Raw genomic sequence first — 54,033 nt, 5'->3', positions numbered from 1 at the left:
CCCATGAACAAGTCTAGTCACAATGGCCACCTGCACAGCCCTGGCAAGTAACGGTTGTGACAGGAGCCCAGTGGCGGTTATGCCCGACCTGACGTGAATGCCCTTATAAAAGCCCTTAGGGCATAAGAGAAACTTCTTCTGGAGACTTCTAATCTCTCGAGTATAGTGGTAACGCGCTATCAGCACTCTTAGCCTTCGCCTTTTCTTTGCTTCTCTTATAGAGTACTAACTTAAGCATCGGAGCATTCCCACTGGGCAAGCCCCCAGGATTTCTTCTTCTTCATCTTCATCTAAGGTACCTTCCAGGAGCCACGTGAGTGCCAGCTAAGAGTGATTGGATTACGCACCATCATTTGGCGTCGTTTGTGGGAAACACTTCAAATGGCCTTTCTCTAAACCTTCACAGTTCTTTCTTCCTTGAAAAAATTCAACACTCATGGCTTCCTCAAGTAATGTTGGACGAAGCATGGAGATGGATAACTCCAGGGAACAACCCCAGGTTCCCATGGTCTGCATAGGGCAGTTCACCATTCCTCTCTCGATGGACAGAATCCCCAGCCTGAACGTGTCGCGAGCAACGACGCCTGTGGGTGTTCCCCTTCCTTCCTCTGTAGAAACGACCTTTTCTGAACCAACTGTCATTCCTCTGGCGACCAGTCAGAGCCAGCTCGACGACCTGATGCAATGCATGCAGGCCATGCAAGCCCAAGTGCAACAGCTCCAACAACACCAACTCTATCAGCAACAAGTGCTGCACCACGTCTCCCAGTACCACTACTAGCAGCAGTTTCCCCAGCTGCCTCAACCTCAACTTCAGCAACCACAACTCCCGCCTTGACACCTAGTCTCATAGCGAGCTAGGTCTTGCCACCAGGACAAACGCCCCTCTTGCCAAGGAGAAGCCCCCCAAAACCCTCCTAAAAGCCAGGCCTCCTCCCATAGTAGACAAGAGAGATCGGCTACCCCGGTCTCGCCGCGGGCGGTAAGGTCGGGAGGACCCCAGCTCGCCAAGTCTACATCACCTCGACAGTCGAAGTTTGAAACCCCACTCCTAGAGAACTGGTTTGAGATCTTGGCTGCAGATTCCAAGCAGGATCCCTCTGTCTGCAGCCATCACCAACGGCCCGAGCTACTTCCTGCACAAACCATTCCGGATAGCACAGAGGTGAGCAGTACAAATGCCGAGCCCACCAAGAAGCAGAGTTCCGCCGCCGAGCTCGCCGTCTGTCACCAGCGATTTGCCCGAGCTTGGAGGCAAAGAAGAGGTAAGCTCGGCCGGAGTCAAAGCTCCCCTCCTCTCAGTTCCATCCCCACTATCTTCCGAACTCTTGGTAGTTCCAATGCCTAAAGACTTCAAGCTCCCCCCTCTTGACAAGTATGACGGGTCGTTTGACCCGAATGATCACGTAGATGCCTTCCAGTCATAGATGCACCTGGCAAGAGCCAATAAGTCATGCATGTGTGTGGCCTTCTCCACCACTTTCAAAGGAGTAGCCCATACATGGTACTAGAACTTGGCACCTGGATCGATAAGAAGTTGGGCGCAATTCGCACAAGCCTTCACGTCCCACTTCATCACCAGCAAGCGGTGCCCGCGAATTGAAGAAAGCCTCCTCAACATAGTGCAGAGAGAGGGAGAGTCCATCCGAGGCTATATTAAGCGGTTTAACGATGCGTGCATGTAGATACCATGCCTGGACCCCGCCATGTGCCTCGCAGTAGCCAAGAAAGGCGTGACGCATGAAGAGTTCAAATGGCACATGGTCGTCAACCAACCAACAACCATAACCGAGTTTCTTAATCTCGCGAACAAGTTTATAGCCACGAAGGAAGAGGTCAACTAGAAGGGAGAGGGCGTGCCCGAGAAGAGGAAAAGGGAAGGAGAGCTCCCTAGTTAAGGGGACAACCAAAAGAAAAAAGATGTAGCTCGGGGGGGCGAAGTCGGGTTAGTTGTTCCGAGCTCCTGTAGCGGACCAAACTGATTACACTCCACTGAATGTGAAGCGGGCCAAAATCCTGATGGCGATCAAGGATGCCCTATATGTGAAGTGGCCACCTCGTCTAAGGGGGAATCCCAATGAGAGATATAAGAATCTGTATTGTAGTTTTCATAGAGATCATGGTCACAATACCGAGAGTTGTAAAAACCTCTGTGACGAGATAGAGAAGCTCATCTGTCGCGGATATTTGAGAAACTTTGTACAAAATAGTAATAAAAGTAGTAATAAAACATGTCAGCAAGGGGAGCATGGTAGGGATGCTCCCAAGTCCAGCAGCAGGCTAGCCGAACAGCCACAGAGGCAGCCTCTAGAGGAGAGGTCGGTTCGGGGGACCATCCACATGATAGTGGGAGGTTCGATCATTGCGGGTTGTACTTCAGCAACAGCTCGGATGTCAATTCATGAGGCCGCTCGGGAAGAACAGAATCCTCCAAAGCGGCCGAGGACAGAGGAGCCAATTTTCTTCACAGAAGACGATGCGCGAGGGGTCCACTACCCCCACGATGATGCACTCGTGGTAAAGCTGAGAATACACGACTTCAAGGTCAGGCGCGTACTCGTTGAATCAGGAAGTTCGGCTGACATCCTCTTCAAAGCTGCGTTCGACCAGCTTCAGTTGCAGAGAAGTGACTTGAAGCCCACAGACACTCCTTTGGTGGGCTTCAGCGGAGAAGAAGTCCGGCCCCTAGGAAAAATAACAGTACCTGTGGAAGTTGTCACATGGCCTTGCGTAGCCAAATTCAACCACGACTTCCTGGTGGTAGCGACCCCCTCCCCATACATTTCCATAATAGGCCGACCAATCACCCATGTCCTACGGGCGGTGGTTTCCACCTACCATTTGGCTATGAAGTTCCCAACAGACTTCGGTGTGGGAGTAGCACGGGGCGACCAGCTCGAGTCCCAAAAGTGCTATGTCGCCGCACTGAAGGGAAAGACCAAGGTGGCCGACGACCTCGAACTGGAGTGGCCTACGGAGCAAGGCGAAGAACGAGCCATGCCCACGTAAGAAATAGTTGTAGTTCCAACCTCGGCAACCGACCCAACTCGGACGCTTCAGATCGGTGCTTCCGTCCAAGAACCTCTATGATCCGAACTGGTAAGCTTCTTACTTCAAAATTTAGATATTTTTGCATGGTCCGCGGCAGAGATGCCCGGTATAGACCCTAACCTTATAACTCACAAGCTGAATATTGATCCTGTAGTTAGGCCCATTAGACAGAAGAAATGCAACCTAACTCTGGAGCGGTGGAAAGCAGTCGACGAGGAGATTGAGAAGCTCCTCGCAGCTGATTTCATAAGAGAAGCCCACTACCCTATCTGGGTGGCCAACCCCGTCCTAGTAAAGAAGGCCAATGGCAAGTGGTGCACGTTCGCCGACTACACCGACCTGAACCGGGCTTGCCCGAAAGACTGCTTCCCGCTCCCTAGAATTGACCGCTTGATGGACGCGACCTCAGGACACGAGTTGCTAAGTTTCTTAGACGCCAATTCGGGCTATAACCAAATCAAAATGGACCCGGTGGATGAAGAAAATACTGTCTTCATCATGGAGTTCGGTCTGTACTATTACAAGGTTATGCCCTTTGGGTTGAAAAACGTAGGGGCAACCTTCCAAAGACTTGTGAACAAATTGTTTGCGCCATTAATTGGCAGAAAAGTAGAATGCAATGTAGACGACATGGTCGTCAAAACCCAATTTTCACATGAATTAATACATGATTTGCATTATGTTTTTGAAATTTTGTGTAAGTTTAATATGAAACTGAACCCAAACAAGTGTATATTCAGTGTGACTTCGGGCAAGTTCCTCGGATACATCGTTAACCGGTGCGGCATTGAGGCCAACCTGGACAAAATTAAGGCCATCTTAGATATGAGACCACCCCAGAAATTGAAGGAGGTTCAGAGGTTGAATGGCCGCATAGCTGCCCTGAGCCGCTTCATGTCCAAGTCGGCGGACCGCTGTCTGCCGTTCTTTAAGGCGATCAAGAGCAAAAGGTTCGAATGGACCCAAGACTGTCAGATCGCGTTTGATGAGCTCAAGAAATACCTTACTAGTATGCCGATCTTAACCTGACCCGAGGAGGGCGATGTTTTAGAACTATACCTCTCGACAAGCGACAAAGTAATCAGTTCGGTACTAATAAAGGAAGTAGATCAGATTCAACGACCCGTCTATCATGGGAGTAGAGATGAGATACCCAGAGATAGAAAATAGCATACGCACTAGTAATTGCAGCTCGAAAGCTCCGCCCGTACTTCCAAGCTCACACTGTTATTGTTCTCACCGACAAACCTCTGAGGCAAGTCTTACTTAAGCCCGAGGTCTCTGGTCGGTTGACGAAGTGGGCCGTTGAGCTCAGTGAGTACGACCTCCAGTACAAGCCGTGAACTGCCATTAAGGCCCAAGCCGTAGCAGATTTCATCGTCGAGTGCACATTCACCACAGTCCTCGTGAGGTAGCAGCCAGTGTGGCATCTCTTCTAGTTTGGTCAAGCGCGAAATGGGAAGAGGAGCCCTGGATCCTTCACGTAGATGGCTCCTCGAACCAATAGGGCAGCGGAGTCGGAATAGTTCTGCACGGACCAAGTGGCATGAAACTGGAGTATGCGCTACGTTTTGAGTTCGCAGCATCTAACAATGAAGCAGAGTACGAGGCATTGATAGCCGGACTAGCCTTAGTCAGAGAAGTAAAAGCCAAGCACATCGTTATGTGTAGCAACTCCCAGCTCGTGGTCAACCAGGTCACTGGCTAGTATGAAGCTCACGAGCCAACCGCGATCGTCTATTTAGCCAAAGTCAGAGAGGCCCTGCTCAACTTCCAGTCACACTTTATCAGGCAAATCCCAAGGTCGGAGAACGCTGAGGCCGATGCCCTGTCCAGATTAGCTAGCGCCAGCGACATCACCATGAGAACCGTGTACATGGAGGACTGGCCTAGCATTCTCGGGGGGCAGAGAAGGTCGCTCTCGTCATTCAAGCAGAGCCAAGCTGGATTGACCCGCTTGTGAGTTTCCGGCTACACGGGACCCTCCCTGCAGATCGCGATGTTGCCAGAAGGGTGCAGAGCCAGGCAGCCAAATACGTCTTGATAAACGAACAGCTATACCGGAGATCCTACACGCCTCCCTACCTACGTTGCTTCGACCTACCGAAGCCGAGCTCGTACCCTACGACACTCATGAGGGGTTGTGCGACGGGCACTTGGGGGATAGGGCCCTCGCCTAGAAAGCACTTCAACAGGGGTATTATTGGCCAACAATGAAGGAAGATGCTATTGAGCTTGTTAAAAAATGCAACAAATGCCAGAAACATGCCAATATTCACCACCCCCGCTGCTGACCTCAAGTATCTCACCAGCCCATGGCCCTTTGCACAGTGGGGGATCGATCTACTCGGGCCATTCCCGCCAGCAACGGGTGGGAGAAGATTCTTAGTAGTAGTAGTGGATTACTTCACCAAGTGGGTGGAAGCTGAACCCCTTGTAACGATCACAGCCCGGAATGTCCAAACTTCTTTTGGAAGAACATCGTGTGCCACTTTGGATTACCTCGGGTATTGATTTCTGACAACGGCAAGCAGTTCGAGGACATCAAATTCCAAGACTAGTGCCAAGACACGGGGATCCAACATAATTTTACTTCAGTCGCACACCCTCAAGCAAACGGTCAGGCAAAAGTCATGAACAGAGTCATCCTCCGCGGATTAAAAGCACAGCTGGAATGAGCTAAAGGATTGTGGACAGATGAACTACCCAGTGTTCTATGGGCCTACCGGACCATGAATAAGACCGCCACAGGAGAAACATCCTTCAATCTCACCTACGGCACTGAAGTAGTGATCCCTACAGAAATCGAAGTACCTATGCTATGACTAGAAGCATGCAGTGACCAGACAAACGAAGATGAGCTACGTACCAACCTCGATATACTCGACGAAGTAAGGGACCTCACGTACATCAGGACCGCAGCCTACCAGCAAAGAGTAGCTCGGTACTATAACGCCAGGGTCAAGAAGCAGAACCTCCGCGTTGGCGACCTGGTCCTTCATAAAGCTATGGTACCTGAGCTCGGCGCTGGTAAGCTCGGGTCCAATTGGGAAGGTCCTTACCGAGTGAAATGAGTGCTCGGGGAAGGAACGTACGAGCTCGAGACCCTCGAAGGGAAACAAGTACCTCGGGCATGGAATATTGTCAACTTAAGACAATACTATCTGTAAGAACTGAGTAGGCCACGAGCCACTCCCAAAGCCCGAGGGATAGCTCGGGATAACGATTACCGAAAAATCTCATTTTGAGTATGCAGCTCTAATAGCTCGAGTGACGAGATCGCTTTAGCAAAAATAGAAAAGCACACCATTCTTAGCGGAAAAAGAAATTTCATTGTCATTCCGAAAAAAGAAAAAAGAAAAAAGAAGAAACTCGAGCTAAACAGCTCGAGAAAGTTCAACAAGAGATAAAAAAGGGCACAACCGCCCAAGAAAATCTTTGAAGACCGGGTTCTGGCACCTAGGAACCACTTGTGATCAGTCAAAAGAATAGAAAAACTGAGCCGCTAGCCTCAAGGGTCCACCTCGTCCTCATCCTCTGAGGAGCCATGCTCTTCCTCCTCTGCCTGGTTCGCCGTCTCGGGAGCCAGGCCCTTCATGGTGATGCCGTCAAGGTTGAGCCCATAGAACTTCTTTCGGATGAACCAGTGGCAGAGCTTGAATCTGGAGCGGTACAAGCTCGAGCCATACTCCACTTGGAGGTCGTGATACTCCTGGGAGTCCTTGAAACCTTAGACTGCCTTCTCCTGCTCCGCCTCCACCATTGTGTCGAAGTTCCGAGTTCGGTCCAGAAGTGTAGACTCCAAGTCCCAAAACTGTTGGCGAAGGAGCTCACTCTCCGCTGCCACCCTCAACGACTCCTCCCTGTAGCGCACACTCTCTTCAGAAAGTCTGGTGATCTGCCCCTCTTGGTCTCGGACGAGCAGCTCCTAGGCCTCGCTCCCCTTGCGAGTGTGAAGGAGCTCGCCTCGGGCCTGGTTGAGCTCGCCCTGGAGCTTTTGAATGAGGGCCCTCTGATTACGAGCATCGCTGGAGTGGATGTTAGTCTGGAGGGCCATGGCGTGGATGGCGGTGTTCACTTGCCAAACAAGGGACTAAGGTCAGAAAACAACAGAAGAAATGAGAGAATGAGAAGAAAAGAAGGGCTACTTACCACCATGTAGTGGGAGGCGGCAAAAGCGGCGAGCGCCTTGGGCTCCATCTCCCCCTACCTAGCAACCTCCTCGTGGCAGATCACCCTTCGGATCTTCCGCCTAGCCACAAAATAGTCATTGACCCCCTCCCAGTTCCCTACCGGGAACTGCGGGTAGGGGAATGGGCGAGAAGGACCAGGAGGATTTACCCCTTAGCTCGGGAGCTCGCCCCCCTCGAGGCCACCCTCTCTGACACCTCCTTCAGATGGGGCCGATGGAAATTCAGGCGGTGGAGAAGCAAAATTTGGTCCAGCAGACTCGAACTATGAGCCCCCCAAAGGTGGGAGTCCGATCGGGGCACGACCTCTTCACTTTGCGCCTCTGGTTGCTTGAGAGAAGACGATGTGAGTTGATACCAGACATGATGGCTGCCAAGAAGAAATCAGTGTTAGCTCGGTAAGAATGAACTATATATATATATGAACGCAACGTCGTGACAAAAACTACGCGACCTAAAAGGACAACCTACCCAGGCTCAAGCCGGCCTGCACGAGCTTCTCCTCGGCCAAGTAGTCTGAACAGAGGAAGCCTACCGATGCCCAGGACAACATCATTTTCCGAATTTTGGGGTTCATCTCGACCCAAGGATCCTAGATGGTGCCCCTCCAAGAAGTTGGGAAGGGCCACCCCTCGGGGTTACGAACCACAAAGTAATCCCGCTTCCAAGCGGGAATCTTATTCGGTTGTTCATACAAGAGCTTATAGCCATAGCGGGGAGAGAGATAGTAAAAGCCCCTCTCCGGTGGAACCCCGGGAGCGGCATTCTTTATACAAAGAATAGAAACAAAATTTTCAAGGCCCAAGGGAAGACAATACTCATGACACAAAGATATAGTCCCAACCATGTTCCGAATGGCGTTGGGATGAAGCTGATCGATGGTGACGTTAAAATGGTTTAGCACCTCCACTATCAAGGGGTGCAGGGGGAGACGCAGGCCAGCCTCGAGCTGTTCTTGGAAGATAACTATGTCTTGGGGACCATGCTCCCAAGGGAAGTTACCAGTGGGGAGGCTGTAGGCCAAGTCCCCAGGGAGGCGAAAGTAGCGGATTAGAGACCTGAGTCTCTCCGCCGTCATGGAGGAAGGGCCAAAAGTGTCAAGCTCCCTCCCCTGAGAGGTAGATGCTACATCACCGGAGGCCTCCCGAACCTCCGGGACCTGCTCCCAAGCTCCCCTCGATCTCGAGGGAGCATCGTCATCCTAGTTATCGCCCTGGTGGTAGGTGTGGTAGGGGTACCCAGACATGGTTGACAGCGATTGGGACTCACCAGAAGAGATGGAACGACGTAAACTGAGGAACTCGGGTAGACTAGATGAATGCGTGACCTCAGAATTCGAAGACAGCAAGATGGTATGAGAGAAAATGTATAGTCTCCACACCTCCAAATCGACGGCCCAGATCAAAGCAGATCCAACGGCTTGCAGGCGCACTGACCGTACACCTTCTGAAAACTGAAGGTGATTGGCGGCACGTCTTCCATGATTAAGGTAATCACGGCCGCACGGAGTTCGGAGTTAAGAGCCACTTCAGCACATTTTTGGAATTCGAAAAGTCAGGAAAGTTAGAAAATCTCTTGATTCCAGCGAATGCATTTAATGTGAGTAGTCAGTCAAGTTTGAATTTCGGTCAAATCATTCCATCACACTTCATGAACTCCTCGCGCTATGGCAATGCTCTCAGCTCAAGGAGTGGGGGGCAATTGATGGAGGACGATTTGACCCGACCTATGAAACAGTAACACGTGGGTACTGACTCAGCACAAGCGACAGCTCAACATTGTAGCCTAGTGCGACCAAGTGGCGGGCCCATAAAGCAACTCGCTACATTGTAGCTCACAAAAGGAGGAGCTCGCCACAACATGAGCTCCAGGTTCCCCGAGCTACCTTTGAAGGGATACTTCGAGGCAACTTCGACTCGCGAGTTAGGGGAACTAGCTCGCCCAAGCTCCCAAGCAGACAAGTCATCCCAAGGACCAATTCTATTAAGGGTAATCCTGAAGTATTCCGAGCTCGCTACAAAGTAGCTCGCAAATGAGCCGCGTGAGCATTCCTCCAGAAGATTCTATCTGACAGGCCGTACCGATCGGACTGCGCCACATCCCTTACTGACGGTGCAGTCCCTGTGCTTTCGACAGTCTGCGTCCATGTCTCTCAACAGGCGGAGGCGTGCTTGCCACTTTGGAGACGTGTCACTCACCTGGGCGAGGAGTACGTCACCACGGCCACCTGCACAGCTCTGGTAGGTAATGGCTGTGGTAGGAGACCAGTGGCGGTTATGCCCGACCTGACGTGAATGCCCTTATAAAAGCCCTTAGGGCAAAAGAGAAACCTCTTCTGGAGACTTTTAATCTCTCGAGTATAGTGGTAACGCACTATCAGCACTCTTAGCCTTCGCCTTCTCTTTGCTTCTCCTATAGAGTACTAACTTAAGAATCGGAGCATTCCCGCCGGACAAGCCCCCAGGATTTCTTCTTCTTCTTCTTCATCTCAGGTACCTTCTAGGAGCCACGTGAGTGCCTGCTAGGAGTGACTGGATTGCACACCATCAAAGACCATGGTAACTTCGTCTACCTTCTCTTGGTATTTCTTCAGTATTGTAACCAGAATGGGGTCCACTTTAAAAGGATCAATGGGGAACAACATATGCCCGGCAATGGCTAGCAGAATAGCATTTGCCCTTTCTTCAGGCGATTTCTTAGGATCTTCATCTGGGTAGTTTGTTAAGCTCTGCCTTAAGAGAAACTCCAAGCTAACAGAGTGATCATCCGGCATCTCAATCAAGCTCTTCTTGCACATGAGGAAGACTGACAATTCAGATCGATAACCCTTCTTTGCCACAGGAAAGATTATGTCATCTTGCAATGGCATGTGGAGTAAGAAAGCTACTTCTTCAAGGGTAGGGGCTAGCTGGTGTCTTCCAAACCGGAACACCATAGCCTTTGGGTTCCAACACTGGACAGCGGTTTTCAACAAAGGCCGATCCAACTTCACCTTGCCCAGGTCCATAACATTAGTCCATCTAACAATACCAATCAACCTAATGATGTCATCATCTCTTTGAAATACCCTTTCATACAGCATGGGATGGCAGCATGGGTACTCATACAAGTCCTCGAACATCTGCCATCACGAAACCAAATGTTCATTAGTAAGCGACTAGAGTTATAAGCAGTCAAGATGATCATTGTTCAAATAACCTTCTTTGCAACGTTTCAATTTCCCTTTTCTCTCTATTTTTGCATTTTTCCTATTTTTTTCTTGTTGCTTTGTTCATTTATTTGTTTTTTCTTACTTTGTCTCCCTTCCTCACACTTATTATCTTTTGCTTTTCTCTCTTTTCTTTTCTTTTTTTCTCTTTTTCTTTTTTTTTTTCTACTCTTGATATGCTTTTTTTTATTATTTTTTTGCTTTTTTATTTATTGTTCCATTCTTCTCTTTTATCATGCTTTTTATGTTCCTCCACTATTCTTTTGCCTTTCGTCCTACCCTTTTTATTCATGTCGATTATTCATAAGTTTGTTCATCTCAAATCTTATCCCCCCCCCACCAAATTTTATTATTTTTTCTTGTTGTTTCCTATCATACAAGTCCTCTTATCCCTCTTTTCTTTTTTTTTTAAGAGAATAGGCACAAGCATGGATAGGCTTCCTAAACCAAGGGCTTAAAGAGGGTTTAGGTTGGAGACTCAGGTTATGAGTAAATGAATGCTAGATCTGGTAAAGGTCTAGAGGGTTTTGAACTAGGGGAATGGGTTACGGATTTAAATCAAGCCTCTGGGCTAGAAGATGGATCAGGTGTTTGAGTAAAGGACTATGCATTTGGGATTTGGACGTTTGTCAGGTATTTGGATAAAGGGACCAGCTAGGGCATTTGGACTAGGTATTTAGACAGTGTATTTGGGTTGGGGTATAGACCAAGCATTGGAGGTGAGGGCTAAAGGGTTTGCACAAGGTATTTGAATCCGATATCCGAAAGAGGGATTGAGTGCTTAAGGATTTGGGATATAGGGTTTAGACAAGGTATTTGGACGAAGAGTTTAAACATGGTATTTGGATGAAGGGTTTAAGCGAAAGCTTTGAATGAGGGTGTTGGGTTCAGAATTGGGCTTCGGGTTATGTCCTAGCTCTAAACTCACTTGGGCTTGATTAGGGTGTTCCTGGGTCTAGATTGGTTTGGGGTTTGTGTTTTGAGTTTAATCCTATTTGGGCTAGGTGGCATTTGGCATGGGTGAGATTGACTCTAGCCTTCATGTGGACTTAGAAATGGGCCGGACCCTATTTATGGTTTAATCTTAAACTAGGCTCACACTAATCCATGGCTTAGGCTTTGGGGCTGGTTTGACCTCTACCGGGTTAGGACAAGCTAGGTTTAGGTTAAGTTTCCTAGGTTTTGGGGTTGGAAATGGGCCTGGTTTGACCTTGTGTCTCTCTTCTTTCATATTCTAATATTTTATTTTGTATATATTTTTTGGTTTTCCTTTTGGTTATGAACCACTAATGCAATCATACAAGCAAGCAAAGGATTCGGATAGACACAGCCCTATCAACTAGGTTAGCAAGATCAATGCCATGCATGGGGTGAGGTTTACACATAGACTCAAGGCTTCAAGGTCGCCAATCTTCAAACCTCCGCCCATTGGACAGATGGGCTTCTTGGGTTGGTGATTGGTTGGAATGCCATGCATTGGGTGTCATGTCCCAATGGCCTTCGTGTACCGGCCCCCACCTATAGGACAATAAGCTCCTAAACAATCTAATCTGCTATGCAAAAATGCATATGAATCGTATAACAAACAAGACTCAACAACAACAACAATATATATATATATATCAACAAAAAATGTTACAATAACTACATAAATATTAACTTAAATAAGATTCATATGGAAGGAATCAAATAAACATTGCATTTCCATAGGTACCTATGGTTCTCATTATCTCATCTTTTCCTTTCTTTTTTTTCTCTTTTATTTTTGATTTTGAAGGTAATTAGTCATAGCTGGGTTTTAACTTTTCCCAAAATGGACCAATTAAGGCCTCAACTAACCTATATCTTAGCCTTAGAAGCTTATGCAAATCCCCTTTTATTTTCACCCTTTTTTTCTCTTTTTCTCTTTTTAATTTTTTTTTGTTTACTTTGTTATATTAAGACTTGAAACCATTTCAGCTTATGTTTCATTATTTTATCCCCCAAACAAGACCTCATGAGCTTGATCACATTAAACTCCAAAGCTCTTCTCATGCTCACCAAGATGAATGAGCCATTAGAAGTCCTAAATAACCCTCTTATTTCAGCATTTTAAATCACCCAACCACAAGAAAGAAGTGCTGAGATTTTTTTATGATCTCACAAAATCAAAATTAAGAAATCTAGGTGCCTTCCAAACCATGAATAAAGTGCTAAAATCTCTTAAGATCTTTCCCAAGTCAAAAAAGGTTAAAGCTCTTGGTTTCATCATAGGAGGATTAACTATCCTAAGCTGAATTGATTTTTATTATTATCCATTATTCTTAATAAGAAAGGAAAGAAGCTAAACTTATACTCCTAAGCTGAATTGATTTTCTCAAATGAGCTAATAACTTAAATGTTATTTACAAAGATGGTGTTGTCCCTACTTTCTTCACATTTTAGCTTAATTAGCTTCTTAGATCTCACACATACTACTCCTCCCAATCTTATTCTTCCTATATCCCTAACTTTTTTCTTGTATTTTTTTTCTTTTTTTTTTTTTGTTGTTTTTAGTTTAACCTTCCTTGGTTGCTAATTCTCTTGATTTATTTTAGCCTTATGTGTCAAAATATGTCCTCAAGAGGGATAGGTTCAAGTGTGATCAATTCAATCCTATATGTAACTATGTTCTCATGTTATGAGTCTTACAAAGGAAATGGCACATTACATTTCAGCATGCATCAATCCTTATTATGCTTCCCTAACAATGCCAACTTCAATTAATTGCACACAAAACATGATTTCAGCTAAAGAAAACCTAACTTTAACCATCCATATCCTTCACATATCGTTATTCAATTTGCATTTCAGCATGATCATCATTCTTAAACCACCTTAACTAACATGCTATTTGTGCAATTGGGAATGAGGCAATAATTTATTCATGATAAACAAGTGAAAAATATTAAGTTTGCATGAATTTAAGGCCCCAAAACATTAATGGAATATAACATTCCTATTGACATGCATGCCTCCAAACTTATGCCCACTTAATGCCTAAAAGGCTCAACATCATACGAACAATTCAAGCACTTCAAAGGAAGATACACATGTCATTTTCATAATTGAATCACGGGTTAGAAAAAGAAAAAAGGAAAAAGAAAAAAAAGTCAACTAACAATACATGGGCTTGAAGAGAAACCTTGGGTTAATGGGCACTTACCTCTTAGCAGCCCCAAAAAAAAACTCCTTACTCATGGCAAGTAGCAAAATAAAGTCCAAGTATGTGAGTAACAAAATGAACCCCAAGTCCAACTAATTCAACCATTGACAGCCCCTACATAACCCTATATCTTCCTAACATGCACATAGTTGAATTCGGCCATCACAAGTTCAATGTAAAAAATAAAATAAAAAAATAATGAAAACAAAACAAAACATGTATTCAATTCAGCCTAGACCCCCTTTTATGAAGAGAGAAACTTAAGTTATCATGAACCCATAAACCCAACAAGGAGTAAAAGACAAGGATCCAACTTGAGAAGAACACATGTAAATTTGATATTGCTTTCTCCACTAATGGGAAGAAAGGGAACGGCATACACAAATGCTTTCCCCTCCCCACTGGAGTTGCCAATCCGTAGAAATCCCATTGGATATGGGCATCACTTCATGGCCACGAGTGGAGTTGCCACCCATCAACCACTTGAACAAGGGAGTGATGGGCCTCCTTTGCTTTGAGAAAAATGACTCCCAATCCCTATAACAATGACTCTAGGCATCAAAGGGAAGGAGAGGGAAGGTGTTAGGCACCCCTCTCATTTTCTTATCTTGTGAATGCTAATCAAGATAAAATTAAAAAAAAATAAAAACAAAAATAAAAATAAAATGAAATAAATAAAATCATTCTTCATGAAAAGCTAAATGGCTTCCCCCAATTTATTGATGGTTTGTCATAAAGAGAGTGTAATTTTACATGGCTCAATCTTCTATTTCCCTCTTCCCAAGTGGGGGAAGCCCTTAAGGAGCAAAGGGGCGAATGTCTACACATCCTACCCCCTTTTTATCCAAGGTTTCCCACACTTCTACTCGAAGGAGAGAAATGATGAAACCATGAAGGATGCAACCCACCATGAACTTCCCTCTAAGTCGAATTCATAAGCCTCTAATCAGAATAGGATGCATGCATTAATTTATACAAGAAGAGGAATATAAATGTCGAGCCAATAATAAGGAGACTGAATTCACACATAACATCTTCATTCATTTTCAAACAAAACTAACTATAAAAGAAAGATGAAGGTAACAAAAGTCAAATAAAATAAATAAATAAATACATAGATATTTTCAATGATGAGAGTTTTAAAAAGTTAGCCATATTCATTCATTTTCAAACAAAATATAATCATAGCAACCAACTTGAATATTTTTCTATTGGCCAAGAAAACGAAAAAAAGACAATAAAATTAAGATAAATAAAAATTGGAGAGAAAAGAGGTTGTAAATTCTAAAAGTTACTTCACTTGTTTCTCTAAGACTGTTGGGAATGTTATGTGAAGGTTTTAATGGGTGAACCGAAATAGGACTTCTCCTCTTCCTTCTTAACCGAATATGATGAACTAAGATAGGTTCACCTTATAAACATAGAGGAAGAAGATAATGAGAAAGATGGAGGGAGCTTGAGGGAGAGGTGTGGAGGAAGAAGAAGATTCGAATAGGGAGATGGGTGGAGAAAATGGTTCGGTGGTGGGAAGAGTGAATGTAGAGAAGAGTCTTTGGTTGAGAATGGGTGGTGTCTAAGGCTGAAAGAGAGTCAATGGAGTCAAGAAACCTTTGAATCTTGGGGGAGAGAGAGAGAGAGAGAGAGAGAGAGAGAGAGAGAATTTGGAGAGGGACCATAGCCCCTTTTCAATGAGGAAGACTTCTAACTTTGGTTAACAAAAAGCTACTCGTTGGGAGCTAGCTATGGTGGATTCAAAGGAGGAGGAAAAGCACCTAGAGAGCCTTTGGGTTATTTAGGAAACCCCCCATATTGATCTCATACGAATAGAACTTCCTTCTTTTCTTTTCAAAGAAATCTTTCTATTTCTTAAAGAACAAGAAACATTCCTTCTTGGTACATGGCTTTACTTGGTAAACAAAACTGCATGGCTTTTTTTAGGAATGGAAAAGAGCTCTTCCAAAAATGGTAATGGCGCCTAGATCTTGCCAAAAAGCTAGCAAGCAATCTATGGTTGGGATTGAACAAGGTTGAGATCTAATGGTTAGGGTTTCAACACATGGAAAGGGCCTCCTTGCAAATATTTTGAAACAAAATTACAAGTAGGGACTAGGCTGTAATTGTCAAAAACCATGGACGTCCTTTATTGAATTTGAGAGTTTTTGGAGAAATCCAATGGCTAGGTGGATGACAAGTGTTACCCGATATACGAGATTACAGAAACGTCCTCGATGGAAGGTGAAACGGGCATTTTATGGCCTATGTTTTCTAAACCATCGATTAAAAGGATGACAATGGGCTTGATTGGATTTAGCGGTGGTCGGTTGGCATTTTTCTTAGATGGAGGGTAAAATCATCATTTTAAGGTCCAAAATTGGACGGATCGTTGATCAGGGAGTTGAAATAGGTTTAAATGAGGTTTGATTATGGGGAATGGTGTTTCATAGTGTAAATCTTGATTTTGGCGGGTATCAGGCAATGTGAGTGGTTCATTTGAAATCCTTTTGAATAAAGGGTGAAATTGTCATTTTGAGGTTTAAAATTGGACAAATCGTCGATCAGAGGGTTGAAAAAGGTTTAGGTAAGGTTTGATGGTGGGGAATAGTGTTTCATAGTGTAGATCTTAAGTTTGGCAATGTGAGTGGTTCATTCGAAATCTTTTTGGATAAAGGGTAAAATTATCATTTTGAGGTTCAATATTGGATGGATTGTCGATCAAGGGATTGATAAGGGTTTGGATGAGGTTTGGTTGTGTTTCATAATGCAAATATTGATTTCGGAGGACATCGTGTGGTTAATTCAGAGTCTTTTTAGATGAAGGGTAAAATCATCATTTTAAGGTCCAAAATCGGACAAATCGTCGATCAGGGGGTTGACAAAGGTTTAGATGAGGTTTGATGGTGGGACATGGTGTTTCATGGTGTAAATCTTGGGTTTGGCTGATATCGAGCAATGTGAGCGGTTTAATTGGAATCTTTTTGGATGAAGGGTAAAATTGTCATTTTAGGGTTCAAAATCGGGCGGATCATTGATCAGGTGGTTGAAAAAGGTTTAGATGAGGTTTGATGGTGGGGCATGGTGTTTCATAGTGTAGATCTTGAGTTTGGAAAATATCGGGCGATGTGAATGGTTTAATTGGAATATTTTTGGATGAAGGGTAAAATTATCATTTTTTGTTCAAAATTGGAAGGATCGCTGATTGGGAGTTGATAAGGGTTTATATGAGGTTTGGTGGTGTTTCATAGTGTAGATCTTGATTTCGGAGGATATCGTGTAATGTGAGTGCTTCATTCGGAATCTTTTTGGATGAATGGTGAAATCAAAGAATTTAAGGCTGAAATTTGGCATGATTGCTTGTTTGAGGGGTTGTTTTCATGTGATGTGGTCTGATCGGGTACTTGGAGTGTGAAAAGTGGGTTAGAGAGGGGTCTGAGCAAAAATTGGGTGCTGACAATTGGTTAGTTGTCCAGTTCCATTTTATACTTGGGCGATCAAACCATTCAACCTAGTAATTGGTCAATTGTCCAATTCCATTTTATACTTTACCAAAAATTGTTCAAAAATAAAATGTGGACTTGGTCAATAAACTATTATCCCAAACAACTGAACCGCTAAATTGTTTAATATGGTAAATGGGTTTTGGGTCATTTTTTATTTTAATTGTTTTTTGTTTTTTTATTTTTTTTAAATGTCATGGTTGATCCATTCAGACTAGACAATCAAACTGTTGACCTAGAAATCGATTGCCAAGGTGGTTCCATTTTGGGTTGATTTTTAAATCTTTGCTTAATTGGCTTAATCCACTTATTCAAGTCGATTAGTTGTGCTTATTTAATTTAATTAATTAACTTTGTTTCCTTAATTAATTTAATTTACTTAATTCATTGCTTAATTATCTTATTCAATTCGATTAGTGCAATTTTAAATTACTTAATTAACTTAAATACTTTGTGATCATTTAATTAAATAAATTTATAAATTAATTAAGTAAATTAAATACTTAATTATACTTTATGGTAATTTAATTAGACCTTGAAGTAATTTACTTAAATTGACTTTATTAAAGTGGTCCATTTTTCAAACTTTAGGGTCGAAAGTGACCCTTTTTCACAATTTAGCAATACCACATAACAATGTCTAACAGATCTGTTGACATTGTTTCAAACACTATCTGTTTTTGCCCACAAATGGCTTTTTTACTAAAGTCCAGGGTCGAATATGGCCTCTTTTTATTCTTTAGGGTAAAAAACAAGCCTTTTTGCAAAGCTCAAAGATTGTCATAGCCAAAAATCCTTAATAAAAAGTAGTTATATTGAAATGAAGAAATTTAATGATTAATTATATTATTAGGCTAATTAATATATTTATGTTTAAAAGATAATTAATTTTTAAGTTAATTAATCAAGTTTTTCTTTACATGGTAAATATTATTTACTTCATTCAACAAATATGTGTGTGTATAATTACATTTGTGACACGTTATCCATTTATGTGTGTGTATAATTATATTTTACGTCTATGTATATAATCTTTCTAATTTGTAATTTTTATTTTAGTTTTTATTTTTTATAAGTAGAAATACTAAAATTAAATTTTGAAGCAAAAATTGAGAATTTTTTTGGTGTGGTGGGATTGCAAAGATTGTGAAAAGTTATCCAAAAAAATAAAAGATCACACCAATCAAACAATCAAACACAAAGTCAAGTCATCTAGGAGTTTTCAATACACTATATATTATAACGCATGGCCAAATGATTGGGTAAAAAAGGCCAATGGTTCAACTACCCATATTGAATAAACCCTGACCAAATCAGTGGGGTTTGACAAAATAGTGGTCTTTATGAAACCTATAATTATAAATAGGGCCAAGTCGTGGTTTGAATGGTTCAATTGCCTAAATTAATGAGAGGTTGAAAACATTGAATAAAACATCCTAAAAATTATAATCCATTTATATTCCATTTGAAAATGATAAAAAATAATTTACTATAGTAAACATAATTTAGTACATCACTTAAATAAAATAAAAATAATTAATAATTATTGTTAAAAATATTATTATAATACAGTAAAAATAAATTAATGAATAAAACTAATACAAAATTATCTAACAATTATTACTTTATAACTAATTTCTACTAACTTTAAACCAACTTAAATTCCACATGAAATAAAAAGCTTAATGTGATTAATTAAAATTAGTAAGTATTAATAAAAACAAAAATTAATAAAATTTTATTATTTTTTAATATAGTTTAATTAATTTGTAATAAATATAAATTCCATTTAAAAACATGGAAAATTATAAAAGCTTCATTTGGGTTTTTTCTGATTATCCTACAAACCTCCTCTATGTTTCATCCTTAACAAAAACCTCCCCTATTGTTTTGAAAAAAAATGTGCAAATACCTTCCTTTCATCATCATTTCAAATGGAAAATGTCAATGTAATGCATTATTTTTTTAAATATAAAATTTACCCAACTTCATTCGGATATAAATTTACTAAATACATTGAAAAAAATAGTTGCTCCCTTTTACTTCAATTCATCCTTTTAGCCTTACTTTTTCCCAAAAGAGTATACAAAATTACTCTTTGAAAGTTGTCAGGTAAATAACACCTTAAGAATGATAAGAGTATATTGGTAACTTTTAGCATTTTTGTCATTGAAAAGATAACAGAAAGGAGGTATTTGTACTCTTTTTTTCTTCAATAAATATGGGGAGGTTTTTGCTATGATCAAAACACAAGGTTTTTTTTTTTTTTTTAACACAAGGGTGGTTTTTTGAATTGTTATAAGCAAGGCTCAAAATATTGATATAGGATGATATGCCGGTTGGGGCATATTGGCTTGTATTGAGGGTCGCTTCTATGTGTTTTTAATTTTTTTTTTCAAATTGTTTTAGAGGGGTCGGTTTAAGGCATATCTACCCCTTGAACCAAGTCTAATCTTGAAACACCCACTATAGGGGTGTATTGGGAGGCCACTGATATGACCTGATACATATCGATATTTTGAATCTTGGTTATATGAGGAGTTTCTTTATAATTTTACCTAAAAGTAATACTAAAATAATAACAAACTAATAATAATAATAATAATAATAATAATAATAATAATAATAATAATAATCGCATTAAGATATAAAAAATAATAAAAATTTATCTATAGCATAGGAAATAGAGCACTCTCATTAAAACATAATTTGAATTGTGATTGTATAACTTAGACATAACCCAAATAAATGCTTGAGTTGGACTTAGATTTTTTTTTTTGGGTAAAAAGCTAATATCATTAAACCAAACCAGAACAAGAGAGAAAGACAAACTAGGAACAGAAACAAAACATTAGAGAAGAGAAAAAGGACAAAAAACAAGAAACAAAGAAGGACGTTAGGGAGGGATTAAATCATTTTGGATAAAGCCTGAAAGCCAAAACCGGCAAACATTTTTCTAGCAACTTGCACCACCCAAACCTTTTTGAGCTTTTACATGGGCAACCATATTTTTTATCTTGGAACCCACACAAATTTAACAATTACAGGCCTTGCAAAATGAAGACAGTATTTAATAATAGTAGAGATTTTAGAATCACAATCAGCACTAGCATAAGTCAAACAGTCCACAACAGGTTTATAGTCACTTTTTACAATGACTTTAGAGACGACTTCCTTTCCTTCCAGCACACTCTTCCAACCCATGATCCATTTCGAGGCAAATTTTCATTTAGGCTTAGTTTGGAAGGAGTACAAATACACTCCTTCCAAACTAAGCCTTAGGAAGGACCTATGCTTTACATACTTGGCTCTCAAAACCTTAGCCCAAAGACTCTTATCAACACTTGCTAACCTCCAAGCTAGTTTAGCTAAGAGTGCCTTGTTAAAGAAAGTTGGGTCTTTGAACCTCAAGCCACCATCCAACTTATTTTTACTAATTTAGTTCCAACTAACTCAATTTAAGCCTTTTGAGGTGTTACTTTTACCCCACTTGAAGTTTCTTTGTGATTTCTTTATATCCTTTGATATGTTTTCAGGTAAGAGAAAGCATGACATACTATAAGTTGATAAGGCATTCAAAACTGATTTTTTAAGCACTTCTTTACTTGTTTGGTTCGGTAAATATCCTTGACTTGGATCTAGAAAAATGATAGGGGAGCCCAAGATATGTTGAGGGTTTCTCAACTCTTTTTTTTTTTTTTTAATGCATTCATTTAGCTATGATTTTCTTGAATTTAGGGTGCATATTGGAGTTAAAAGAAATTCCAGATTTGCTAAGATTCACATGTTGGCCCAACGCTTGTTCATTGAGTTTAATGGCCTCCATAATCTTTTGGGCTTCATCTAAATCCGCCTTCTAGAAAATGAAACTATTCTCTGCAAAAAAAAAAAAAATACAAGTGAGGGATGATATTAGGGCCTCCATGACTCACCTTGATTCCAGAAACCTGTCTAGCTTTGATCAAATCATTAAAAATACTCAAAAAGACATCAACACATAAGAGGAACAAGTAAGGGGACATTGCCTAAGTCCTCTCGAAAGGGTAGAATTTTTTACTTAGAGCCCCATTTATCAAGATTTGATAGGAAACTGATGTTTTACACTCCATGATCCACTTTAACCCATGTCTACCCAAACCCAAAATTTTTCAATACTTTTATCAAGAAAGTCCACTCTATTCTATCATATCCTTTACTCATATCTAATTTAATAGCCATATAATCTTTTATAGCATTTGTTTTCCTAATAAAGTGAAAAATCTCATGAGCTTTTACTATGTTGTCCCCAATAAATCTCCCTTATAGGAAAACACTCTGATTATGTCACGTACTTAGATGGTTTCTACTTAATTGGAAGTGTCAAGGCTCCTTTCTTAATTGTTTTAAAGCCCGTGCATCGCACGGGTCCAGAGACTAATAGATGTATTTACAAAATGAAAGGTTTGATTTAATCTGGGTTTTTATTAAATGGGCTGGATATGAATCTTCCCTATGGAATATCCACTTAATCTTGAATCCATATTTGACAAGGGTGGTCTGAGAGTCTGAGAGCCACTACTCGTGGTTTCCGGCCCACGTTTCGACTCTTCAGTGTCCTGTCCTCACTCCTCACCCCAATCCAAACATTAATGGATTTTTTTTGGTAAAGTGCATCAACGGATCTGATGACATGCTTCATGCAACGTCAGATTGGAATCGATCTGACGTCACAATGGATGTCGAGTAAAGATCAGAAAGGAAGCCGAGGATGTGCGAGCGGCCATTTGACTCCAGTGCTCCACCTGCTCCTGCTCCCCATTAGTTCATTTGGCGGGAGATAGATACTAAATTTCGTCTCCTTCATCTTTATTTTCATTTTTTTTTTCTCTTCTGTGGAAGCTTAAAATTTCTTCCTTTCAGCTGGAAAATTTCTGCTAATAGAGGTTTTAGGGTATGGAGGAAGCGGCTGTCGTTTCTGAAGCATCAACCCGCGCTTCGGTTAGTTTCAAATATACTTCTTACTTCTCTTTAGGCCCTTTTCTTTGAATTTTCAGCAATAGCTTATTTCTTTTAGCTTACAGGGTATGATTTTACTGTTTTTTTTTTTTTTTGATAAATAGAAAAGGGTTAGGGAATCTGGGAAAAAGCCTGACCGGACCGGTGCTGCGAGTGAAGAGAGCCCGGATGAGGCAGAACAGGGGTCCCCTGATGGTTCCGTGGATGAATTCGAAGAGGCCGGTCCCAGAGCCAAGAAGAAGCGTATCTCGGAGGAGGCTAAGGCGTCGCGGAAAGCTGATCGTAACCCGATTGGTACATAATTCGTTTATAATCTGCGGGGTTTTAAATTTTGCTCTTCGTAACTAGCTGCTAAGTTCTGTTTGACCTAATGATCCCCATTTTTGTTTGAAGTGTAGTTCTTCACAAGGAAAAAAATGTAAATGTTACGGAAGAGTCGGTATTTAAGTTGTCATAGAGATCTAATTTCATCAGACTTGAGTCTCTTTTCCATTTCTTTCTTTTTTTTTTACGTGATTACACATAAATTTTCTTTTGGTGCACAGCATTAATTGGACTTCAGTGTGAAACAACATGGTGTTTAAGTAAGTTAATAGTTTTTTTTTTTTTTTTTTTTTTTTTTTCTTTTTTGAGCGGGATTAGTTGTTTTTTGTTGTACACCCTCTCATGTACTCACCCCTCCCCCCGCTGTTAATGAAATAGTTACCTTCCTCAAAAAAAGTTAATAGTTGTGCTCTAGCTGTTTGATTGGGGAATTGTTTTGATCCACTTTTTTTGATTGCTCATTCCAAATCTTTGAAGCTCCTGGTAACCACACCAAAGAATTTGGTGGGAAGAATTCCATGTAAGAAATCCTCTTCAGCAGTGGAAATTAGAGAGGTTCTCAAAGAGATTAATAGTTCTCACTATTTCTTAATTCATGGACCAAATTTCTATATTTGATTCAGTGGGATCTTTCACTCACATCTTTTTTTTTTTTTTTTTCCCATCAAGAATGATTTGTCAAACTCTTTGACCACAAAATTTGGAGTATCCTACTCTTTTGAATCTTATAGGTGTATCATAACTATAAGAGAAAGCTCCCACTGTCATGAATTATGTCGGCTCTATTGAAGAGCCAATTAGCTACCATGAACTATATCTTCCTAGTAGTTACAAGATTGAAATAAATAATCCATTTATAAATTATAATTTAGACTGTTAATAGGACAGAGCATCAAACATGAAGTAGGGCAGGAATCACATTCACCACTAGTTACTTGGTTAAAATCCTCAATAATGGTCCTGTTAATATAATTCCAGATTATTTTTTCATTGGTAGCATAATCTCTTTCAAAATAATTTCTAGGAATTAGAAAGGAAATAACTGTAACCCTCACAATAAGGAGCAAAAGACAAGGGGTTAGGTACAATGAGATCCACAGGACAACACAATAAATTCCATGACACTGGAAAGGACTTCCAAGTGGTGTAACTGAATTTGAAGTGCTGAGGAATCTATTAGATGGGGTGCTCTTGTGGCAAAGGTTGTGGTCTTGAAGTGTTTCTCTGTAGATCCTGTAAATTTTGCATCTAGTATTTTTGGGGTCTTTTATTTCTGTGTCCAGAGCTTCAGTTTTCCTGTTTTCTTACTTTTCTTTTTTTGTATACTACTTGTATGCCTTTTCCTTTATTTTAAGGAATTTTTGTGTCACTTAAAAATATGCCCATATAACCCACCGATCACCAATCAGATAATCAACCATGAAGTAATTGAAATGAGTGTTCCTAGAAAGAGGGCTGCTTTAGAATGAAGCAGGGATCTCCGAACAAAACTCACTTGGGAAGGTGAGGCATTAATCTCAAAACTGGCTGGTCCTTAATTGTTTTTGTTCCTCAGGTGGAATCCTCTGCTTCTTTAATTGAGTATGGAATCATTGGACCTAAATTTTAGGATTTTCAAAAAGCTAGTCATCAATCTTCTTGTGTTCAATTTAGTGTGGTTGGTTTGTGGTACTTTTGAAAAAAAAACTGGTCCTTTCATCTCTTTCTTAATAAAAGTGTTGTTTTTTGCAAAAGAGGCCAACCCATTTGAACCATGGTAACGTTTAGGACTCTCCAATTTTTCATGATTATTAGTGCCATGCCAACATCTTGTGAGACAAAACCATGGTTCTAATAGGGAAAGAATCCTTCACCGTTGCTCACCAAAAAAAAAAAAAAGATATCAGGTGTAGTGAGGCTATTTTAGTATTCTTTCCTTGTTAAGGTGTTAGCATTAAGAATTTCTTGGTGCATTTGCTGGTAACTATCAGAATGCTTTTGTTTTTAAGTAGTGACATCTCAATAATTAAAGAAAATATAATTTTGATGGTAGTAGTATGGGGAACTTGGGGCCTTCAATAGGGGCAGATTTGATCTGAGCTGAGCCGAATATCTGGCTATTCGAGCTCGGCTCGCCAGAAAACTACAAGGCTCGAGCTCAAGCTCGACTCAATCTAGAGACTTGAGCTCAAATTCGACTTGACTCAAAAGCTTGTAGGTTTGAGCTTGACCGTGAGTCAATAATTCTATAAAAATAAAAGGCATGCATATAAAAAATGTTTTTCTATTTTGCGTATGAAAATTAAGAACTATAAAAACTAGTTATTATTATAAATATAAAAAGAAAAAATATTATATATAATATTTTTATATGTATAATATATATGTATGTATGATGTATATATATGTATAATTGTGTATATGTAAGAGCTTGATTAGGCTCGCGAGCCTCACAAGCCGAGCTTTATTGGGCTCGAGCTTTTCTCGATTAGCAAATAAGCCTATATATTGGGCTTGAGCTCAGCTTGAAGCATGGTTTAGATCGAGCCGAAATGAACTTTTCACGAGCCGAGCCCAAATAGCTTGTCAAAATCTCAATTTGTGTCCACTCATAGCCTTCAGGAATAGGAGGGTTTTTTTTGGAAGGACTGTGTGGTAGCTATGTATTTTGACCCGAGGGGACTCATTGAGGCAGAATTGTTGGCAGTACCGGAAGGGGTACAGAGAGCAAGAGAGCATAATTGCAAAAAATTGGTCATTAAAGGGGATTCAAAAGTGGTAATAGGGTGGCTATTGAATGAAGAGGGAGCGATGTAGAAGACAATTCTTTGGTTGATGCCTTAGCAAAACAAGGGGTTAATAGAAATCAAAACAAGGACTACATCTTGTATTGACTGGATCTACAACTTGTACATATATGTTTACTATTAATAAATTTCATGATCATTACCGATCAAATAAAAAAGGCCCCCCTTATTTTCTTTTGAAGCCATAGGGCAAAGCCTGATTATAACCACTGTTACACAAAATCAACTTCTACAAATTGAGTTTCAAATTGGATACAAATGATAGTTCTACAATTTATAGTAATTATTATAATCTTATATGCTTTGATGTGGTAGAGTGGTAGTCTTAGCATTTAGAGGAGTAAATTTATTCTTGTTAGTGCAATCATGAAGTACCTAAGCTTAATTGCATAGTAAGCCAAAGCACAAGTGGAGACCCTCTATCTAAGACAAAGACCTTTGTCTCCTTTGTTGTTTGTTTTGGTGGCAGAAGTCTTAAGTCAGTTATTATGTAAAAGAGCAGAAGTTAGGATGTTTTGAAGGCTTTAAAGCAGGTAGAAATAGAGTTCCCATTACTCACCTCCCGTTTGCCGATGGCACCTTGATATTTTTGGATGCTTCAATTGTGCAAGTGTTGAAATTAAGAGTGATCCTAAGGTTCTTTGAAATATTGGCAGGGAAAAAGATCAAATTGATGAAAAGAGTGATGATTGGGGTAGGAAATATTTCTGAGAGTGTTTTGGAAGATTGTGCAGCTACTTTGGGTTGTTTGGTGGGGGAGTTCCCTTCTACTTATTTGGATTTCCCAATTGGGGTGAAAGCCTTGGTCTCTTCTACCTGGCAACCAGTCCTTGACAGAATTGATCAAAGATTGGTAGGTAGAAGGGGAGGCATCTTTCACTTGAAGGGAGGATAACTCTTATTAAGAGTGTGCTATCTAATCTACCAGTGTATTGCCTTTTATTATTAAAAGTTCCAGCTTCTGCAATAAACTCAATAGAAAAAAAAATGCAAAGGGAGTTTTTATGGGGGGGGGGGGTCAAAGGGCTTGAAAAGAAATGTCATTTAGTAAAGTGGGAGAGGGTCTGCAGGGAAAAGAAAGATGGGGGTTTGGGAATCAGAAAATTGAAGCATTTTAATAAAGCTTTTATGGGGAAATGGCTGTGGAGATCTCATTTTGAGAGGGAGGCTCTTTGGAGGAGGGTGGTGGTGTGCAAATATGGGGTGATTGGGTTTGGGTGGGATTCTAGAGAAGTGAAGACCCCTTATGGACTGTTTTTGGAAGGGCATTATGCGCTTCCAGTCAGCTTTCCTCGATTTCGTATTGTTCAAAGTTGGAGATGGCTCAACAATTAAATTCTGGGAAGATGATTGACTAAAATTGTGTAACCTTTGCCCACAGTTGTATAGGTTGGGTAAGAAGAACAACTGTCATGGAGAATTTTGAGATCAATCAAGGTAGAGCATTGTGATGTCCAAAATTTAGAAGATCCGTTTTCGACTGGGGAATTCGGGAATGTGTAGAGTTACATCCAAAGCTATAGTCAGTCGAAGCACAAGTGGAAAGGAAGGGTTCAAGATGGTGGGAAGAATCTAGAAATGTCCTTTTTCTGTTAAATCTTTCTACAAGGCTCTATCAAGGAATGATGGAGAAAGCTCTGAATTAAAAGGGATTTAGGGAAACCCCGTGCTTCCAATGGTGGAAGCTTTTGCTTGGTTTGTGGTGTTGGACAGCATTTTGGCCCTATCATATTCAAAATAGAGGCTTCCACTTGGCTATCAGATGTTACTTATGCGAGAATGTAGAGGAGAATGTTTATCATTTGTTTATTGACTGCCCTTATCCATCTGGGATTTCTTCTTTGGGTTCTTTAAGGCTAGTTGATGGACCCTTGTTCGCAGAAGAGTTATTCTCTAGCTGGCCAGGTGTGAGGGAAGCATGAAAAGAAAGAAATAGGAGAATCTTTGAATATGAATTTCATTCAAGTGACCATATCACTCTTCTTTGTGGTAAAAGGAGCATGGATTGGGCTCTCATTCTTCCAGAGCTTGAGGGGTTTTTAAAAGAAGATCTTGGTGCTGGTTTTCGGAATATCCTTGAGTTGGTTTAGAGTCAAATTCTTTTCTTGGCTATTGTTTTGGCTTTTTCTTCTTTGATTTCCTACTTTTTGTATTGTTTTGTTGATCTGGTCATCACCCTCAATTATACCTTTTTCTACTAATAAATTTTTATTTTTTACCAAAAAAAGTTCCTAAACTTAATTGTAAATGTGACGCTTATGGTTTATGTTGTCATAATCCATCTACTTGTACTTGATTTCTCGATAATGTTTGTGTTTGTGTTCTAGATGGTGATTGTTACATCCTAACAACTTGAAAATTGTTGTGTAAAGGCCTTTCTTTAGAAGTGGTCAAAGGTAATGGAAAGCTCATTCCCCAAGCAGTTAAGCATTGGGTCGAGCGGTATGAAAGGGATCCTAAACTTGCAATGGTTGAACTCTTGATGATGCTTTTTGAGGTAATCTTTTTTTCCTTTTATTTTCTTTTGTTTTGTTCTTGTTAGTACTTTATTTAGTAGATGGTACTGTAAAAAAGGAAACTTACAAAGAAGGAATGGAAAGTGAAGAATGTAAAAGAGAAAACTGCATTATTGGTAATCCCTGATTAATTATCAAGCCTAAGCAAGGGATGCCTGTATTTGTCTTTTTTAATGACTTGCTATTTGCATGCCTTACATTTATGGTGTTGTCTGGAATTGATGGAACTGGAAAATGAACAGGCCTGTGGTGCTAAATATAAACTCAAAGAAGATTTTCTGGATGAGACTGACGTGGATGATGTTGTGGTTGCACTTGTTAACATTGCTAGGAGAGTATCCTTCTTTTCATGCTTCATCAGTGGCCCTGATTTATTACTTGCTTCATGTTCCTAAGTGCATTATCTTCATAGTAACAACTTGCCTTGCTAATATTTGGTTAATTCATCTACACTTGATTGGAGTTTGGCCTTAACTTCTTCAATAATTTAGGGCGAAGTAGAAGATTACTACAATTCCAAATTGAAAGAGTTCAAGAACTTCAAAGAAAACTTTGTTTCTCTCTGGGACAATTTGGTCATTGAGTGTCAAAATGGTCCATTGTTTGATCAGGTTTTGTTTGACAAGTTGATGGACTATGTTATTGCACTGTCATGGTAGGCTGTTATCATTTTCAAGTTGAATTTGATTGTTTAATACTCATTTCACATGTAAATGTTATGTCTTATGGCTGAAACTTCACGTTCTCCATGTGCTGAAGCACTCCTCCAAGAGTTTATCGTCAGGTTGCTTCATTGGTTGGTCTCCAGCTTGTCACATCCTTCATAAATATTGCTAAAACACTTGGTGCACAGCGTGAGACTACTCAGAGACAATTAAATACTGAAAAAAAGAAGCGGAACGAGGGTCCTCGTGTAGAGTCACTGAATAAAAGGTTATCGATGACTCATGAGAAGATCACTGTGATAGAGGAAATGATGCGCAAAACATTTACAGGGTTAGATAAATGGAAGTTATTATTATTATTATTATTGATTTTACTTTTGGAGCTAAAAACTTCTTTTCCAATCAAAGCTGCTATCTTATCTTTAAATGTTCTTAAACGCTTAAAATTGTTCATCTTGAAGGTTATTTGTACATCGGTATCGTGATGTTGATCCTAATATCCGAATGGCATGCATAGAGTCTCTTGGTGTATGGATCGTGTCATACCCATCATTGTTCTTGCAGGACTTGTACTTGAAGTACCTTGGATGGACATTAAATGATAAAGTAAGTCATTTTATTTCAAGTGACTTGTGAATTATTATTATTATTATTTTGATAAGTAACTTGTGAATTAGGTTTTCCTACCACTGCTTATTTTTCTGAATCTAACCAAGCTCTTTTTTCTAATTGCAAAGAGTGCTGGTGTAAGGAAAACTTCCATCCTTGCATTGCAAAATCTTTATGAGGTCGATGATAATGTGCCATCTCTTGGCCTTTTCACAGAAAGATTCTCAAACCGCATGATTGAGCTTGCTGATGACATTGATGTTTCTGTGGCTGTGGCTGCCATAGGGCTTGTAAAACAACTGTTAAGGTAACTATTTTGTCTTTAACCTTTATCTTTTGAAACAATGCCATCAGAGTTGGGGATGCTAATGGCCTGGGCTTGGTCTGGCCCAGCTTGATTAATATTATTAAGTGGGACACCAAACCTGACCAGGCTTGCACAGCAAATAGTACACCCATGCTCAACCAGTGCTATATGTATAAATGTTTTGATGCCATAATGGTAGCAGGCTTCAGCACATGTCGGCCTCAACCTGAACCTGGCCTGAAACCTTATTTAAGGTTTACCCAATCCTAACCTGAGAGGGTTGGGTCAATGCAGGTTACCACTTAACCAGCCCACTGACATCCCTAGTCAGAATCAGACTGGAGAGAACTGTTATGCTGACTAGGTCACAGGTTGAATGATTCAACCATCTGTTCAACTGTTTGACTAGTTCAAATAAAAAAATGTGAAAAAACAAAAAAAGTTAAGAAATTGGAAATGGTCCTAGATTATCTTCTAAATCTATTTTGCATCAAAATAAGCTTAAAACAATAAAGATTAAAACATATATGTACATGGGGCAAATTTGACCAAGTCAACATTTATAAGAACTAGGCAAACTGTTTTGGCTGCCATTTCCCAGTTCTGGTGGTTCAATCATCTGGTATAGTCCAAGCCTGAAAACATTCTTTGAAGCATTTGCTTTTCCATACACGGTTAATCTGTTTATGTAATGGCAATTGGTGTTGTGTTATGGTACTTTGCAGACATCAACTACTTTCTGATGATGACTTAGGTCCTTTATATGATCTGCTTATTGATGAACCAGCGGAGATAAGACATGCCATAGGAGCACTGGTATATGATCATCTGATTGCTCAAAAGTTTAGCAGCTCTCAATCAGGGTCAAAAAGTATTGCCTTTAACAGAAAGCATTATAATGCTATGTGGATTAACATGATTTTTTTTTTTTTAATATTTTACTTTTCTATGGAACTCATGATCCTGCAAAAATTGTTAATAGGTGATGAGAACGATTCTTCTGAGGTTCACCTGGGTAGAATGTTGCAAATATTGAGGGAGTTTTCAACAGATCCAATTCTATGCACATATGTCATAGATGATGTTTGGGACTACATGAAAGCCATGAAGGTATGCCTATATTAGCTTCCTGGTAACCCTTTTTTTTTCACTTTGTTTTATGAACTTTCAAATGATGAGAAATTATGTTAACTTACCATCATCACTTTCAAACAGTATTTGATAATGTTCTTAAAATATTTTATGCCTTTTTCTTATTTCTTAAAAGAGTGCTCCATTTCTGTTGTAGGATTGGAAGTGCATTGTCCCTATGCTTCTGGATGAGAATCCTTTAATTGAACTTACTGATGTGGATGCAACAAATCTGGTTCGACTGCTTTATGCATCTGCTAGAAAAGCTGTTGGTGAGAGGATTGTACCTGCTACTGACAATCGAAAACAATATTATAATAAAGCTCAAAAGGTAATAAAAATAAATGGTTTTTGTTCTTTGATTCAACCTAGGAAACTTTTATAGTTATCCTTTTTTGTTTTATTTTCTGGTTCCTACATTGTGTAGAAAAAGATGAATGCCTATTTTATGCATTTAAGAAAAGGATAAAATATTGAAAGTCAATTTACTTTAGTCTAGGTAAATTATTTAACTTGTTTTATGAAATTGCCTCCAACTCTCCCAGTGGCTGTGTATGTATTTGCGCAAGCTGGTTTTATTAACCTCCTTGAATTTATCAGGCGGTGAAAAGCTTGCTTGTTTTCTATTTTTGAAGGTTGATTTTTGATAAATTTTATAATGTGCCAAATTTCAGGAAATATTTGAAAATAACAGAAGGGATATAACTGTTGCCATGATGAAAAATTTTCCCCAGCTCTTACGCAAATTCATGGCTGACAAAGCAAAAGTGCCGTCACTTGTTGAAATTATTCTGTATTTCAAACCTGAGCTTTATTCATTGAAGAGACAAGAACAGGTGGGCCCCAGCATATATTCCTCATGCTGAATCATTCTACATGGTTCACAACCTAAAACTTGGTAACTAAGTGAAGCATTACTTTATTGCTCTTTCAGAATTTTAAAACTGTTCTCCAGCTCATCAAAGACGCATTCTTTAAACATGGAGAAAAGGATGCATTGAGATCTTGTGTAAAGGCTATCATCTTTTGTTCAACTGAGAGTCAAGGGGAGCTGCAAGATTTTGCCCAGAACAAATTGAAGGAGCTTGAGGATGAGCTCATGACAAAACTTAAATCTGCAATAAAAGAAGTAGCGGTATATCTATCTCTTGAACAATCAGTCCTTTTTTCATCTTTGGTTAGGCTGTTGGATTAAAATATCCTTGCCGTTGTTGCAGGATGGTGATGATGAATATTCCCTTCTTGTTAATTTGAAAAGGTTGTATGAGCTTCAACTGGCAAAATCTGTACCTATTGAAAGCTTATTTGAGGATATGACCAGCATTCTAGGAAAGTCAACAAATTTGGATCATGAGGTATGTAGTCAAACCCGTTATAAGAAATATGTAAATGATTTTTTTGGGGGGCTTCCTACCTCATCCTATGATCATGTTTACTCTCTTCCAGGTTGTAGGTTTTCTGCTTCTCAATATGTATTTGCATGTGGCCTGGTGCCTTCAGTGTATTATAAATGGTGAAAATATCTCCGAAGCATCTCTAACTTCTCTACTATCCAAACGGACCACCTTGTTTGAGCAACTTGAGTACTTTCTGCATAATCCTCCTAAATCCCAGGAAGATGGAAAGAATGTAAATCTGCTTGCATGTAGAGTAAGCAGTAACCTAAACTGATTCCTTGACTTTATCTTAAAATATTGTTTTGTTTGCCATGATGTGGTCTATTGGCGAATCTTGTCTTGCAAGTTTTAGAAAGTGCTCCAGTTTTGGTCCTCACCAATTCTTTGCTATCCCCTAGGTGTGCACTATACTTGCAGAAATGTGGTGCTTATTCAGAAAGACAATTTTTTCTTCAACAAAGCTGGAAGGACTAGGTTTTTGCCCTGGTGCATCTATTCTTCAAAAGTTCTGGGAACTTTGTGAACAACAGCTTAGTGTTCCTGGTAACTTCTCTCTTTTACACTTGTGTGCTGCACTTGATTCTTCTTTAGATGTGTGCATATGGCAAATCATTTCTCCCTATCTACATATTTTAGTTAACTATTAAATGTTGACGTGCATTGCACATTGAAATTTTAAATTACAATGACAATTATTATTATCACCATTATTATTATTATTATTATTTAATTTTATATTCTATTTCCATCATAAATAAAAATAATTTTTATTTTAACAATTTTTTTATCTAATATGATGAATATATAACATTAGAAATGTCCCCAAATGTTTTCAACAAAATTGTATACTTTCATTTTTTATGTTTTATCTTTTTTAAATATTTATTATTCAATTATGGCATCACCATGAGTTTATTTGAAAAGTTTGATCATTAGCCCACCATCTAGATAGGAAAATAGCCTTGCTTTCATATCAATTTTAAATTATATATTTCATCTACATTATATAAATAATGTTTGTTTGTCATACTTAATTTTTATTTGATATAATTAATATATAATATTACATATGTGTCCAATTTTTTTATAATTTTTATATTTTTTATTCCTTATGCCTTTTTTATTTTTTAAAATTTATTATTTTACTATAACATCATTGGTTAATCCATTTAATCCAAACCACTAACCCACCACCCAAACCATTTATTATTGCATTTCCGTCATTGATAAAATTATATATAATACTTATTTTTGTTCAATATTTTTTTTATAAACATATAACATCAAATATGTGCCCAAATTGTTCTCTGATTTTTTCTTCTTTTTTGTGATTTTTTTTTGTATTTTTATTATAAAAATTTTATTATTTCACTATTACATCATTTAATTTAATTTCAAGGTTTATTTTAGATTTGTAATTCCATTTCCATCGTTAATAAAAATATTTATTACATTTCATACTTAATTTTATTTAGTATAATGAATATATAATATTAGAGATATGCTCAATTCCTATATATTATTTATTTTGATTATTTATTATTTAATTATGGCATTATTGGTTAACCCATTTGACCCAAATGGTTAAATTGCTTACCCACCACTGGGAGGGAAGAAAACGGTTTTATTTTCAAATTATTTTTCAAAGTATTTATTTTTATACTTTTAAAATCAATGTTGTGGATTTAATTAATAGAATTTAATGATGAAAAAAATATATCTTAAATATAGGATTTAATGAGAGAATATATCTTAGATATGAGACTTAAGAAGAGGGAATAAGAAAATAATTTTATTTCCAATTAATTTTAAATTTTGTATTCAATTTCCATCATTAATAAAAGTATTTCTTATTTATCATACTTATTCTTGTCTAGTATGATGAATATATGATATTAAAAATGTTCCCAAATTTTTCTTTAATTTCCATATTTTTTGCATTTTTTCGAGTTTTAATTTTTATTATTTAATTGTGGCAACAAAATAACATGGGTTGGCCTATTTGACCCAAAATTGTTTATATTTTTATGTTATTAGAGTTATTTATGTATGAATTTAATTAGTGGAACTTAGTAGTTAAAAGAAACAAAAATGCCTTAAATGTATGATTAAATGAGGGTGAATGAGAATTAATACATTAAATGGAATTTAATGAGAGAGAATTGAATGCAATGAATAATAGTATTATAATAGATAGGGACCCCTATTTCAAAAAAGGGATATTTTAGTCTAAAAAAATTCCAGAAATCTTAGACCCTATTTGTACATTTTATAGTAGTATAGATTCTCGTAAAAGTTGTGCCAAGACAGAAGTGCAGACATAGGGTGTAGGACCTACCACTGGTTGTGGGTTGTGAACCACTTGCTGGCTGTTGTAGTTTAAAACACCATTATTTGGTAGAGTGATTGTAAGTGATGGGCCACCTTTGTTTCTTGGTTGTAAGGAATTGGGGATGATACATCTTAATGTTAGTATGATGGTTGTGATTATCCTGTGAAGTTCGCTTTAGATATAATTGTTGATGATGGAAAAAAAAGTTACTCTTATCTGTATTAATGACTAAGATTTTCTAACCAGAGACCAGGATGCTTCTTTGGCCTAGAATTGAAGTTCTAATGTTCAGAAGAAGAATTGCCTATAAAATGTGATTTCTAGAAACTGGGACATACGTTGGGCAGAAAAGCTTTGACTACTAAAAGGGTTGGATAAAAGTTTTTGTCTCCACCCCTAGATTCTCAATCCTCCTAAATGGAGCTCTGATATGCTTTTCTAAGAGCTCTAAGGGGATCTGATAGGGGGATCCACTTTGCCTTTTCTCCTCACTTGTGTGAGGAAGGCCTATGCCAAGCTCACATCAAAAGTGGCAATGAGTGTCTTTATTGCTGGTTTTGGGGTAGGTAAGTGTGCCCCTGAAGTCAACCTCCTTATTGATAAATAATAATAATAATAATAATAATAAATAAAAAAGAAGTCAACCTCCTCCAATTTGTTGATGATACCATTTTCTTCTTTGATGCTTCTTTTGAGCACCTTACTATGCATCTCCTTGGAATCTCTGCTGGTTTGAAGTTGTCTTGGAATTGAGAATTAATTTAAGAAAGAACTTCATTATTCTGGTGGGTTGGGTTGCTGATGTAGAAACCTTACTAACAAATTTGGTTGTAGTGTAAGATATCTTCTGATTAAGGGGCCATTTGATAACAGCTGAAGATGCTAAACTGAAAAGCTTATTACTTTGTCTTTTAGTGAATAAGTTTTTAAGGAGTTTGTGGGCTCCTTAATAGCTGAAACTGAAGTTGGGTAGATCACTATATCCTTGAAAATTTTATTTTTTAATTATTTTAACAACTAGATAAAGCAATGTCTTTTAGTTTAGCAACTTCAGCTGTTATCAAGCAGTCCCTAAGTATTTGGGCATGCTTCTTGGAGCCAGGCACACTTCCAGTTCTCTTTTGAGTCTGATTGTTGAGTGTTTTGAGACTTGAGAGAAGGTTATCTACATTGAAGATGAAATTCCTTTCTAAAGGAGGTAAGCTATTCTAATCAAATGCACTTTGTCAAGCCTACCTATATGCCTTTTTTCCTCTTCTCAAAAGCTTCAGAAGTGTTTTAGACCTTCAAACCCTTTCAATGTAGTGCTTAAATACTCCCAGTCTTGTTCTCAGATTTGCTCCATCTCCACGCTTGGTCACTTGGGTTGGTACTCATGCTCGTACACCCTTGTCTTGATATTCAATCCATAGGCAATATGTACACCCTTCTCCACCCTTGTGTGTGGAGAAGCTGAAGAATCTGTTCTTCATCTATTAGATCAATGCAAAATTTCATCCTGTATTTGGGGCTTCTTCGGGCTATTGGGCATGGTTAGGAGGAGTCCTAGAGATTCAAAGGAGATTTTTCCTTGCTGGCGAATCCTGAATGGGAGCAAGGAAGCAAAAATAGTGTGTCCCTGTATTCCTTTTGCTGTATGTTGGGAGATTTGGAAGGAAAGAAATAGAAGAATATTTGAGGACAATGCAAAATCTAAGGAGGAACTATGTTCATTAATTGGTAGGAGAATTCGGGATTGGATTTTGATTTTCCCCGAGTTTGTTGGGGCTTCTTGATAGTCATTTAGGGCTGTTTTTTGGCCTTGGTTGAATTTGGAAGGGGGCCTTGATGTAATTGGTATAATTTTTCTTTTGAAGCTATTGTTTCTTTTGTTTAGTGATTTCTCATCACCTCTTCTTGTACTCTCATTTGAATTAAGGAAATTTCTTTTTTATTTATCTTCAAAAATAAAACTATTCTAATATTTAGCCATAGGTGATGACTGCCATTTGACTTTGAGCTTGTTAATTTATTTAAATTCATCTTTTTATGGTTAGCCCTTTTTTGGTATGAGAATTTAAATTATGATTTGATGTATATACCAACAGATGAGACAGAAGACGAGGATTTGAATAAGGAATACATTGAAGAGACAAATCGTGATGCTGTCATGATTGCAGCAGCAAAGTTGATTGCTACTCATACGGTTTCTAAGGTGAAAATGTCTCTTTTTTTAAATGCCTTTTTCAATGCTATTGAGAGTTTCTCTTACTTTTACAGAGTAGATGAGAAACTTTTGAAAATTATGAATGCTATATGATTGTGATAATCCTGTTTGTTGGAAATTTTTGATATAGGGCTTTGCCCTTTGATTGTTGTGCTAGTGGTTCACAATCCCTCCAACTGATCTTTTTCTATGATTATAGAATGTTATATTCTTATTAACTATCATTAATATGACATGCCATGGCTAATATTTATGCAGGAGTTTCTCGGTCCAGAGATCATTTCTCATTTTGTGATGCATGGTCCAAGTGTGGCAGAGATTGTCAAGCATCTTATTACTGTTCTAAAGAAAACTGCTACAGATGATGTCCCTGGTCTCCTTCTAGAAGCATTAAAGAGGGTAACATTCAGGAACTTTGGCTTAGCTGGAGCCCAAAATTTTGCCTTGAAATCTCATCCTTTCTTGCAATGGACATGGTCTCAAAGAAGGGCTTACAGCTTTGACTAGGAGATGTTTCTGGTCTTTTGATTGACTTTAGGTTCTCATGTCTTTGCTTGTTCTTTATTATGATCTCTTTCATTAGAATATTTCACAAATTTACTTAGTTGCAAGCAGGGTGATAAGTTTCCACGGTTTGCATGGTTAAATATCCTTTTTATTTTTAACAAAACTACCATGTATTATAGTTTTAGGGAAAAGTTGCACCTCATCAAGCTTGTCTGGTTTGGGGTTGGTTACATGTCCACCCGAATCTTCTGTTGGTCTTGATCTAGGAAAATTTATTAGGATGTTATGCAGCCTTATTTTATGCTTTGATCTTCTCATGTTCCTTTTTCTTTATTGTTTAGTAAAGATATTTATACTCTTGTTTGTTTTTGTTTTATTTTTTCTTTGTCTAGGCCTATCATCGGCATGTGGAGGGAGTCTCTAAAAGAGATGATGATTCCTCATCAAGCAAGTCCTTTCTAGACTGTAAGGATCTTGCTTCTCGGCTCTCAGGAACATTTGTGGGTGCTGCTCGAAACAAACATAGGGCAGACATCTTACAAATTGTAAGGGATGCTGTTGCATTTTCCTTCATAGATGCTCCTAAGCAGTTGCCTTTCTTGGAAGGAGCTGTACTTCAGTTTGTATCCAAACTTCCAAATTCCGATGTCCTAGACATGTAAGGATAAAGTTGTTTTCTTACCATTATCATGTATAAATGTCCTATTCTGGGACATTTTTAAAGTCATGTTTTAATTCCAACTTGTTTTGGATGTAGTCTCAAGGATGTCCAAAAACGAATAGAGAATGTCAACACAGATGAGGATCCTAGTGGCTGGCGCCCTTATCATATATTTGTTAATACTTTACGTGAGAAGTATGCCAAGAATGATGGTTTCCAAGGTACTCTTGAGTTCCATTTCCCTTTAATGAACCTTTCCATCTTTTACTTTCGAGTTGTATGCTTTCTCGGGGATTTCTTTGCTTTCTTGTCATCATTGTTTTTTCCTATTGTTTGTAAGTCTACCACTTCCATTTTCCAATACACAAGCAAGGCATCTATGACCTGAAACAGTGGAAATTTATTTATTTTGACTGGAAAAAGCAGATTTTAATAATTGAATAGAAGAAATATGTTAAAAATTAAATACCATGCTCCCCTCTTGGTTATCCTCAGCTAATCCCATTCCTTATATTGGTCTTGTACCTTGATACCAATAAATTCTATGTACCCCAGATTTTACCAGTCATCTGCTAGGTGGCTAGCAGTCCTTTGAATCCAGCTGAACTGTGCTCCATTTTCTGAAGATATCTAAGATATTTCCCTTGGTATGTTTTTCTGTTTCCATACTTCCGTTGTATTGTTCTCTACCCGCTCAATTACAACCTTTGAATCCCCTTCAACCTGTAGCCCACTGTAGTTGAGTGACTTGGCCAGCGCAAGGCCATGGAATACTGCCTATAACTCTGCTATAATAAAATACCCATTTCCTATTGGTCCTGATTATAGTGCTTGAATGAGTCCATGTCAGTTCCTGAAAAATCCCCCTACACCAAATGAGCTGGGTTCCAATGCTGCACCTGTTAAAATTCAATTTTAATCTGCCCAAATTGGGTAGTCTCCACACAGCTGCAGGTTTAGTCTTTGTTGTTGAGGAGGAAAGCTATTGCAAGCCAATTTGCCATCCACAGAGTAATGCTGAAAAATCTCCAAAGTTCTCGGCCAGTATACAATTTTTACCAATATGTTCTTCACTGGGACCTCAACAAGTGGAGTTTATTTCTGGGTTCTTATTATTGCTTTGCCCAGTGTTTTAAAAGGTGTGGAGGTGTACACCTGAAGGTGTGCCTCCAGGCAAGGTGCTTCCAAAACACCCTAAGGTGTATGCCAGAGATACTGATGCTTCTGAGGCATGCACCTCATGCACCCCTGATACAAAAAAAAAAAAGGCAGAAAGAAAGGGAAAAAAAAGGAAGAAAAGGAAAGGAAAGGGAAAGAAAGAGAAAAGAAAGAAAAGGGAATGGAATGGAACGGAAAGAAATTTGGGTTGGGGGCTCATCTGTCCTCCTTCCCCTTCTTCCTCCTCATCCCCCTCCTCTTAAGGAGGCTTGCGCTTATGCCTGTAGGCAGTGAAATGCCTTGCATCACATCTCCACATTTTAAAACATTGGATTTTCCATTTTTCTAGTCAAATATGTTCCAACTTTGCTTGAGATTGATTCTCTTAAGCAATTTTGTCTGTGTCAAGATGGAATATAGTAGTGAGAGTTCTTCCACATCTTCCATGCCATTCTAATTGTGCTTTAGAGTCGCTCTGCTGTGCCTGAATAATTAACTAGTGGTGGAAGTGGTTGGATAAAATCATTTCTTCTTTTGGTCCCTTTTATAGTCAGAAGAATTGCTTATCGTATTAAACTTCACATCTGCATAAATGTTTAGAATGTCAAACAATTGAGGACTGATTGGTAGTTGAATATTTCATTTTGAGGGGAAACAATTATCATCTTATCCTGCTGTGTTCAGAGTTGAAAAGAGTAAATGCCTCATTCTTTGTATCCAACTGTCAGCTAATTCCTTGTTTGACAGTGTGCCTATGGAAGGAGTAGGGAGGAATAAGTTATGGAGAGTTTATTGGGGTCTTGTATTATGTTGTAAGAACGCATGTACTGTGCCGCCCCTTTTTTGTGTGGACTTCAAAGGTCTGAAATCCATCCTGATTTCCAATCTAATTAAGATTTTGTATATACATAGATAATATATAATTATATAAAGTTTACAATTAAGAAGTTCAATACTTCATATTTGTACAAATTCATTATATACAAGTTAAAAAGTAATTATTTTTAACTTTATTACTTTTTGTCCTTTATTTTCAAGACAACAAGTGGACTTCGATTAAATCCAAGACCTCGACCAAAGATCCCTCAATCCAATTGGATTTTGGATCGGTTTCAGATTTCAGCTTTCAATAATTGGAACAGATTCTAATATGGCTTGATCCAATCCAAATCCTACCCAATTACAGCCCTAGCTGTTGTCCATTGGTTGGTTGTGTCAGATTTTCCTTCTAAAAGCTTATATCTACCCAAACGTGAAAAAAAAAAAGATAATGAAATATTGCCTGTACAAGATCATTGCAAAGGTGTTATCTTTGAGACTAAAGAAGGTATTGCCAGACATAATTGAACAAAATCAAGGTGCCTTTGTGAGTAGAAGAAAGATTACTGATCAAATCCTCATTGCTAATGAGAGTGTGGAGAGTTTTAAGAAGGATAAAAAGAAGGGAGTGGTCTGTAAGCTTGATATGGAGAAGTTATATGACATGGTGGATTGGGAATTTTTGAGGAAAGTTATGACCAAATTGGGGTTTGGGGCTAGATGGTGCAAATGGATCATGGGTTGTGTTCAGAATTGTCGTTATTCAGTGTTAGTGAATGGGACAGTGGTAGATTTCTTCTCAACCATTAGGGGTATAAGACAGGGAGACCCCTTATCTAATTTTTTGTTCTTACTAGTTGCTGATGTTCTGGGGAAACTAATCCACAGAGCAAACTCTAGGGGCCTCATTAGAGGTTGGAGGGTTGGAAGGGAGGACATCCCACTCGCTCACTTACAGTTTGTTGATGATATGATCTTGTTTTGTGGAGGTAATGTGAGTTTCAACAGGAACTTGAAACTGGTGATTCAACTCTTTGAGCAAATGTCAAACTTGAAGGTGAACTTTGGGAAAAATTGTGTAGTGGGTGTGAATATGGAGGAGAGATCAGGGAGAGTGCAAAAGTGCTTGGGTGTGAAGTTTCAAGGTGGCCTTTGAGTTATCTAGGGTTGCCCTTAGGTGATAATCCTAAGAGAAAGAGCTTTTGGAACCCGGTGGTGGAAAGATTTGAAAAAAGACTTGTCTCTTGGAAAAAGAATTACCTCTCTCTTGGTGGAAGGACTACACTGATTAAGGCCACATTAGAAAATTTACTCATTTATTTCCTTTTAGTATTCAAAATTCCAGTGAAGGTTTCTAGTAGGTTGGAGAGGTTGATGAGAGATTTCCTTTGGGAGTCGAGAGAGGAGAAGAGGGACCATAGAGTTAGCTGGAAGGTGGTGACCAAGAGTAAAATTTATGGTGGTTTGGGGCTTGGGAACATCGGGAAAAGGAATTCAACCCTTTTGGGGAAGTGGTTGTGGAGGTTTCCTCCGGAGCAGGAGAAGCTATGGGCTAGAATAGTGGCAAGCATACATGGGATGAAGCAAAATGGATGGGATGTGGGAATCAGAACAAGGACCACAAACACTTTCATCACCCGTTCAACTTCCAATTTTGGGTTTGGGTGAAACCTGGGTCTGATGAGGGTTGTGAGGGACTCAGACCTCGACAGTATTTTGAGCCTCCTTGAACTTCTTGATAATGTTTTCTTAGACCCCTCTAAGGTGGACTCTAGAATTTGGACCCCTACCCCCATGGGCTCTTTTTCTTGTGCTTCCTTCATCAAAGTCTTATGCCAGTCCACTAGTCTTGCAACCTCCCCTTTCCCGGTTAATGAGGTTTGGTGCAGAACAATTCCTCCTAGGGTTGGTAATTTTTGTTGGGAAGCCTATCTGGAAAGACTCAACACTGGTGATTTGCTCCAAAAGAAGGACCCAATACTTGGTTATCACCCCATTGGTGTGTTCTTTGCAAAGCGGATGGGGAGATTGGTTTTCACTTACTGGTGTCTTGCCAATTTGCAAAGTCAATTTGGGAGTGGGTTTTTTCTCTCTTTGGGCGTAGGTGGAACCCTCCATCAGACTTGTAGAGTCTCTTTTCCCCTTTTTTCAGGTGGCACATGAAAAGGGGAAGGACTAGGTGGAGAGGACTGAGGAATGCAGTATGCTGGTCATTATGGGAAGAAAGAAATTTTAGGATCTTCTCAAAAGATGAGAGAGGGGCTGAAGAATTGAGGGCTGTGATTTAGGGGCTGTACAATGGCTGAAATCTTTAGAGCTATTCACAAACTACACAGTGGATGGCATGTTGAGGAAGTGGGGTGAGATTGCAAACTGCACACAAACCAAACTAGTAATGAGGGTGTCTTGGAGCCCCCCCCCCCCCCAACCCACACACCCACACACACACCCACACCCACCCACCCACCTATTGGATTCTTAAAATTAAACTTTGATGGGAGTCGTAGGGGGAATCCTGGACAATCAGGGATTGAGGGTGTTTTTAGGGATGAGAACGGGATCATTTTTGCTCTGTTCTCAGGCCCAATTGGAGTGGGGGGCTCCCTTAGGGCTGAGATCTTGGCAGTTATGGAAGGAGTTCAGAAAGCTTAGGAGATGAATGTCAGAAAACTCATAATTGAAGGGGACTCGGAGGTGGTGATAGGGTGGCTGATTAAAGACAACTGTGGCTTATGAAATTATAGCAATGAGAGGAGGAAATTCAAGTGGCTGACGCGGGAGATGGAAGTCAGGATGAGTTGGGTTAAAAGATCAGCTAATTTTATAGTTGATGGATTATCTAAACAAGGGATAGAAAATGAAGCAATGTTTTGGGCCAATTGTAACTTAACTGTTTCTTCTTTTCCTTTTCTTTTCTTTTGAGGGTTTAAGTTGTATTTGGAAGATAAGAGTGTTTGTCTTCCTTGCTGTAATTATTCTTATGCTGTTTTAATAATTTTAATGAATCTGTTATTGATAAAAAAATGTATGTTTTTTTTTATGAATAATAGTAAGTTTATTGATTCAGAAGCAAATTAGAGTGAGTTCATACATCATCCCAGTGAGAGGCGCGAGTTGCAGCCCCTCCTTGAAACTTACAAGTAAACTAGGAAAGAAAAACAAGATTCACAACTGAGCCCAAAATAATTCTTCCCTATTTACCCCTTGCTTAGCTAACACATCTGACAAGGTATTTGCTGATCTCCCCACCCACTGTACAGTGACCAACATATTCCTTGTCAACCAACTAAATTTCTTCATTTCATTCTTGTATTGCCATATAGCCTCTTCAGAATTTTTCAACCAACCCACCACCACTTTGGAATCCCCCTTGATTATTAGTTGTTGTACCCCTAGCTGGTTTGCAAATTGGACCCCTTGTACAGCAGCTAAAAGTTCTGCCTTGATGGAATTCCCAATTCCCAAAGGACCTGAGTAGAGCAACAAAATCTCTCCCTTCTCATTTCTCAAAGCACCCCCCATTCCAGATAATCCTGGATTACCCATGCTGCTTCCATCAAAGTTCAACTTAATTGAGCCTTTGGGTGGAGGAGACTAGCTTGTAATTGATTTGGCCTTTAAAGATGAGCACCTTGCTACTGCTAACCAATTTCTCCAAATGTCATTAAAGGAGAATTGACGAAAGATTTCCAAGGTCTTCAGCCAATGTATTGCCTTGTTTAACACACAATCTTTCAAATCTTGGCTGTTCCTTTCCTTATCTTGAAAAATTCTGAGATTCCTTTCTTCCCAAAGAGTCCAAGTCAAGGCAGCACGAGCACATCTCCACATAATTCTCCATATTTTTGTAGGCCAATAAAAGGTAGAATGGTTGAAGAGCATGTGAACTTTTGCTGGTAGACTCCAACTACCCCCAAACAACGAAAGTAGCCAAGCCCAAAGGTTTGCAGAAAAGGGACAAGATACTAATAGATGGTAACAATCCTCACCGTGAGATCTACAGAGGATACACCAATTAGGAGAAATACAGAGAAAAGGTCTTCTCTTTTGTAGGTTGTCTAAAGTGTTTACTTTCCCATGGAAAACTTCCCAACAAAAAGCCATAATTTTTGGGGGGACTGGCCTACACCAAATTTCTTTTGACGGAAAGGGTTGGTGAGTAGAAAGTTGAGAGATGGATTTGGAAAAAGAACCCCAAGTGAAGGTTCCATTGGGTCTAGGAGTCCAAACCCTCTTATCTGGCTTGGAGGGATCCAAACAAACCTGATTAAGACACCCAAGCAAAAAAGAAAGAGACTCAATTTCAGCATCCCTAAGTCCTCTACGAAAACCAAAATCCCAAGTAGGATCTAAGGGTGTTCCCAAGGGTGAGACAAATTTTGAGACCACCTCTTTTTTGTACAAAGAAATAGAAAAAAGCGAGGGGAACAAATCCTTTAACAGTGAGTCTCCTATCCAAATATCCTCCCAAAAAAGAATAGAGTTGCCAAAACAAACTTCATACCTGATAAAATTGAGGAATTGAGGAAGGGTGTTGTGAATAGCCTTCCAAGGTGCTGTTAGGTTAGCTTGCCTCGATACACTAGCATCCCATCCATTCTCTGACCTCCCATGAATGCTTCCCACCACCTCATGCCACAATCTCTCTCTTTCCAAAGGCTATCTCCACAACCATTTCCCTAGCAGAGCTTGATTCTTTCTAATTACCCTCCCAATTCCCAAACCCCCCTCTTCTTTACTTCTGCACACAATTTCCCAATTAACCAAGTGATCCTTTTTCTCTTGTCTCGGCTCCCATAAGAAGTCTCTCATCAACTTCTCCAGCTTCCTAGCTTCCCTAGCTGGTATCCTAAAGACAGACAAAGAATAGGCAGGTAAGTTAGCCAAGGTAGCTCTTATTAGGGTAATTCTTCCTCCTAAAGAAATATAGTTCCTCTTCCAAGAGACTAATCTTTTCTCAAAATTTTCTAACACTGGGGTCCAAAATCTACTCTCCCTAGGATTTGGCCCCTAAAGGAAGCCCTAAATATGACATAGGCCAAGCAGAGGTGGAACACTCAAGACACTCCGCAATAGCCTCGACCTCCCCTACCTCCAAATTTATACCTGCTACGCAACTCTTTTCTAGATTTATTCTCAAATTAGAGACACTTTCAAATCCTTTTATTAGCTCCTTTAGGTTTGCTACCTTTTCACTAAGACCTCCTTCACAAAAAATCATTAGGTCGTCTGCAAACTGAAGGTGGGTGACGGGGACTCTTAAACCATGAACCAAAGCACATTGACCAAAATTAAGAGAAACCACTTTGAAACTATTTTTCAAAGACAAAAAAAAAAGATAAAAAAGGGTGTTAACCCTTAAACCAATGTAGATTCAGTACTAAAATTTTGAGATATTTTACCTTATTATGAGAATCAAACCTACTACTTCTGGTCCTGAGTTTTATTTTTTTATTTTTTTTATTTGAAGGTAAAGCAAGATTGTATTGATAGTACACCAAAAGTTGACAGCCAAAAAAGATGTGAAATAATTTCCTTTGAAGTAGACTGAGGTTGACAACCATTGCCTTAGAGGCTCAGTAATGCCATCAATCATTCTTTCAAAAATATTACACTTCTGATAAAAAACTATTGAGCAGCAGACCAAAATATCTTCCTTTCCTGCCCATTCCAGCAACTTTCTGCCCCAGTAACCAAGCCTGAACTGAACCTAGCATGCATCCCTTGTATGAAATAACCTTGAAGAAAAATGTCCAGATCTTATGAGTGAAATTGCAGTGAATAAATAAGTAATTAAAAGATTCTTCCTCCCTGCGTGAGGGGTAAAGGGGGTCTGGAACATTAACCCCCTGTCTTACTAGTATCTATTTAGTTAGAAACTTCTCCCAAGCTACTATCCATGTGAAAACTTGGCCTTTGAGCGGGTAGAAGACCTCTAGATGGCTTTACTAGGAAACAAGGAAATAACTGGCCGCTATGTTGAGCCCATGATAACAAGACTTAAGAGACAAGAGGCCAAACTTAAGCCATTTCCAGCATCTAGAGTCTTGGGCATGGATTAATTGGTTGAGATTTGCAGTAGGACCAAAAGTCCTGATACGGAGACCACAAAAAGCGCAGCTCCCAGAGTGGTAGTTCACGCCCAATATCAGTCTCAAAATCAGCCTCCAACTGAAGATAGCTTAGTGTGTTTATGAAGCCAATTCAACAATACCATTTCAGCAAAAACCGGTCTTCAACTTGCTTGAGTCGAAGTGGCTTTTTTCTTGCAAAAACACAATAGAGGACTGATAGAAATGAGCTCCTATCAAAGCTAGGTCAAATCATGGTTTCTGGGAGGCAAGGGAGAAGAGAAGAGAAGAGAACAAGAGGGTGGAGAGAATAGTTGAATTGGACAATGTGGAGAGGACTAAGGGCTGCAGTATGTTGGACACTGTGGGAAGAAAGAAACTCCAGGATATTCTCAGAAACTTAGAGAGGAACAACAGATCTGAGGGCTATCATACATTTTAGGGTGGTATAGTGGCTGAAATCTTTGGAAATATTCACAGATTACATTGTGGATGATATGTTCAGGAAGTGGGGTGAAATTGCAAATTGCACGCAGACCAAGTCAGTAATGAGTGTGGCTTGGACCCCCCCACCTAGTGGATTCTTGAAATTAAACTTTGATGGATATAGTAGGGGAAACCCGGGACAATCGGGGATCGGGGGTGTTTTTAGGGATGAAAATGGGGTCATCTCTGCTATGTTCTCAGGCCCAATTGGAGTGGGTGACTCCCTTAGAGCTGAGATCTGTGCAGTTATGGAAGGAGTCCGGAAAGCTAAGGAATTGAACATCAAGAAACTTATAATTGAAGGGGATTCAGAGGTGGTGATAGGGTGGCTGACTGAAGATAAAAATGATTTATGGAAGTATAATAATGAGAAGAGGAAATTCAAGTGGCTGGTGCGGGAGATGGAAGTTAAGACATGTTGGATTAAAAGATCTGCTAATTCCCTAGCTGACGGTTTAGCTAAACAAGGGGCAGAAAGGGATTCATTGTTTTGGGATAAGCTGTAACGTTAGTGTCTTTGCATTTTCTTTTTTCCTTTCTTGAAGCTCTTTGTGACTCTTGGAAGATAAGTGTGTTTGTCTTCCACTTGTAAATTTTCTACTAATGAATTAATGAAAGTGTTATTGATCAAAAAAAAGAAAAAAGAATAGTTGAATTGGACTCTCCCCTCTTTCTCCTTTATATAGAGCACTTTCCTAATCTAATTAGGAGTTGATCCAAATCAACTTTGGATCAAGAGTTAATCTTTAATTGATAAGTATTATCTTCTTAAGATGATAGGTGCTCCATACCCAATTCCATGCCCATTTTCAACCCAAATAAGTTGTCATGTGATCACTTAACTAATCATATTACTAATGGGCCTTAGGCCCATTTCTTCTAATGTTTTACGTCCCAAGGTATTGCATGGCCACTTTGGGCCTGAATATATGGTGTGGGACCCACAAAGGTCTCACATAAGTCCATAAGGGTTCGGTGCCAGTGAACCCCTGACCCAATCAACTTGGGCTTAGTTTGGGCCCAACATTTACACCTAAATGATCATTGGATTTAGCCACCCTATGAAAACCAAGGATAATGGACTTATGTAAGATAAAGCCCATCAGGTAATCGGCTTTGTAATGGCCTTTTACACTTAACCTCTCGGCCCATAATCATTAGAACACTGCCCACAGGGAAGGACCTCTTCTCTAACTACAAAATGCAGTGTCACACTCTCTACTTAGATGGATCCTAGGATTAAAACCTTTTGCAAACCTTTTTCATAAAATAGTAATATAACATATAAATATGTTTTGCAAATCAGATTTCAAATATAGTTGAAATCCATTGCTGGCAGTTTAGGTTTCCATCAGATAGTGTAAAGCCTGATTTTCATTTTGTCTGACAAAGGGGTTGATCCTATTCCTAACACTATGATCACCCACTTAAGTAATTTCCCAAACTGCCCTAACATGCCTAGGTATTTGACCCTTGATGGATTTCACTAGTTGACACACCAAAGACAACTTAGTCCAATACCTAGTGTAGTATCATAATCAAATTTGGGGTTAAGTGCAACTTTCCATTTCTACCCACCTATCTCCAAGGTCTAGGGCATAACTAGAAATTGGTTGGGTCCAGGTTCAGTGTTTCTTTTAAACGCCCACTAACTGTGTTTGGGGTCTAACCCTAGTAGCTGAGGCAAGTTGCTCCAAGTTTATCCAATGGCTGAAAACATTCTAAACTGACACGAGTCTCATAAGTGTCCAATTTAAGGAGTAATTCATATAAAACATACCGATTAGAACATGAAACAATAATGTACTTTATTCATTCAGTAATAATTGTTTATGTACATCATTCTAATTGGAGCTAAGGCCATATACTGTCTAAAAGAAATAACCAGATGCTGTGTCGAGACCATGATAACAAGACTTAATAGACAAGAGGCCAAACTTAAACCATTTCCAGCATCTAGAGTCTTGGGCATGGATTAACTAGTTGAAATTTGCAGCAGGACCAAAAGTTCTGATACCTGGTGTGCTTCCCAATCATTAAAATTCCTCCTAAATTCTGGAGTCCAAGCGATGGAGTCATCTTCCACCACATAGGAATCCGCCGCCAACACATATCTGTTACTAGCCAACATAAAGAGTTTGGGGAACAGTTTCACAAAGATGTCAATCTCCACACCAAGGATCCATCCAAAACCTGGGGTTTCTGCACTTGAATAAAAAAAAACCTGGGGCTTATTTTCAAATCATTGGTTAGAGATATACATTAGTGGATCTAGAAACTCATTAGAAAAGCTTTTCAGTCTCAAGGCTAAGAATCTGGGGTGGTGAATGATCCAAGGTGCAACTCTATTCCTCATCTATTTAATTACCACTTCAGTATCTCCCTCCCTTACCTTGCAAAGATAAGCAGTCCAGAGGGCAAATCCTTACCTCAAAGACAGAATCTTTTCCCATTGAATCTCCCTTCTCCATGGACCCTTGTAAACCATGCTGGCATGTTTTAAACTGCATTTGCTCTACATCAAATTACCTCCAAACTAATTCTATTTTGCATTTTCTTTATGTTCTCACCTTCATCTGCTTAGTTTATGAAGTTGGAAGAACAAATAATTTACTCATTTATTTTTTTGGAAATCCTGTTGATTATTACTTTTTATTTTCATTGGATTATTTTGTGCATTTGATTATTCTGTTAATCTGTTTATAGATTAATTTTTTGTTTTCATGGTTGAAAAAGGAGTGACTAATGACCATAAATTTCAGATGGGAAAGAAGTTGTGAAACGCCGAGGTCGTCCACGTAAACGGCGTAATATACAAGGGAAGAAACTCTTTGATGGACAAGTCTCAAGTGAAGAAGAGGATTCTATTAGTGCATCTGACCAGGATGCCCAAGATGGAGAAGAGCAGGAAGAGGAGGCAGAGGAGGTTCCTTTGATACATTCACTTAGGTCATCATCCAAATTGAGGTCATTGAGAGTTTCACGGCAGGAAAGTAGAGGCCAGATGAAGACAGCAGATTCCGGGAAAGCTTCACAAGATAAGGCTGCTTCTAGAACATCAGGTACGGAAATTTCATCCTATCACGGGCTTAAATTATACAGCATTATTTCTGGGCAAGACATACAGAAAAACCATTCTCCCTACATTCAACTTGGTTCCACAAGAACAAGATACATCCTTGAATATCTCTTTGGTCAACAGACCTGGTTTCAATTGAATTTGGTGACTGTCCAAAAGATAGATCACTCGGGATAACTTGATTGGGTTAGGTTTTGTTGTCCTAGATGGGAACTGGACCATTGGCCTTTCTTCACATGCACATGACTTGAATGGTAAGTGATGGATAGATAAACTTCTACTTTTGTCAGTTTTGGGCTTTTCTGGTCCCGATATTATTTTAGAAACTGAAGTTTATGAAACTTCTCGTTGACTTTGACTGCTTGCATGCTTGAGGATTTACAAGAAAAGTATTCTAGTGGTAGGATTTCTCTGATGAACCAGGCCCGTGTGGAGTAGTAGTTCACTCGAGGACTAGCCACTTTCAATAGCATTTTCATAGTATTGACCAATGTTTTAAGTAGGGGTGTTCATGGGTCGGGTTGGGTCGGTTTATTGGGGTTTCCCCAACCGACCCGACCTGGTCGGGTTACCTGAGGTGGAAACCGAAACTGGCCCACTGATAGGCCAAACCGACCTGGTCGGTTTGAGTCGTGTTGGGTCGGTTTGGGTCGGTTTCAGTTTTGCTCCAGTACAAAAGGACACCTAATTGAATTCTAATTGTAATTGCCTAATGGGTTGCCTATTTGGTGTAAAAGATAATAGAAAGTTAGAAACTAGGATAGATTGCCTATTATAATTGTAATTGCCTAATGGGCCTTCTAGTTCTAGTAGAAGACTAGTTATAGTTAAGTAGGAAACTACTCAAACTAGGAACTACCGAACTAGTAGAAGACTAGTTCGGTTCAGAAAGGGTTGTTTTCAGTTTTCACACAAGAAAACCGAAACCGACCCGATATATCGGTTTATATATTTGCCCAACCTGAAACCGACCGGTACTGATGAAAACCCGGCCGACTCGGGTTGGGTTGGTTGGGTTGGGCATTCTTATGAACAGCCCTAGTTTTAAGACTAGACTGGACCAGATGGTTGGACTGTTCAACCTGGGAACTGGAAGGCAATCTGTTTTTTTTTTTAAACCCCCGGTTTTCATTTTTGGAAAAACCTAAGACCTCCTAATTACATGTGTTAGACATCAAACCATCAAGCTATCATTCATTTTGTGCTTATTTATGTGTCTAATTTAAATATTGATTAAATATGTATATATTTTTAATAAAACACAAATAACAAGACTTGAACCCTGGTCATTTGAATTCGGATTTGGTCCTCACACTGTCCTCACAGCCACCTGCAGCTGTGCATTGGGAATATCTCCCTATGAATAAAAATATACTAGTATGAAGATGTTCCCAAAGTCCTCACAGCCACCTGCTTTCTAAATGGATCTGGAGATTTGCCACCAAAAGGGGAGCTTGGTGGAGAAGCCTGATTTTTTCTAAATTTGGGGTTGAATGGGGTAACTGGAGAACTAGATCCCCCCCACCTAACTGGGGTTATTCTTTATGGTAGTTCAAATCATTGACTACAATCAGGATGACCAGTGGAATTGGGTCTGGTCCAAAGAGGGTATTTTCTCTGTAAAATCTATGGCCCATAGACTTTGTAGTAGAGTGGCAGAGGGGGACTTCCCTGCTGAGCAGGTTTGGAATTCAGTTTGTCCATCAAAAGATAATTTCCTTGTCTGGACAATGACCTTGAAGGAAGAGGATTGCAGATCCCAGATAAATCTTGTGTCCTTTGTGATGATCATCTAGAGTCTACGGATCATCTTTGCATTCATTGCCCGTTTACTGCCCAGGTGCGGTATCACTTCTTGAAGGCTGTGGGGATATGTTGGGTCATGCCTAAATCGGTTAAGGAGTTGATTTGTAGTTGGAAGCTCAGCAATTTAAAGAAAAGAGGGAAATTGATCTGGATTTCCATCCCGGCAGCAGTGATTTGGGCTATTTGGTCTGAGAGAATTAACAGAATTTTTAAGGAAAGAGTGAGAGGGCCCGATGATATAGTTCAGATGGCTGTTGGTAAACTGGTATCTTGGATTTCAGTCATCCCAGAATTCAGACACATAAATGCAACTCAGTTACGGAGAAATCAGTCAATTTGGTGCTTGTAATGGGGGTTTCTCAGGCCTGCCTTGTTGTTGGCAGGTTCTGTTTTGTACTTTTATTAGTTTGATTTAATATATTTACCTTACCTTTTCCAAAAAAAATGAAGATGTTCCCTGCATGGCTGGCTGAGGACAAATTCGGTCTCTGGTCATTTATGCTAAAAAGCAACACCTTAACCATTTAGCCGACACTAACATTTATGTTATAAATTAAAAAAAATATATATTTATGTTTTTTTTGCTATTTGTGAAACTGTTGACCGTAACCCGGAAGACTTTCCGGTTTTGTATCTGGCCGGAGTCTTAAAACACTGTTATTGACAAGCAACTTGACTTTTTTACAACATTGCACATCACATTTCTGAAACCTTTACTCTCAACTACACTCATATCTTGTCATTTTCTGAAACCTAGTATTGATGGGCAATTTGTTATTTCTCAACATTGTATGGCATATTTCTGAAACCTTTTTCTCAACTACCTTCGTATCTCTATGTTATCATCTTCCTTTCTTTGTTTTATGATCTCGGATGGGATTAAATTTTGGATATGGATTTGTTGCAAAGACTATGGTAACGCTCCATTGATGGTCTGTTTTTCCTTTCACGGAAAACATCCCCTCTCCTGCTGCGGATGACCTCTCATTGTGGGTATATGATATATCTAATTATGTACAGATTGGAATATTCTCGATTATGGTTTATAGAATTACAATTAGATGGGGTTATCTTACATTATTGGTTTTTCATTTACAGGGGCCTCTGATTAGTGGCACTGGCGAGTGTTATGTGCACAAACACGATGCATACCCAGAAATATGATGGCATATATGTAAACTATGTTGTAAAACTCTTTTAAGATGGGGGCCATTTCTCCCTTTTTGGGGGGTAGGGGGAGGAAAAGCATCTTGTATTCTTGTGGTAGATTGACCCTTTTTCGGTTTAATTTTTATCTTGTAATTGATGTAATCATTTCTTTTCTTGTTTTTTTTTTGTTGTAAAACTAACTGCTAAATCACTTAGGCCGCGTACTGAACCGTATATATAATGACCATTGCATTTTGAAAATCGATGTGAAAAAAATATTAAGTAACTTTAAAGTTGGTGAGATTTTACATCTATTATCGATGTAAAACTACATCCAAACACACGCAAAACTGAACTGAAGTGTAGTTTTACGTTGATAATAATTAAATTTTTACCAATTGCATACAAAAGTTAACTGATGTAAATTTTACATCGGTTCTTGATTTACATCGTATCCAAATGAAATCTTAGGAAAAGAAATTCCATTTCTATTTGAATTCTAGAATGTCTAAGTCTAATCATCATTTTGTTGGGAATTTGAAATAAGTTTTCTTGATACAGTGCCCCATGGTTAGTGGTAATACAGGCATTCACCAGGAATGATCGGTCATTAGAAGGGAAATAGTAAGTGGACAAAATGATAAATCGTCTTTGGCGAGCAACGAGATCAGATGGGAAAGGACGCTCACTGTTGAATCTCATTGGTAGGTTTATATTCAAGATTGTATTGATAGCTTATGTTTTGATTTTGGCGAAACATTGTTGGTTCTGGGTCCAACCGTCCAATGTGTTTGTTCCAGTGTGTTGGAAGTTGGAACTAGTCTGTTTAACCCCCAATTAGCAAATAGGTTGTATCTAAGATGAATCTTTGATTATTCAGCTAAAGGCTAGCACGTCCCAAACAGACTCATCGTCACTTTACTGTTTGTGACACTGGCTAATGGCCCTGTCCCCATTATTGGATTCTGTTCAATTGGCTAAGGCTGTATTTGCCATTTCTTATTTTAAGGATTTATCTCTTTTTGCAGTTAAAATCTGTGTTCCTTAAAATAAAGAATGCCAAACGCAGCCTAAGTGAATCATACTTTAGATTTTTGCTTGAACTAAGACCAATCGTTGACTGCATCACAACATTTAAAGTTGGGATTTCGTTGATCTTGACCCACTTGACCAAGCGTCTAGTTATCCTGACTTTTAGTGACCTGAAAATCCTGTTTGCAAAACATTGCATAAAATCCCAAGGTTTCCCTTTATTCTCCTATTTCTGTTTTCCATTAATTTGTCATTCATTTTACAAAATTTCCGGTTAAGCAAATAAAAAAAAAACCCATTATAATGCCATCATTAGAAGTTTTAATTTTGAAAACCACTAGGAAGTTTATGGTGGAATGGTAATGGAAGAGTAACGAGAATTGAGGAGGAAGTATGCTTTATTACTATGAAGATTCTACTCTCCACCCCCATTTTGTCTGAACACTACTATATCCTTAGAGAAGGAAAACGGAAACCTGCCCCAGAACCAGAATTAATGGCATTGCTTTAATCGTAACGCCTAAAGAAATTAAAAAAGAAAAAGTAACGCAAATCGGCCCATACCATATATTGAAGCCCATGCAAAAGCAAAACCCATGAACTATTTCCTCCTGAACAGCCGGCATAAAATCTCAATCCTTCTGACTCAGTCACTCCTCAACCTTCAAAAGAAGCCAAGGATAAAGATCTACATTCTACGACCACGACCTAATGGCCAGGTCAATGACGTCTGGGGTGTTACAGTTCCTGACCTGCATTGCTGTGTCGATTGCCCTCAACAAGAACGTGGAAGGAAATCACACGGCGAATGGGGTGGATGGATATTCTGTGAATGAGGTGGATGATGGCCTGCAATTGCCACCTTTTAAC

General features: G+C 39.2%; 1 protein-coding gene across 2 annotated transcripts; it reads left to right on the top strand.

The window, feature by feature from the left end:
- Window positions 1-21,633: 21,633 nt before the first annotated feature.
- On the top strand, window positions 21,634-53,110 carry SCC3 (sister-chromatid cohesion protein 3). Of its 2 annotated transcripts, none has more exons than XM_088979930.1 (22): window positions 21,634-22,104; window positions 22,227-22,416; window positions 27,605-27,729; window positions 27,991-28,083; window positions 28,240-28,403; window positions 28,508-28,744; window positions 28,875-29,019; window positions 29,151-29,329; window positions 30,055-30,200; window positions 30,312-30,439; window positions 30,618-30,791; window positions 31,135-31,296; window positions 31,395-31,595; window positions 31,678-31,815; window positions 31,907-32,110; window positions 32,256-32,400; window positions 36,277-36,383; window positions 36,654-36,794; window positions 37,295-37,560; window positions 37,660-37,784; window positions 48,860-49,159; window positions 52,081-52,392. In XM_088979930.1, exons 1-22 carry the CDS (start codon window positions 22,060-22,062, stop codon window positions 52,092-52,094), a joined length of 3,429 nt encoding a protein of 1,142 aa, XP_088836056.1. In that variant the 5' UTR covers window positions 21,634-22,059; the 3' UTR covers window positions 52,095-52,392. The 2 variants fall into 2 exon arrangements, with proteins under 2 accessions (XP_088836056.1, XP_088836057.1); XM_088979931.1 differs by lacking the exon at window positions 52,081-52,392 and adding an exon at window positions 52,693-53,110 and having other exon boundaries at window positions 21,877-22,104.
- The last annotated feature ends 923 nt before the right edge of the window (window positions 53,111-54,033 follow it).

Source organism: Nelumbo lutea, chromosome 3 (assembly GCF_056320005.1).
Source record: "Nelumbo lutea isolate HS-2025 chromosome 3, American lotus-T2T, whole genome shotgun sequence".
NCBI lineage: Eukaryota > Viridiplantae > Streptophyta > Magnoliopsida > Proteales > Nelumbonaceae > Nelumbo > Nelumbo lutea.
This window is presented reverse-complemented; position numbering and strand designations above follow the sequence as displayed.

Bases quoted from the DNA above. Each gene is read 5' to 3' on its own strand.
- SCC3 (XM_088979931.1), top strand. From the start codon at position 22,060: ATGGAGGAAGCGGCTGTCGTTTCTGAAGCATCAACCCGCGCTTCG. The intron at 27,730-27,990 runs GTAATCTTTTTT...GAAAATGAACAG, and splicing joins TCTTGATGATGCTTTTTGAG to GCCTGTGGTGCTAAATATAA. The intron at 31,596-31,677 runs GTATATCTATCT...CCGTTGTTGCAG, and splicing joins CTGCAATAAAAGAAGTAGCG to GATGGTGATGATGAATATTC.